General features: G+C 41.6%; 1 protein-coding gene and 1 long non-coding RNA gene across 2 annotated transcripts; one reads left to right on the top strand and one right to left on the bottom strand.

Annotated features, from left to right (window-relative positions):
* The first annotated feature begins 4,165 nt into the window (after positions 1-4,165).
* On the top strand, positions 4,166-7,244 carry sox11a (SRY-box transcription factor 11a). Its single transcript, XM_044166893.1, has one exon. It carries the CDS (start codon positions 4,324-4,326, stop codon positions 5,410-5,412), a length of 1,089 nt encoding a protein of 362 aa, XP_044022828.1. The 5' UTR covers positions 4,166-4,323; the 3' UTR covers positions 5,413-7,244.
* A 13,656-nt stretch (positions 7,245-20,900) lies between these two features.
* Positions 20,901-42,428, bottom strand: LOC122862248. Its single transcript, XR_006374658.1, has 3 exons — positions 42,198-42,428; positions 30,335-30,387; positions 20,901-21,397 (listed from the first exon to the last, which is right to left on the bottom strand). It is a non-coding gene; the product is annotated as an uncharacterized LOC122862248 (long non-coding RNA).
* Positions 42,429-72,089: the final 29,661 nt, after the last annotated feature.

Genomic DNA, 72,089 nt, shown 5'->3' with positions numbered 1-72,089 from the left:
GTAGCCAGCTAATAAAAGTCTAATTCTCATGTCTCACAATCTAAGTGCAATAATTGCCTTAGTGACAAAGTATTCAGTTACAAATTTACTTGCATCCTACACACACACACTGATCCTCATGTCTCACATCGGCTATGCTCAAAGTTTATAGTCTCTCTCAGGTTTTAATGCATGCTGGAGTGCGTGGTTGGTTGAGGGTTTACTGGTGAGGTTGTTGAATTTCGTTATATCATCAGTGGTGGAAGTAGGGTTCAGATCCTTAAGTAGTATTATCAGCTAAATGTACTTAAAGTATGAAAAGTAAAAGTACCGATTATGCAGAATCATTTTTTTTATTGGGTTATCATTACTGATGCATAAACGTGTAAGCAGCATTTAATGTTGTAGCTGGTAAAAGTTTTGCATAATTTTAAGTTGTGCTTAGGTACAGTACTTCAGTAAACTTACTTTTTAGTTACTTTCCACCAAGAAATAGAGTAATGTTAGTTATTTAGATTTACTGTTCTAATTTCCTTGCAAAAGTTAATGTGCAAGAAATACAAAACTTGCAAACAACTTTTGTATTTTATGCTAAAAAAGTCAATACAGTGCATGAATAGACTAAACTAAGAATAGTGTTTGTAAGTAGAGGGCTGATGCAAGTGTACACAGGGTACCAGCAGCTTTGGCCTCTGATTGTATTTGTGTGTCTGTGTGACAAACATTCCAGCACAGTACTCAAGCATCAGCTGTTTACATTCACGACAAGATACTCCAGTCTCAAGTATCCGCTAAGCATCAGACCTTGAGAGACAGAGGCCACATCAAGGAGGTCAACAAACAACCTGACACCCTGGAGATACATTTGCATTGAGTCGAGAATGTTAAGCAACAACGGGGCATAAAATGGCCTCAGAGGCAACAAACACTTAAGTGGTAAAACAACAACCTCCAAACTGCTGTGAGATCCTACTCATTATCAAAGCTGTTCTTATCTTGAGAGCGAGAGGAAGACAGCATGATCGTTGAGGAATGAGGCCGAAACGACCAGCTGGGCCAGCTGACATAGCTCATTTTAGTATCATCTCACAAGTTCAGACAGCGAAATGGGTTGCAGTAACTGGCAACAAACGTACAAACTATAAATCTTCAGATTCATAAGCTGATATTAGGTTTCACCTCCAGCCACAGCCTGGATAGAAAGGACTTTAAGTCTGTATGGAAAGAGACAAGGGCTTTACCTTCCACTACTTGCAAACTGCTGGAACTTGTTATATAAATTCTATGCATTACACTAGATTACCATTAAGTGACTCCACTATTTGGGCTAATATGCGCTAGAAAAACACCATTTCACTCCGTGGCAATAAACATTGTAACCTGAGTCCACAGGATACTTAAGAATGTGTCTGTCAAGTGAAAAGTTCATTTGCGTTTTTATGTGCTACCAAAACAACCCCCCTTTCCTCACCACCCGCTTTTTAACACCCCACACCCCCCACACACCCATTGTGAAGCCATCAGATAGTGGCTTCCAGAAGTCCACACCTGTCTCAGGGCTATGCAGAAGAGATGGATCCATGCATTTTGAGCATCAGATAGCCTCTAGCCAGGGTTAGTATTGATCTAACGCTTCACTGGCCCTTTGTGAGAGCAGCAGCTGCTTTGGGGGGCTTTTAGATAAGCAATGCAAAGGGAATTGTTTCTCCTGAAACCCTCTTTCAATGTTCATACATGAAAACCATCACTTAATTCAACACTCCATCGCTCTGGAATAAAATGTCCTCTCCCTTGACACAAAAAGCAGCAAATAAGCATTAAAACATATGCCTTTGGGGTATTGGAAAGTGTGTGGTATTAGAAATTACAGAGTGATAATGCAGCTCTCTGAATTTTCACTGTTTAATCATATGTAATCTCTAGAGTGAAACTGAAATGAAAACACAACATGTTTCAGTATCCCACAACTCTCTCTCTTTCGTCTTCACTCTCATCACAGTCCTAGTCACTGAATGAGGCAGTTTGGGTGGGGTGGAGGGGAGAGGGGGTATATTGCTGCTGCATCTGTGTGAGGCAGACATGGCGATGAGACCCTCCCTAAGATGACTCATAGGCTGTATGGGCTGACACCAGCACCTCATTCACAGCCAATAATGAGCCATGCTAATGAGCAGGACAGCCACCCTGCATGCTCATCATTAAGCAGTCTTCTGATTCATGTCCAGCATGAAACCATCATATAAAGTGATAAGGCTGGCTGGAGCGGGCTGGGATGAGATATGTATAGACAAGGGACATATCCCAAAAAAACTCAAGCACTATACTGCAGGTAACACTTTCATTTTGTATGATATGACAATCAATATTATGTGTTTGATAAGGAATAAATACCATTTTGGTAAATCAGAACAGAATAATACAGTGTTATTTAACTCTCTTCTACATTGGTAAGGACAATTTCCTAGAATTCCACACAGATATGCAGTCAATATGTGCTTGCAAATTGTACATATGATACCATGCTATCAGTTAATTTGAAATAACCTCCTCTACCAACGGCTGCACTGATGAGATCAAATACCACTCAAATGAATCCATCAGAAAAAAAACAACACGCTGACAGTAAAACATGCATGTGCGTGCGCCAGCCTCCTGAGACTCCTGCTCCGACACATATATCTGATATGGCTTAATCAGCACGGGGTGGTCATGATAAAGCATTTCAGCCCTATCTCTGTCTGAGAGAGACACAGACAGGGGGTTGCCTCTCCAAGGGTGGAAAGGCAAGAGCCCCTCTATCTCTCAGCATTTCTCCCTCAAACTAACTCAGTCTCCTTAGCCTTGTCTTCTTTCCCCCTGCGTGCCTCTTTTTCCCTCTCCCTGCTATCCTCTCTCTGCCTTTCTAGCTGCTTCTCTCTGTATCAGTGGAGACACTTCTTAAGCCCCAGCTGGGGAAAATACGGTGGCTTGGTGGGGGGAGGGTTTCAAAAGGGTAAGTGATTGCCCTCTAGGGGACGAAGCAGAGAGAAAAAAGCAGGACGCCTTATCGCCCCAGCCTCCAATAGCACTGCTGGCTACCACCCAGAGCCGGGGGGTGGGGGTGGGGGGTGGCGGAGGGGGTGCAGGAGACGCCAGCTAGATGCTACACTGCCTCTTGACACAGCAAACTCAGCAGGGAGCCTTCCATCCATGCCTGGCTGTATGAGCTCAACCCAAGGCTAAACAGCCAAATGTTGCCATCTGAATGAGTGTTATTGCTTTGCTTGCATGCGTTAAACTGTACTACATGAGCATTAATCCAAATGGATGAGAAATCATAGCATGTGTTGTATTTTGTGATTCTGGGCTTTATTTATGAAAATTGTTTTTTTTTATGTGGAAATTGTTTTGCAATTAAATAAACAGTGTGTGTATGCATTAAGTGTTTCCTTGGAGCAAAAATCTTATCTATAAGGGTCTATGGGATGCTGCAGATGTGTTTTGGGTGCTCACACACTACAAACAAGATCTATAAAGCAGAACGTACTACTGACCTATTTCCTTCATTCAAATGCAGACATGGAAACAAACAGGAAAGAAACAACGCCAGTACCAAAACAAAAATGTGATAACACTCAGAGATATTTGTGAAATAAATACTAAAGTTAATGAAAGCATGGAGTCTTCCTCTAAAGCCATTACAAGCTGCTAAAATGCATCCCTCTACAGCAGGCAGGCAGCCAGGCAGTCGCACCGACGCATCCAGGCGCCTGCAACAGTGTCCAAGCGCCACCTTCAGTATCCAACCTAAGAGAGGGGAGCAAACAATCACATAGCCTAGGCCTACATCTTTTCCTTCATACACATCTGTAAAGAGTAGCTGTCTCTCTGCCTGGAGAATAACTTCCTCTCTTACGTGTTTTAAAATAAGGGAGTAGACCATAGTCTTATGTGCGCTTTGGTGCGTGATGTTCATCTCAGGAGCGCATAGTGCTAACTGTGTGTTTAATATGCCTGTCTCGCCCGGCGTGTTGCCCCAGACACTGTGTACCACAAATCCCCACCTCCACTCCAATGAGAGCTCGGGAGGGAGGAATAAAAGGGTTAAGGGGAGTCTCGGAGTCTGCTGGGCGGAGTGGAAGGGACCTGATTGGATGGCTGTCTCTGACGCAGGGGACATGAAAAAGCTGATAACCAGTTAAGAAGGCAGTTTGTAACTCTGGATAAAGAGTGCAAAGCTTGAGACATACATTACGCAGTAGACGCGGACGAAACGGCGCAAACACAGAGAGTTGAGCCGTCTTGGCAGAGTGGGGGCTGATAGACACTGCAGCGTCCGGACGCAAAGTGACTTGAAACAGGACAATGGTGCAGCACACTGACAACAGCGAGACGGACGGGAGCATGTCCAGGGAGGCTACCGATTCGGAGGAGAGTGAATTTATGGCATGCAGCCCCGTACCGATAAACCCGGACTGGTGCAAGACAGCCACCGGCCACATTAAGAGACCCATGAATGCATTTATGGTCTGGTCCAAAATCGAGAGGAGAAAGATTATGGAGCAGTCGCCTGACATGCACAACGCAGAGATTTCCAAGCGCCTGGGGAAGAGGTGGAAGATGCTCAAGGACAGCGAAAAGATCCCGTTTATCAGAGAAGCCGAAAGGCTGCGGCTAAAACACATGGCTGACTACCCCGACTACAAGTACAGACCCAAGAAAAAACCAAAGCTCGACAGTTCAAAATCATCAGCACCGTCTCCGGAGAAGTGCGGTAAAATTACTAAGACTCCCAGCAAGAAGTGTTCAAAGATAAAGACTAAGAGCGGCTCCAAGTCCTCTCACGGCTACGGTGAGGACTGTGTGTTTCCCAGCTTAAAAGTTACAAAGACTGTGAAAAGTGAGCTCACCGATGAGGACGATGATGACGAGTACGAGGAGGACTACCGGATGGGGATTAAGACGGGGGACGAGGAGCGCCTGAGGCCGTACAATGTAGCCAAAGTTCCCGCGAGCCCAACTTTGAGCTCCTCGCCCGAGTCCGAGGGGACGAGCATGTACGAAGAAGTGCGGAACAACAACAGACTGTTTTACAATATCAAAAACATTGCCAAGCAGAGCACATTGCACGCTGCTTCCGTCTCACCAGCATCCTCCAGGTCGGTCTCCACGTCCTCCTCCTCCAGCAGCAGCTCCTCTTCCGGCGAGGACGCGGACGATTTGCTGTTTGACTTTAGTTTAAATTTCGCCCCCAGCGCCCCAGGCTCGGAGCTGGGCAACCCCAATTCAGGAAACCTCTCCCTGTCTCTTGTGGATAAGGACCTGGACTCGTTCAGCGAGGGCAGCCTGGGCTCTCACTTTGAATTCCCAGACTATTGCACGCCAGAACTCAGTGAGATGATTGCCGGGGACTGGCTGGAGGCGAACTTTTCCGACCTGGTCTTCACATACTGAACTGAAAAAAAGTTCCTCTAGTAATAACAGAAAATAGGGAGAAAGTAAATTATATATGTGTCCTGGTCAAGTTGTCCCTAGCCCTGCCTCCTGTGGGTTTTCTGAAGGGTCCTGGAGGGAGGTGGAGGACCAGGAGGTGAGGTGAGGTTAGAGGAATGAGATGCTTATGAAGCTGGTAGCAAAAAAAAGCAAAGTCTGCAGACGTTGTTTTCTGGCAGCATGACAGGGTTTTATGGATTTTTTCCCGCGTAGGTCTGCATTTACTGTTCAGCTTAAATGGACCACAAAGGGAAAAATACGTGAACTTCTATGCATCTTATCCTCTTAAAAACAAAAAAACTGCAGGGAGCTGAAAACGGACTGTGGACTGACTCAAAGCAAATCTGTGAACTGACAATTGTTCAGGATGTTACTTTACAACGGTTTATGTAATTTCTAAATGCCGCAAATGTTTGTTTGTTTTTTGTAACTGATTCAGTTTACCTCCTGGTTTGGAAAATTAAGCAGCCTAAACCTCTGCAGAATACAGGTGTGGAGGAAACATTTTGATACATAACAGACCTCATCTTTTTAAAAGAAAAGTAAGATATTTTCAGGCATATTTTTGTACAGTTAAAAGGGAATGTTCTTACTGTGCTTTCAGTGAGTTTCAGGCACTTCTTCCCTTTATAATTTGTTTTTAGCATGCAAGGGAGTCCTGGTTTTAAGGATTAAGTTAAATTAAAACTTGCATCAAAAATGCCTTGTGATTTCAAACTAGGTTTTGTACAGTTGTAGAACAGATTTGTTGAGTATTTGTAGACGATACAATGGCATCATGGGGAACACATACCTCAGAGCTGGAACTAGTTTCAAGATTGTATATGTACTGTAATATAGTAAAGTTAGGAGTTTATGTATATCATACTCGTGATATGTGGATGGGTCCCAATCGCAGGTGTGAAACTGGATTTTGGTATTTTTTATGGCACATACTGTTTTTCCCCCCTCTCATTTTTTTGTGCAATATATACTCTTAAGATACAGACCATCAACAATTGTAGCAAGTGATGGGAAAACAGACTTGTGCACTGTCAACATCATTTCATGTTATGATGCTGAAGCCTGTCCAGGCAGAAAAATAAACAAATCAGCTGGAACTGATACAAAACAATATAATATGGCCTCATGGTGTGATGCATACTATAAACAGATTAATATCACAATTTGAATGTTATTTGACTCATAAGGATAATGGGCATATCTGACACCAAACAGCCTGAATCTGACTGAAAATTAGGGATAAAGAGTTCTGCAAAAGGGCATAGTCTGATACAGTGGTGGTCTGGCATTAGTTTAACAAGCAAGCAAAAAAAGAACATTCCATAGTCCTGTTTCATGAAATGAAACTTTATTTTAAAACTGAAGACTGCCTTCTTTTTTTAAAACATTAACCATAAACCTGTATTTTTTATTTCTTGCACTTAAAAAAAGCAGATATTGTTTATTTTTATGTGGGTCTTACATATGAAGTCTGTTTGATAAAAAGGGTTTGGAATATGACCTAATTATATGCCAAGGCATTTTGTTGGAAGTTCTAGGCAGTAGTTACTTCACATTCCAAGTGTGAATCTGTCTTTGACTCATCTTTTAATAAATAAGTACCTACCACCATCGACTGTCCTTTCAGTTTGTGAATATATGTACACAAATGTGTTATTTGTTGCGTTTGAAAAGGATGTGATGACAGAATGATGCCTATTTTGTATGTAGGCGGATACTCTGAAATGGATGGGCTCAAACTAACATGTGAATTCACATTTAATAAAAAGGAAAAAAGGAAAACTTTTAAACTGCGGTGTTGAGGTGCTTTACTGTCCCTGTTTTAAAAATGTGCTGTTTTTGCTGAACTTTCTTTCACAACGCCTCCCTCAAAATGGACACTGCGGCTTTAAGAAATTGAATTGCCCGCTTGCCTGCGCTGAGCGATGTGATTGGTGGGCTTGGTGGTCCCCTTGGAGACGGAGCTGGAAACAGGAGCTGCTCCTCAGTGTGTGGGAGCTCTCAGTCTGTCTGGCTTCCATTCAGAAAAGTAGCACTGTGCCCAGCACAGAATGGCTTGAGAGCTGTGGGAACAGAGGACTGAAAAATTGTCTACATGTGACATATGTTCACTCAGGGATAAACAATGGTACTTATTCCCAACAGATACTGTTTAATCTCTGAAAAATGTGGAGGGTCTTTTTCAGAAACATAATTCATATGTGAGAGTAAACTCTAAAGGTTTGTCTAAATGGCCAGAGTCCACAAATCCATCATAATGTCACTAGTTAAATGTGTATGGGGAACAGGGGTAGAAGGTCAGTGTGAATAGTAAAGATAACTTACAATAATTATTCCAGTGGTTGTCAGTTGCAGTCCTTGAATACCATAGCTCTTCTCTCTTACCACTTAGTGCCTGATTTCCACCTGGGATTTCAGATAAAAAAATAGTAAATAGCTGGTAGGACACAAAACAAGCAGGGATGTGGTGCTGGATGACAAGGACTGGAAACCCCTGAAGTCATCTAAAGAAAAACACAAACAGAAGTGGGTAAAATATACTGTGGAAATAAGAATGGATGGAATACCTTGCATACACTAATATAATCCTGATATTACTCGATTGTGCACCACCAGAGCTGAAATTGCTATGACTCGAGCTACGAGGATGTTTGTCATGGTCAGAACTGTAGCTACTGTATGTAAGCATTCTGATAGTGGTTTATTAGGAAAGATGAACAATAGTACATCACGTCTCAGCCAAGTTTGATGTCATATAAAATACAATTAGTGTAACACACCATTAATTTAAAGTGATAACATCTTCACAGTGTTGTGTGAGTGCCTCCTGTATGCCTCCAGAGGACCACAGATGCAGCCTTTTGTCTCCGAGGCCTGGTTAGAGAGACCCACCTTTAACAGATCATATATAAAGAACCAGAAGCCATGGCCACTAAGAGATTTGTGTTCATTACAGCAATAGAATCTAATGATGAATATTTGCCATGCATGGCTGCACAGGTACTAGCCCCCCCCCATTAAGTCAGTTTGCAAATCTGTAATAAAACATTTATCTAGCTATTACTTTACCTGACCTATTGGTCAAAGTTGCTAATGGGTTCCAGGGCTATTCCCAATAGAAGCTAAACATTGATTTTATGTTCCTCTGAAATATCTGCTCAGGGCTAATGCCACCGGTACATGTTGAAATGAAATTAGTGACCCGTTGAAATTTCCTTCTATTTCCTCCTTAAATAAATAAATGGAAATCTAGAATGCTCAGGAGACGCTGAGTGAGATAGCGTCCTCCCAGGAATCCAGCGAGGGGGAAGGGGGGTATTGTGGCGACAAAAGAAAGTAATTTCCAATCACTTGAGTGGTTAAATCATTCATATAACCCAGGATGTCACAGTCAAATGCTGTACGTGACACCTATACAAAGACCCCTGCCACAGAACTGAAGGCTGGAGGTTGATCTCCCAATTTGTAAGTTGCTTAAAGTGGACATCTGAAATATGCCAATGCCATCTCAGTGTTCAAAGATAAAATTCCTCTGTGACCGGTCTCTATCTTCGTCTACTGATGTTAAATCCAGTAATAATAAGGCCATTTATAATTTCCACTCATCTTTTTCTTCTCCTTACTGACTCTCACCCAGTGAGCTCAGTTGCATTACATCACTGCTTAGCTTATGCCGCTGCGCAGTAAGATTCCATGTTGTGTCATCATTGATCCACATGTGCTCCTCTTCTCCCAGTGGGAGGCTGTCTAATATTGCTATGGGAATACTGATATATGCTCTCCTTGCTGGAGGTTTCATAACAACAATAACAACACTGCTTGCCTAAATTTAAACCTGTTTACTGCCTGTTAATTGAGGAGTGGGCAGGATTTATGGTATCTGCTCCAGATCTGCTGTCTGAGATCGGGATGGCGTTGACACCCCTTCTGCTCGAGCAAGCCCCTCTCCTGCTCTGTTACACAAGCATGTCATGCTGTTAGACACTTACAGATCCTGCAAGCAGTTTTGAGTAATGAAATGACACCCATGTGCAACAGTGAGTCCTGTGCTATGATCCAAACAGGCAAAAAGCTATTTGGACCATAAATGTCATTTATTATCTTATGAATCCAGATGACAAAAAGACATGTTTATTTCTGGGAAGCCTGTCTACTATGAAATCTTAGATACAATGACCTTATAAGTATTCGTTCCTAATGTTGTGTAGTTCCCTTTCTTATAGTCAGGGAGAATTTGTCTGTAAAATTGCCTGCCTGAGCAACAGTCCAGTCCCTGTGTCCTCTACTCCAGTCTTGGCCTGGGGCGACTCCTCCTGCTGTTGATGGCTATCCATTTGCTCTGCCTTCCCTGTGTATGGGAGGGAGGCAGAGAGGGAGCATTGGCCCCATCTGCTGCGCTGATATTTACTATCCCTTCACATTTGTGTGTGTGTGTGTGTGTGGGGATGGCAAAGGCCCAATTCCCTCATGGTGTTTTAGCACTCTGGCAGATACACACATGTGCACACACATTGGAAGGGAGTGTATGAGAGAGAGTGAGGTAAGAGGCAAATGGATAGAGCTGAAAAAGAGCTGTTCATATGAACCAGAGTATGAATGCAGAGTCTCTACAGAGTACGAGTGTGAACTCAGATTTAACTTGATGTGGCTTGGATACAAAACAGGCAGTGTAAGTGATAATAAGTGTGTAGCTGGAAGCAAGTAACCCGCACGGTCTGCTGCTACCTAATTTTCCATTCACATCTTCATTGCAGTTTTTCATTATTTAACAAAGGCAATGAGACATTGAAAATAAGTTTAGGGGAGCTGCTGCCCTGAAAGCAGACACAGCAGGTTGTCGGGAGCAGGTTGTCGGGAGCAGTTTAAACTGGCGCTGCTATTGTCTTGTCGACACAGAAACAAACAGCTCAATCACTCCTCCTGGAATATGTCCTGACACGTGGTTAGATCTCATTGGGAGAGGGTCCCTTTTTTTGTGGGGAGCTGCTAGAGGTCGCGCATCAGTCATGTGAATTAGCTGTTGAGAGGGCAGGAACTCAGTTGCACACCTGCTTCTCTTTTCAAACCCAACTCTGAGTGTTATATTAATTGAATGGAGTGTCCTGACATTTTGCAGATTTGGGTGTTCAATATGTGCTATGTGGACATTCTGTTTGCACCACTCAATGTGCGAGAGAAAATACACTGAGCCTTTTCAGTTTCAAAAATGCCACAATAATGGGCTCAGTGTAATTGGACCCAACTTGTAATGACATCAAGCTCTATTTAGAGAGCAATCCCACAAGTTGGTTGGCCTGATTGCGGTCAGTTTAGGATTAACATAACCTTGTTTGGAATTAATTGTGACTCTATGCTAGATAGTTACAGCAGCTGTGGGAGCCCCTTGTACTTTCCAATAAGAATATGGACATAAACCCACCATATTAGTCCAACTGAGTCACAATGGGCCATAATGTATGCAGCATGTTAGTGGTGAATTGAAATCACATTTTAATCCAGATTAGAGTATGTGAGTGTGTGTTTTTATTAAGTTACATACATTTGTTTTTGTTTTTATAGCTTTAGATAATTCGGTAGTCCATATGTGTTTACATGTGGTTGTTGACCAGATAACGTTTTTGCCCTCTAATCAAATATAGTGGATTTTAGTGTATTATTAGAGCTCAGTGCTCTCTTATGGCATGTGTGTGTGTCTGCTGAGGAAAGACTGCTTGGCTTTTTGCCCAGATGCATGGATTTAAAACCACAGCGTTACTACCCTCCCCCATTTTTTGAGTCAGGGGTTGAGTGTGTTGGTGTGTGCATGTGGCTGTTTGTCTGTGAGCTCATATAATATTTAGTTTTTGGGCTAGCAGGATGCAGAAACTTAGCTGGTACTGAGCATAGTGCTAACCATTGAGCATGCTGGTTCTGATCACGGCACATATAACATGGTATTGTAGTTGTAATAAAACTCAGTTAAGGAAAGGTACCCTTCTCCTCTGGAAGTCTTCAATTTAATGATACCAGCAACAGACATTCATGACCCCCTACCTACCCCCCCAGGATGAAGTCAGGCAGTAATCTAGATTCAAAACTGCAGCTCAAAGGGAACCCATGCAATTTCCCCCTAAAGCTAGAGCAGAGCCAGCAGTTGGTCATTCATATGCATCTGAAATCTAATACTCTGCTGCTGTGCCCCTCAGTGGCCCCACCTTTCCTGATTAACCAGTGAACCTCGACTCCTCTAACACACACTGACCATTATACACCCCTGTGCTTCCCCCCTCACTCTCTTTCTTGCCCTCCCCCTCTCTCCTTTTATTTGCATGTTACCCAGGTTACACTGTCAGGGTTCCCCCTCACAGTTAGACTCGACACAGGGTCTCATTTGATAGTCTTTGCTGCTTCAGTAAATAATTAGCACACTGAATCCTCTGGGGCCCTATACAGGAAGCATGGCTTGCTTACCAGGGGGGCTAAGGTTCTAATGATTGCTATCATCCTGCAAGGGTTTTGATAGCAGGCCCCCTGCCTGCCCCTCAACACAGCCTATGTGAAAAACACAACACATACCCTTCTAGAATTAATTACGAATGTGAATGTGGATGGAGCTAAACAGACTTCAGAATCAGAATCAGAAATACTTTATTGATCCCAGAGGAGAAACTCTTTTGTTACAGCAGCTCACTATCACGTCAGTGCACACAGGAACTTGATTTAAATTCTGAGACTTTTAAAGCATTAGTCTGTAATGAAATGCTCTGTATGACTCTATACGTTTGTGCTTGTGAGGAAACTGATGAGAGGAATATTCTTGTAAAAGATGTTGTTAGGTGCTTTGTAGAACTACATGCGATAATGTTCTGTAATCAGTCAAATTAATATGTTGATATACAGTTCTAGTCATTGAGACAATGAAAAAATCTTGTACATTCACTCGAGAACAAGTACACATTTTATTTGCACATTTATTTGATAGTTTTAGTTACTAGATACTTTACAAATTAAGATTTTTGCAAACAAAACATATGAAGAGCTTATAAAATATGTTGCTTTGATATATTAAACTGCTGTACCTAACAATATATACAAGTAGAGTTCAAATGATTAATCGATTAATTGATTAGTTGATTGACAGGTAATTAATGGCAACTATTTTGATAATTGTTTAAGTCAAATGCCAAACATTATTCCATTTCAGCTTCTCAAATGCTGAGAATTGCTTTTCCTTGTAATTCTTTTAATAATTGTAATTTATTTTGAGATTTGGATTTGGTTGGACAAAACAAACATTGTCAAAGTGTCACTATTTTCTTAAATTTTACAAACCAAACAATCAGTCAAACCGATTACTCAAGAAAACAATCATGAGATTAACCCATAAGGAAAATAATTAGTTGCAGTCCTATAGAAACTTGTTAAAAATCAGCTCCACCTGATAATGAATGATAATCTGATATAATAGTGTAACAGTCACAGAGGAAATTTTATTTTTCTGAATTGAGTGATTTTACTTTAAGTACAATTTCCTGATTATACTTACATATTTTTACTTAAGTAACACTTTCAATGCAGGACCTTTACTTCTAATGAAGTATTTTTACAGTGTGGCATTAGTACTTTTACTTAAGTAAAGGATCTGAATACTTCCTCCACCACTGAATCACACCAACATATTGTGTAATGTTTTATATGCTCAACAGTTGTGTTTATTCCAAATCATAGGACCATTTTAGCTTCATTCTTCTTGTCCTTTTGGTAAAGCAATTCATATTTTACCAAACCAGAAACATCAAACAATTGCCAGATGGATGCTTGACCTCACTGATTAGCAAATGAGACACTCAGACAAAGTAATGCTCTTTCAGGAGTGCATCTATAAAATGACAACTCCTGCCAAAAAGTCCATTAACTGCATGTAGATTTTAATGGCTCTGTCCAACTATAGATGCAGAGACAACTTCAAATGTTATTCTTAGAGATGGAGAGACTAAATGAAAATGTGCCAGGACCTGAGTGGGACTTAAACCAAATACACATGTATGCTGATATACAATTCATATGCATCATGCTGAATCTATATTCATTACGGAGAAATGTTATATTCATGAAAAATACAGCACACCAAAAGCTACACCTTAAAGACTGTCAGGGCACAAGCAAGTAAATCTGTATTTCTGGGAGTTAACTACACGGTTGGCAGTTGCCATCTCCTCATAACGGGATCCGTACTTTGATTTTATTGGCTCCCCAGTGTTCCCATCATGACACAGACTTTGAGGCATAGACCAGAGGAACATGTGGCGCGGTCAAGCCAACAAGCAAGACAGTGTAGAGACACATTTTACATGCTACTGGCACATATGCAGCGCACACAGCTTCTGTGGGAGGTTCTGGGGGGTTGTAGATTGTTTGTAGCCGGTGGGGACTGGAGCTATAGTGTCTGAGGAGATGTGACATGTAGCCCCACTCCTCACAATGGATACACGCAAACAATGCTGACACACACACACACACACACACACACACACACACTCTCGCCTTCTCTCTCTGCTTCTCTCCTGGCTGGTCAGAGTTATTCATTTCGTTGAGCACCTCAGCCGCCAGCAGAGAAATGCTGTCACTGGGTCATTACAAATACCCACAGGCGGTTGAGAATGTCCTCACAGATACAGGAGACAAATGTGGGCCTGCATGCCGCTGCCTGAGTGCTGCTGTTTGATGGTGTTCTGAATGACCTACATTTCCCTCCTTAAGATATTTCATATTGGACCTGATGAAATCATGGATCACTAATCCAAGACCCTACAGAATAGTTATTATGTCTCATAGATTAGATCACTGAAATACACAGAGATACCATAGCCAACATATTCAAAACGTATTTCTAGTTTATTCTAAGACACTGTGTAGTGTTTCTTTTTAAATTCTATTATTTGTTAGATTATAGATTGTGGTGTTTGTGCAGTGATTTGAATGGTGTTGTGATTATAAATAGTTTAGATGTGTGTTTTAGTTTTATTGTCTGCCGCCTGCACAATTAAATTTGAATTTGAATTTTTAATTAATGAATTTAATTCTGATTTTAGGACACCAAACATAATGTCCTCAATTTCATCTTAAATTTTACTCTAAAGAAATTACATTTGCACATGATCAATAATTACTTTTTTGTCATTGTTATGTTTTGTTCATTATGTCTACTTGGATCAGCAATCCTGTTAAAGGTACGAAATTTAAGGATTTGCCTGTAAGAAGTGCACAACAGTTTTAAATTCTCCTGTGGCGTTGCTGTTTCTATATTTTAGATCTGTTTCTGACTATAAATAAATAATAGTAAATATCTAAATAAATCACTACTGTTGAGGAAGTATTGTGCAAGGCAGTGTCCAGCAAGTGAAGGTCCTGGTTACACTGGCCAAATCCCATATGTGTAATGTGTGATATCTATTTCATACACACCTCATGTATGGCATATATTGACTACAGGTTCAATCAACATTTAGTCATTCGCACCAGACTCTTGGTCAAAATACTAGGCCATTGCTGTTCACACAAGACCCAGGCTTGCAACTGTACTTCCATACATGTTGTGTCTGTATGTGGCTCACCTCTGTGGCAGGATGGTCATACACTATTTTTACAGAGTGGTGAGATGAGGGACACAACTGCGATCAAAGGAGGACTGCTCATTGATTTTCAAAACCACACATTATGCTGCAAATATATATCAAAGGGAACAGCTTGCATGGCCTCTGTGATATGCTCAGCATGATTTAAACATGCTAAGGCCATGTTTAAGCCTCAAGCTAACACATTTTAACTCTGAATAACGAGGTGTTACTGCCTTCATGCCTGCACATGGGTGCCACTGAGGTACAAAAAAAATCAAAATGTGTACAGAGGGAAGAAGAGAGAGTAATACAAGAAATTGTGCCATTGTGAGACGATGAATTATTAAACTCCCCTTTACAGATTTCTTAATTAGAATGGGTAATCCAGTAATTAACATGAGGACCAGCTGGCTGGTACAGTATATCACTGAAACATATAATCCCACTTCCAGTATTACTTTGAGCTGTAAGTTCCCCCTCATAATAACTCACTAATAATCCCATTAGGTCTTACTACAGAAACTATACTATACTTATCTTTTAAGTGCCAGCCTCAACCGTGTAATTGCTGTGCATTTAAAGCAATTTGGTCAGTGGCGACAGAAACCTGCTTGCTGCTGAAAAGTTAATGACACTGAAAGCCTATACTATACCCTGACCACTTAGCCCTACCGTTTGACAGAATTTGTCATTACATAGTTCCTTACTCAAAAACTGACAGATTTTACATTTCCCATGTTTGCTCTTAACTCTACTAATGCAACCATGCATTAGCCATTTATGTCAGTTGCGACAGTCATGGATTATCATGCTGCAAAAGACAATCATAGATTGAGACTTGTTGTCCATGAAGGTAATACCACTGAGGAGTTGACAGTGAGTGGCAACAAAGATGTGTTCAAATTGTGTTTAAAGAGAGATACATGGCATCAAAGTGAATGAATGGTCACAATAACAGATATAGTTGTTCCTGTCCAATTTCAATCAGGCCACCGACTTGTTCCTGTCATGTCAGAGTCCCATAGCACAATGGAATTACGTGACTGATATCTCATACACTAGATTTCTCACTTCAGTGCACCGTAGAATCCAACCTGTCCAACCCTACCACCAACACACACACACACACACTTCCTTCCCCCACTCGTGCAACTTCCATCTCCAGCCCCCAACTCATCCATCCAAACTAAACCACCTTTATGGCAATAATTCTGTAAAGTCTGCTGCTTTGATTTTCTTTGGCATTCCTGTCCTTATTCATCCAGTGGGGCTGTGAGCTGGAATAATTAGGAGAACGCCATAAGGCCTCTGCCTCCTGACATGTGATCAACAAACAATGATTTATGAGGCCATCTTGTATCAGGGGATGACCATTGATTTTACACACACACACACACACACACACACACACACACACACACACACACACACACACACACACACACACACAACTTCTGACACAGATGACCATACGCATAAATCAGATTCAATGTACATTTTCAGGTGGCGTTGTTTTATGCTGACCTATCCTGTTTACCTGTCATTCACTTTAATAAATACCAAACTCATAAGCCCACAACTTGATATGGATTTGACAAGTGATCTGACTGGGAATATTGTGCACCATTTAAAATCCTTTGAATGCTTGAATGAACCTTCTGCAAATCAATTTTGTCGCTCTTTTACTTCATAGATGCTGATTCCACTTATTTTCTAGCTGTTGTTTTAAGTATTGATTGTCATAGAGGCCTGGAAGATACAAGACGACGATGCAATATCTGTGTCTTACTGTTTGGAATGAGTCTTGTACATCGCCTTGGCCTGTCTGTTGTTTTGGTGTGCCTAGGTAAGTTTTCTTGACAGACAACATGCATACTGTGTTTTATTACCCCACCAGCTGCAGGGTCATTATACATTGCTCTTCCTATGAAATCGTAGGATCATATTTCTATGTGTACTGGGAAGCGGCATCTTCAGATACTGATTAATGAGTAATGAAATGGCTTTTAGTTATTACAGGATGAAAATATTAATATGAGAGATGCTGAGTGAGAAGAAGGGCGCCTTTATTATGTTACCAGTCTGTTCCATCATCTCATAGATCTGTCACAGGTTCACTGCGTCAAAGAGATTAAGAAGCCATATTAGTCATCAAATGCTAAATGATCCTGTTCCTATTAGAATGGGCGCAGGCTGTCATCATCATATGAGACTCCTTTTAGCACTCAATAAATTTAAGTCTATATTCAGTTTGTGCTTCTGATATGTTACCCATGGCAAATTTTCCCAAATAGTTTACTTAACAAATGCATTTAATTGATATTAATTCAGTCATTTAGTTTTACCAGGCATAGCAGTGGGAAATGATTATTGTTTTCTACAAGTATAAGACACATGTTAAGTGCCTTAGAGACATTAGACAATGTGGGGATGAACTCTGCATTATTGTCTTGCCTTACCACAGATTGATCATCACTGCAGTCAGGTCGATATGTGTCTAAACACAATGTTAATAAGGTGACTGGACTGACTGTCTATACTATAATACCACAGAGCATGATGATGCAGAAGTGTGCTTATATGTGACGAGAGAGATAGCCCGAACGCTATCACTCATCCTTCCTCCTCCTTCTCTGGTGTGGGATGATATGAATGGGTACCATTATGTTCCTTGCAATTATACTGTTGTTAGTGATTGTTGTTGGTCAGGGGCAGCAGACGAAAAGGAGTGGATCCATATTGATTAACTGCCATTGTAAGGCAATGGCCAAGTCTCACACAGTGGCAGAACCTGTGCTCTGTACACAGTGAGTGACTCCTCCTCTGCTTTAACTTGCATTGTGGCAGGGGAATAATTGAGCATGCAGCATGAATCCAGTATTAGAGATTCATATGTCTCACCCCACCTCTTCCTCTCAGCGCTCACCTCAGCTGGCGGATGATTGAAAGGCCTCTGGTGTCTCCCTGCTCCATGTGGATAAGCAGTTGTCATAGGAAACATCAATACTTGAATGGATAGACAGTTTTATCCATTGATTAAACACTGAGTGAATGCACGAGTACTCACCCTCGCAAAGACCGACGTCCATGCCAGGAACTAACTCTCCCATTTTTGTGATTTAGGATACATTTGTGTGATGATCTCTAAGTGCAGTGTCATTCCTTTACCTCACCATATTTACAAGAGCATAATCGATAACTTCATTTGAGCTTCACTACATGTGGATGGAAAATCATGGCAGTGGGGAATGTAGTGTTTTATATTGTTGCATAAGGTCAAGCCCTTTTTTCTGCTCAGAGAATTGGTTCGAAAATAGCCCCATCAACATTGATGAAGCAATGACAAATGGGAATTATGGTTTGACAGGTCAAAAATTGCCACTTGGAAAATTCTAATCAATCATAATTTCCTTCATTTTACAATGTGAAGTCAACAGTATTGTTGGTCATGAGTTAGCCTTTTTAATGCAGTCATTAACATAGCAATACTGTTCTTTTTCATTTAATATATTTATTTTTATCTGATTATGCTCCAGTGCTCCAATTAAAAAATGTAAAGATCATTTTATATAATTGTATATGTTTTCTATCTTTTTTATATGTTTACAATCTTGTGATTGTTTTGCCTGTAATCATGCCACTTTTAAAATCCTAATTTCCTAATCCAATAAAAAAAAGGATAGCATCTGACTGACACTTTGGTCTCCTGGAGCGCCTGGTCAAATAGGACTCTTATTATGGTAGGGATCTCATTCAGATGGTCATTAAACAATCAAATGAGAATAATCTGCCTGGATCTCAATAACGAGGAAGCCAATTCTCCTGGTGCGCCGATGGCCTTTCAGGGAAGCACTGAGCCTCACCAGGTGTGTTGCTCTTACACTGATTGCTCATTTGTGCCTGGGAGATCTCACTATGTGTGAATGCCCTTTATGATGGCAGACGAAAATGCCAGTGGGAAGAGTATTGTGCATGAATATGGAGCAGAAAGCGAAAACCAAGCACAATTGTTTCCTGGATTTCATTCATGGCTTTCATCATTGAGAGGCATCCAGTAAACACTCATTACTTGACATGCTGCTGTCAGTAACTGAACCTATATTTGACTGAAACAGGCCATATTTGAAGTCATAACTCATCATGTGTTCAGTTCGTATACATTGTTTTATTTTCATCTATGCCCTGTTTCTCATGCTCTTCATTACATTTTTTTTCATTGATATGCTATACATAGACCAGCTACTGTAAGCCAAAAGTGACTCAAATGCCCTTTAACAGTCTGAAGCACGTTGTTTTCAAGGGCGTGCATTTGCTCGGTCCTAGGCCAAAACAGCAGTGGCCGTTGCCCTCAGCATTAACCCCTGCTGGCTCCTAGAGGTCAAAACCCCTCTTTTGATTTACAACAGCCAGTGGACACAGCGGCCATTAAAAAGATGTAAATTTGGGCTATTTGTAGAGAGAGAGGTACATGAACCCAGTAACAGACCACCCACTCTCTCTCCCTCAAACAACACTCTCCATGGCTATGGCTCACAAATCAGGGGGGAGCTTTCATTTGGGGAAGGTCACAGACCTTTTTATCACCTCCTTAAGACACCCTTTGGAGCCATCTCTCATGTTATACAACTGGATACTGCACATCCCTTCCGTGTACTGCTAGTGGACATGGCTAGTGTGATGGATGGATTAAATGTCACCTATGCCCTGGGTGTTGTGTCAGTTTCTGTATGGGCGTTGTTGTGTATGCATTTGTGGTGTTTGTTTCCATCAGATGTTAATGTTGTGTCAGTCAGTCTTGCCGGTGCCTCTGCATCTCTTGTCCTGACGTGCTCTGCTGCATCCTGCGTCATTTGGCACCCTCTCAAGTCCCCTCCTCCTTTGCTACACACACACACACACACACACACACACGCACACACAAACACATCCACAATTAGCCAAGATAAGCTGGGATTCTGTGACTTCCTGCAGATTCCTCTTTAGATAAGGGAGAACAATTTAAAAGCCCTGCACAGACAGAGACATGAGTATAAAAGAGCCTCTCTGGAAGCCAAAGGAATAGAACTACACATACAAAAGCCAGAGCTGCCAAGCTCTTGTCTGTCGATGTGATGATTGGCCTCAGCAACATCCTGTCATACTATATTACTTTTGGTTTTTGCACACCTCAATAGCGATCTTTGCTGAAACTCATTTATCACATAGCAGAGGATGGACACCATCAGATCACAGGGGATGTTTCTGAAAGTGTGACAACATACTGTTTTGGAAAGGAGCAGACAGTGCTTATTTGAGTCTCTGCAATAGAAATGATCACTGTAGGAGAAGCCTATTGGAGGGTTTGCATTAAATCCTGACAAAACTCAGTGTATGTGATTATGAATGATTTGAAATTTGATCACATTGTTTGCCTCATCTAAACCTTTTTCTTTGACAATATCATTCCTTTTTGACAACTCACCTTAGCTATGCATATTTTTGAGAAAATAATCACACTGGGAGTTGTTCAGACCAGCCATATGATGGTAGTACTTTCTTTGAAGTTATCTCTCAATCAGGACAGTAAATCTGGCTATGAAAATGAATTTATATGGAAATTTGGCACAGGAAGCCTGACAAATTTGGATGCTTGTTGTGAGCTAGGTTTGATTTAAAGGTACAAGATCATTTATTTATCATTTTACAATACAAGTTTGTATAATGAAATCAAAGTTTGTAGTCCCTTCATGCTATACTTATAGAACATAATATAATTACATTCATATTAAAATAGGTTAACATAAAAAATTTAAATAAAACAATATATACAGTTATTTGCTTACACATAAATACAAAGCCTATGCGTATACACCCAGGAAATAATTCTGCAGCGCATTTTTTTAATTTGCATCTGGTGGAATGTAAACAGCAGATAGCCATGATAATATGCTATTTATCTTCACATAAAAAGTTCGACATTTGTGAGACACTGTCCATTCACTTTGCCTGCGTTTGTGCACCGAGCATCGATGTAAACACAGAGTCTTCCTCCTTTCATCTTGCTGGAGTCTTGCGCTCTGTCAGCTCGGAATACGGTCCGCCCGTCGAGTGCTTGATCCGGGATGTTGATGGAGCAGGTCTCTGTAAAGATGTATAACAGTATAGTATAGTATATAACAGAGTCCCATTTCGTCCAGGCCAGACATAAGCCAGGAGCAGCCTTACGTCCAAGCTGTGCCAGCATGGCTCTTGTCCCGGCTGTCGTTCCTCTCCTCCTGGGCGATCACAGCAGCCGCCGTGGTGCCTGCCTGGTCCGGTTGATCTGGCTCCAGGTCCGCTGCTCTTTAATCCAAACCCGGCTTCCTTCTCTGATGACAACAATGATGTATTACTGTTATAGGTAATACTTGTTTCAGCAATAAAGAAATGAAAAAAAAAAACATGAAAAACAAGAATGTAACTAGCGGAGTTTGAAGAAGCTACAGGCAGCAGCATCTGCATGCGCAGCCGTTTGAACAATTTTGCCTTAGCTCTTTAAATCAAATCTAATCAGACATCATTCAATGATGTTTTAGCAATAAAGCTGAAAAAATAACAGATTAAAACAAAAATGTAGCGAAGTTTGAAGAAGTTACCAGACGCTGCATCTACATGCGCAACCGTTGCCATAGCATACCTGTGTAAAGCAGCTATAATCAATATGATTATATTAACAATGGATCACATGGAGATCAACAAAGGAGAGTGAAAATTGGACTTACATTTATCAGCTGGACACAAACAAAACTCCAAATGAATGCTAATGGGGCTCAGCATCTGCTGGATGTGTAAATAGGCAACTGTTTGCTAATAAGCTGGCCATCTCGACTTTATAAGGAGATAAAATGTCTTATATTTTGTTTTGTGAAAATGCCATCCTGCATTTCAAAGCATCTGGGCAAGAATACAGAGATTGAATCTAAAAAGTTATGATTTTACATGGGGGTTAAGGACTACATTCCTCTTGTTTTGGAAACTTCTGCATATTGGAGTATTTTGTGTGTGGGTGTGCGTAGAGGACTAAGAAGTCCACACCTGAGATAATGGCTGGATGAGATAAAGCAATCAACTCATCTTAAAAAAAACAGAATTCAGTTAAGTACCTCTCTCTCAAAAGAACTTAAAGTAGCTCTGTTCCAGCGAAGGGGAGTCTGTCCCTCTAGTGTGCATATTACTGCATCTCATCTTGCTTATTGCTGCCTAGAGTGCTATGACAACAGAAGTGAGAACAGATTTAATCTCTCCAGCCTTGCTAATAATACTATGTTACGCACATGCACAAAGGGCTAATCATCTCTAGTACTAAGCGTTTTCTTACACATACACATTTTCCCTGAAGTTCTCAGAACTGTCAGGAGTAAAGAGATAAAGAATGGGCAGAAGGAAAAAAAAGTCAGCCGTGGTGTGAGAAGTGTCTGCCACCACAGCGTCATTAACACCCAGTGGTGCTGCAGTAAGGGAGGGAGAGCAGACCGGGGCCTCCAAGCACTAGGAGCGAAATTGCAAACCCAAGGTTCCTGATACAACCTGTTATTATTTTTGACACAAGCCATTTACAATCGCTATGAAGGTGGCAATGGAAAATGTAATATTGATTGTATGCCCTCAAGGCTTTGCTCCCCTGACTTCTAAACGTCACACGTCTCACATATGTTGGATGTGATGATATGTTTCTCTTTTTTCATTTTGTTATGTTTTCCCCACTTCCACAAATCCTATTTTAGGGGCTTTGTTGATAGTTTATTTGATGAGGTAATTACATGGGTAGATTGAGAGGGTAAGGTGATGTTTTGGGAGTCGAGAAAATAATAGAAAGCTGCGTAACTATGGCAGTGCAATATGATATCGCTCTGATGTGACAGGTGTTAATATACCCAATGGCAATCTGTATTTCATCTCTTTTTCATGAGGGTGCTTACTGAATTACTTCCAAATGACGTTTATGAAACATTAAGCGACTGTTGCACCATGGGATAGCAGTGGCTCAATCCAGAATTATTAAGATACACTCTAACATACAGTACAACAAAGACACACAGGGAGATTTTTCTTTTTTAACACAGACGTGTGATATCCTTGGACTCATTTAGCTGTGTTTGTACAGACATGTAGGCTCTGAGCTTCAAATGTAGGCATTAGAAAGGGAAGCTATTAAGCTTCTGAAACGCAGTGACAAACTAAACAAACTGCAGAACAACTGGGAAGATAGTTGGCCTTTGGAGTACCCTGTCTCTGTCTGTGACAGAAACCTGTCAAAACCAAAACAAACATGTTTAACAAGGACTGGAGACAATTGTGCAAGCCTGAGTGAGACGCAGCGGAAGTCTCAATATCTGGGGAGATTGCAGGGGTTATCTGCCAATGTGTTAATTACTCTAGGGCTTCTCTCTCTGGTAAGTGTGACAACTTTCCGCTTGTTTCTAAAATGAATGCATGACCTGCACAGCACCCCTCCATGTAGCAAACCACTGATTGCTGTGTTAAAAGCTATCTTTGTTAAAAGTGCTGTCTGAGAGCTCTTTTTCTCTGGTGGTAGGCGCTTTGGAACACATCGTTATGGACTTACATGATAATTTAGATGACCCTAAAAAGAAAATATAGCAAGGGCAAAACCTTTGTGTTGTCAAGTATTCTTCATATTTGATTTTGTACTTCACTGTTTAAAATCCTGCTTTTTTAAAAGCATTAAAAATTCCCAGTTAAACCTTTGATAGTGGAATTTTTAAACTATATTATCCCAATTAATACATCTCACAGAGGGAGACTAATCAAACTGTTGCTATCAGTTTTGGCATTAGAACATACAATATTGAGTCAGTTTTTGTTACCACTTTATTTGTCTCGTTTGCAGCACCTCTCATTCTCCCATGTACAGTTAGACCGACATGGTTTTATCTCTGTCATCACATTAGGTTGAGTGGAGGAAAATCACTCTTAATGACACAGAGATTACTGGCTTTGTGTTTTGGTTTACCAGTAAATGCCGGCCATGCCAATGGGATTTCCCCACATAAGCCTTCACTATCAGTTTACAATAACTGTTGCATTCTGCTGTTATCCACAAGGATATCAAAGCACAATACAACAAGTCTGTGCTGCTTCACTCGTGACATTGTCAAGCAATAGTCCTGAAAAAGACTGTATCCTGTAAAGGTGCACTGAGTGTTTTAACTGTCACAGAACAATGTATGAGGAAAAGCTAACATTGTTCACTGTTGACTAATTAGTCAACAATTACTTTCTGGCTTTAAAACCTAACTTCCTGTTGTACTCTAGAAGAACGCCTCCCCACCTCCACTATCCACTAAACCCTTCCAGTTGTGTGGCGGTAGTGTTGATATATCCTAAATCCAATAGCTTTTTTATTGGCGATGTTGTTTATCAATTAAGTAGCACAGTTGCATACCTATAGACTACACATTTTCCAGAACATTTCTCAAAATCAAGAACAAAGGACATGAATCCAGTGATAAAACTGTGAAAACCATTGACTGAATGTTAGCAAGCAGTGTCTTCCAGGTCACCGAACTAACCAGATGGTTTCAATCTAACCTGTTGCCGAATAGATCCCATCACGTGCAAGTGCATCTGCATCTGACCAGTGCTAGCTGGAGAAACATTAAAGCATAAATGAGTAACTATAAAATACGAGAAAAAAAATGCATTTGTTTTTGAACTTTAGCAACACATATTCAAATTCAAACTTTTATTGGTGAAAAAAAACTACCAATGGAGCCAAGTGGTGAAATTTCAAAGGTACCAAGTTAGAAAACTAGCTTGCATGCTTAAAATGTGTAGTGTTTGAATGAATGCAGAGCTGCACCACTGAGTGCAGAGAACTGTGAGAAGTGTATCCACGGCGACTCTGGTGTCTACCACGCAAGTAGCATCTAGTCAGCAGTAATTGGCACTCAGATACTCCCTTAGGCCACTCCCACGTACACACCGACTTTCCAGTTAGGCAGCCTATACAGGGGAATACAAATTGTTATCGCAAAACTGGTCACCAGTAAAAAAAAATAACGACAAGATTTTTCTTTTAAAAAGTCAACAGTAATGTAACTTTGCCAAAAATGACACCAGACATGATTAATGTTTCATTGGTCAATAGTCAGCGGTAATGTAAAGCATACATAAACTGTGTTTGACACGCTACATTATTATTTGATGGATATGATAATAATGAGAAAAAAAAACTATCACAAGAATGTTATAGTATAACTTCAGTACTCTCCAACACTGATTATTTGTGATAATTAGAGGTCACTGTAAAGTATGCCTTCGATCTGTAACTCTTTGGATGCTAAAAGAGATCGATTAAATTCATAGATTATTTAATGCCCCTTTAAAATGATTGAACTCTTACAAGGGCACACAAATGATTCATGCCACTCACTAAAATGAGGATGACTCTGCCTGTTGGGAATGAACGGCTTTTAAATATTGGAAGAACTGTTTGAAGAATTGCTTAATATTTAGACTTCCACTGCTTTCATGTGGCTGGGTTGATGTGAGGCTCAGCCCCTATTCTTTCTAGTATCCCTGTCCTCATCAGTGTCTCCACTGTCACAGATGATGTCTGTTTCACGGACACAGAGAATCACATTTGTGCCGAGGCTTCCCATGGCGAGTGGGCCAAGAAGTTTTGATGAAAACTCAAGAAAGGCTGTGAAAGAAGAGAAGATCAAATCAACGGCTGTATCGGCCCTAGTAAGTGCTGATCCCCCCTGAGAGAGCTTGTGGGATCACAATACTTCCCATAAAACAGCGGGAGCCCGGCCAGCCATCTGAAAGGGACCTGCCTCTCACTGAAGTGAGGGAGTACTGAACTGGAGAAGGGAAAGAGTGGAGGGAAAAGAAAGGTTTCTCGTATACACAGGTTGAATGAGGGTCTTAGTGGTCAAACCTATAGAATTTGAGCAGGAACGGTGGAGTGGGAGTTGGTATGTGGGGATTGAAGAAGAAGGGGGGCTTGTTGGTCATTATATGAAGCCTAAGTACAACACCAGCCCTTCATTCTCCCACTCCTGAAGGTTCACGTCCCTGCTGTGTTTACCACAGACCCCCTATGGATTCTCTTAAATCAGACAGAAATAAGAGGCAGGACTGTATACTCCCACTGCCTCACATTTACCTGAGGCTTACCCTATTGACCTCAACTCTGCATGTCTCTCAAAGAAACAAATTATATTCCTGATTAAGTTTGAATGTCTTTATAATAAAATGTTATATAAACATGTTGTTGACTAATTTTGGGAAAAAAAGAAAGCTGTTTATATGCTTCTTTTTACTGTGTATTACAAGGTTTAGTAAATTGCCCTACCAGAGGTGGGATATTTACCATGCCGTTTCACAGCACATTTTTACAGCCTCTTTTTAAGCAGTGTGTATTTGGGTTTTTAAAGAATGTAGTTATGGGCAAGAGGTAATTCCCTGCTCATTCCCTGCAGTGAGATAAAAACATCAGGTAAAAACATTGTCGCACAATGCAGTATTCTGAAACTTGCACTTAAAACCCAGAACTAAATGGAGAAAATGACTGAGCAAATGAATCATTTCAAGCTGTATAGCCGTTACCTGGTTGAAGGGACATATGAGTATGAATGCATGGAATAAATATGTCGCTGCTTTATGAAGTGTGAAATTGACCGATGCAAAGTCTCTCCCTGTGTTGCTCTGTCTGTTGCTCATTGTGGAGGTGACTCCACATTTATGGGCATTTACACCCCCGAATCTCGACAGTTTGGAAACCCAAATTTATGGGACCACTGGCACTTAAGTTTTTACTAGTAAAAATATTTCAGTAGTTGGTTCATTCTGATAAATTGTTATTTAGCCAGCTCCTTGGGGTTAAAGCAAAACCAAAATGCTGTTTTCCATCCAGATGATGGAATGGGATAATGATGAACACATTAACGAAGTGTCTGGGTTATTTACAGAGCTCATGCCTGTGTCCAGGGGTTGCAATTAAAATGGTGCATACACACAACCCTGAGTCTTAATGACCAAACAATCCCAGACACTTATTTCTATTTTATATGCTACAATACTAATTAATGAGCACAAGTTTTGCATTTGTTGTTTCCTGTATGAATAATGTCATAAAAGCATGTCTGTCAAAATACCCATTCAGTTGTGTATGTGCGTGTGTGTGAGTGTGTGTGTGTTGTATGCTTTCTTATTGCCCTGCTGTAATCTACAGACATTATCATGCTTGGTGCATCAGAATCCTGCGCATTTATTTGCCATTTTTCATAAATTAGGGCACACATTGCGATTGTTGTTAATTCCCTCATTTGGATCATGTTCATATTCATGTTATACTTGCTTTTTCCCCCTCCAAAAATCAAGTTTGTCATTCTCTTTACCATTTGTCCAGTTTCTATACCCTATTAAGAGCATGGTTGCCAAAGGCCAGTCACTTCATGGGTGACCTTTGATCCCAGAGTCCACTCTGGCTCATGGCCTTAGTGTGCAGCTGTGGTGAGAGTTGGCATTCCTCCCTTGTGGGTCAGGACACCATTAGTCTTCACTGTAAAGAATGCAACACCATTTGTAATGACTGAACAACTGACAATAACAATCTGCATGAGAAAAAGTAACCAATGACCTCTTTCTGTTTTTTTAAGGGGCAAAGCTTCAGTGGTCTGGAAAAATGAAAAATTTTCTTCATTCCCCACCAGTTAAATCTTCCCTTATTAATCTTAAAAGTTGCGTTATGCATTTTATGTCTCAAATTATGAAACAGATAAATTGTAGCAGAACAATTAAATGTCAAACAATGTGCATCTTTATGTGTGTAAATGCATCATTTATGGTAAATTTACATGATAAATGATTCTCAGTCTCAGAAAGACTTCCGATCTTTGTTGTTGTACTATGTAATGGGACTTTAATGGCTCTGATAGCCAAAACACATGTCCCAACTAAGCTGCTGCATGTAGGTTCAAGCTTGGTCAGTGTGACCAACACACATATGGCACCCTTCCTCCACATCGTCTGAGTCTTACTCCCTGGAGTAGAGCTGCAGTCCAAACCTTTTTTATCTAAGCTCTCATCTTTCTCGTTCTTTGCTCAAGTCCTTTTCTTTTTTTCTCTGTTTACTTCTAACTTCCTCAGTCTTTGCCTTGTATTGGGTGCAAAGAACCAGACTGATATACTGCTGTTTTCACCAAGCTCTTATGAGTGGTGGTGAAAAGACGAGAGACATCTCTAAGCCTTTTGGGACCCCTCAGCCACAAGTGTCTGCAGGGCTGTCTATGTTGGAGTCTGTTTTGTTAAAGTCTGGGAAAGAGAAAGACCTCATAGTTCCTCAAACCCTTTGAAATGCTGTTTTTGTGATCGATCCACAGACCAATTCAGTAAACCCAGAGGAGCAAACCCCTGCTCATATGCTCCAGGGAAGATCATTGTTTTTGAAGCTGATGGTATTTGCGTTTTATGCAGGCAAACTGAAATGTTTTGATTTGTCCTGGGCATCCATTGCTCCACAGGCTTTGAGATGAAGACGTTTGCTTACTCTGAACTCCTTGCCAATTTGTCTCACTGAGGGACAGGCAGTCTTACTGTTTTCCCTCTTGTCTTCCTCACCAATCCTCTATCTAAACTTGCCCCACATGCCCTCCACCCCTGTTAGCTCCTCTTCTCCTCTTTCCCCTTTCATCTTCATATAAACTTTCTATTATCTTCACTTTTTCTTTCCTTCTTTTCCCTCCTTTCAAACTTTTTCTGCATACACTTCTACCCTCCAAGTAAAGTGTAGCTTTCACAAATTTATCAGACCTGACGTTGAGAAAAAAACTTGGACCTCCTTTGCTATCAATGTCTAATGCTTGTTCCTGTCTTACCAGTGCAGATGGCTGTCAGACGCTGCAATCCCAAACACTGTGTTCAGCTGGGGTATGTCTTTGATCTCTTTTGACTAATAGTAATGGCTTGTTTTTGTCTGGGGGGATCTTGGCTAGTTATGTCAAACAGGGATTTCATCAGGGCACGCAATGTGTCTTTTTTTGTATTGTTTTACATACAGAAACTGGCTTAGTTGAGTGGTGAGAGGAAGAACTTTGTAGAGACAGTGACAGGATGCATGACCACTTTTTGTAGCTTATCAGTGATCAATGTTTGAGCTGCTAATCCCTTGTGCACTTACAATACTCAGTGACTGACTTGATGCATACACACAAGCCCGAGAACATTTCATTGTAGTTAGTCAGAGAGGGAGAGAGAGAGTGGGTAGATCTAGTGCACTTAACCATATACACTCTACTAGAGCAAAAAAAAAAAAAAAGTTAAATATTATACTTTTTCGAAAGTTGATCACACATTTTACTGTTGGCACTGCTTTTGGAGTGCTGTAGTTGCACACTACACTGACTTTGCCGTTGGCTCTTCCAAGCTATGAAAGCAAATGCACCTGTGATAAATACTGCCTGCTATTATCACTCATTGAATCAATTAATTAAATCTTCCTAAAACATTTATGGCTCTTGTTACCACACCGATCCCAGAACAGGGAGATGGATTACAGGTGCTTCCTGTAGGCAGAAGAAAATAAAAAAACAAGACTAATTAAAGAGGAGTGTGAGGTGTTTTCTTCCAGTACTCCACCCCTCATCCCTCCATTCTTCGTTCTTATCCTCCTCTTGGAGGCTCCCATACCAGTTTGTTCGCACACTTGACAGACACTTTTCCAGTTTAAAAGAGGCCACAGAGGGACTTTCCCATGTACAACCTCTCAGCAGCCAATGTGAGATGATAGTGTGGGGCGCGGTGAAAAAACCTAATTCATGCTAAGTTATTTCTCCATGAAGGGAGCGGAGAAACAGCTGACGGGGACATGTTTAGACAGTTGCGCTTCGGCAGGGCATTCCTCACCCTCTACCAACGTGCACACATATCCACACAAATTTGCACATATGCTGTCATCCTTTTGGATACCAACACACACATTTAAACAAATATACAGACACAAAATATTGGGCAGGGCTCTTGACTCATCCATTACCCCCCACAAACGTACACACACACATACTGAGTGACATTCCATTTCCTCTGCCAACATGCCAAAGCTCTCAGCTTTGCACACACACACACACACACACACACACACACACATACACACACACACACACCAAGACTACCATACAAACACATGTGAGCTTGATTAGAAAGCTGTGGTTGGTTGACAAATGGCACTGTGTTCATATTTTGCCTCTGGCATGGCGGTGGTAATGATTCCATAATTGTCCTGAGCGCTCAACACTCACTTCCAATCAGCATCCAGAACAGCTCTGCAGCTGGCTACCCACGCCTCTGGAACCTGTGAAGACACACACACACACATAAAAAGATTCAGTTGCAACTGTGGTTAAAGAGAGTCATGAGAAGAATGCTGTTCTTTGCAGTGTGTTCATAGCTCTGATCTTTTGCTCAGGCATTTGCTATGTGATGGTATCTGTTATTACACCTAGAAAAATGTTGCTGAGGGTGAAGGGGGTCTGATATATTGAACAAGGCAGTTGTGTGCCATCGCACTCATGCCTGTAGACTAGATGAGAATAGCTGGGAAAGATAGGGATTGATGAAGTTTGCTGTGTTTATGTTGGTAACTTGTGATTCCCACTTTGGCACACTTGAACATATAATCAAGTGACATTGGCTATGTTATCCTTGGAATAGACTTGGACTCAGGTTGCTTTGAGCCTGAATGTGGGCAGTATACGCTTTCTATCCCTGTTGCATGTGTTGAACGTCCGTAACTCACGTTACATGTACAATCTGTTCCACATGTATGGCAAGGAGCTTATCTGGGTCACAGTGAGGAGACTGGTGCAGAACTCCCCGCACTTAAAGGGTCAAACAAGCAATCCATTTGCCATGACTGCCTGTGCAGAATCTCCCCCATAGGGCTATTACTTTGGATAGTGGGGTTAGAGATTCTCCTAGAAAGATTCATCCCTGTACCCCATGCAGACTTTAATTAGTGATGAATTAAGCCTCTGGTCTCGGCTTGCTGGAACATGGTCCCTCTTGAAGGTTAGCTCTGCTCGAATACTTTAGGACTGACCTCTCTGAAAGGCTGCCAAGAATGTCAGAAATCCTAGTTGCGTGGGAGCGCCTTGCCTAGTTCCTCCTGGGTTGGTTGGTTGCCTCCTCCACTCTGTGTTTCTGCTATTAGCAGTGCCCTCTGCAGGATGCCTGGACCGCATGTGATGATGTAAGCACATTTCTCCTGTGCTGTGCAACTGCCTGTGGCTATGAAGCGATGCAGGGTAGACGGTCTTTTAACTCTCTCTCTCTCGCTCTTTCTCTCTCTCTCATCTTTTCCCTCTTGCTGCACATACAGAACCGCTGATTGCTTGGATCTTTATAAGGTTAAGAGTTATAAAAGCTACATCAGGCGTTGTCACTGTGAAAGCTGATACATCTATAAAACACTGCTCACTTACGGTGAAGATGTTGTGTCACAGAAAGACATTCCAACCAGCCTGTATGTGTTATTTTTAACGCTTTAAGCAGTAGGAAGCTGGCCTACAGTGAGCCAAAAAAATTGACAGCACATGTCACAGTGATACCGAATGTACAGATTCGCTGCGCTTCGCTTCGCTAATTGGACACGTTCGATGTGCCCCCCTTCCCAATAGCCAACCTCTTCTTTGCTATTTGTTCTTAAGTCTGGTAGCAGCCTTTGACAAATCAACACAGTGTGTTCCCCTCTAAAGCCAGTCTCTTCTGGAGGAGAGGGGAGTCAAAAGTGGAATTATTTTAAAATTCAAAACGTTCCTGACACCAACAAAAGCTTCACCCGTTCAACTTACTTAGAGGCAATCATGGGTTGATGTCCAAATTTAAGTTATTGATTTGAGTTGCAATATCGATCTATGTGACTTTAACTGAAAGTGGAGGAACACAAACACTGTCTCAGTCTCAAGTGAAAGGATTGGTAGTTGTCACATAGACAAGGGGGTGTTTGATTTCCCAGACACAGATTAAGCTTAGTTGAAGAGTAATATGTTATATTCAATGGAGGCTCTCCATCACAGGGAATATAGGCCAGGATTTAGTTTAATCTGTGCTTAACCTGTGGAAATGTTATGGTCAGTATGCTTTGTAGATGTTCACATTGTATTTGTGTATGACTTCAAAACTGAAGTTTATTGACAGCTTTTTTGTTAGATTGGATAGATCATTTACTAGATGACTGCAGGGATTGTTAAATAGATTATTCTATTGGTAAACATTTAGTTGTGTACTGTGGGCTTGCAATGGAGGGGATAGTGGATATTTTTTCACCTGTTAATAAGTGAGAGGATGTAGGTGTGTATTTGCGTGTGTGTGTGTGATAGCTTTGAGTGTCTCAGATATCTTTTCTCTCTTTAGCCTGCACTTTCTCCTGTTTTTTTTTTATTTTGCTCTTTTTTTCCTCTCTCACTTCCATTACCTTCCTCTTTCCCATTTCTCACCTCTTCCTCATATCTTTCCAATTTATTTTGTCAGCTCTCTCTCCTTTCCCATTTCTACTACTCTTCCCACTTTTTCTTCACTCCTCCTTTTCCCTCCCTCTCCCTTTCTTTTCTTCCACCGACCCCCTCGCCTCTCACCCTCCTTTGGAACAGGGAATTCTGGGTTGGGCGACAGCAGCAGCTGCAGAAGGAGCAGCTGCTCTATGTGTGTGTGTGTGTGTGTGTGTGTGTACGTGTGTGTGGGTGTACATGCCACAGCTTGTCCCCTCCACCAGGCTGCTTGGGCAGGGTTCGTCCCAGCAGGGTACCACAACCCTGCCAACACCCCACCAACCAACCAGGCGCATGTGTGCTGATACACACAAATCACAAACACACGTGCACAAACACCACTTACAGACATAAGAACCATATGCACAGCCATACACAAGACAATTTCACACACACATTCATATTCAAATACACTCCTATTCAATGAGAAAACCAATGAATCACTCTGTTATGAGCCTCAGTGAAATGTATGGAAATATACGCTCACAACTTCTATGAGTCACCCATCCCCTTATGGGGTTTGTGACAGACAGAATGCAATATAGAAATATTCTGTGTACGATGTAAAGGGATGAAGAATGAGGCAGGTGTTTTTTTATGAAAAAACAAAACACAGCAGTTTTTAACCGCTCGCTCTGGAGTCCTTTCACACTACAGGCTCCAAGGTTTAATGCTCAGGGCAATGTTAAGCTGAACTCTCTCTATGTCTGAAGGTGAAGGGGGATCATCAAATTTCATAGTCAATGGATAGTCCTCAGAGGCTTTCATCTTGTACAGAGGCGATTTCCATTTGCCCCCTCCCTACACGAGTGCACAAACCACCACCCCCCTCCCCTCCCACACATCATATTATAGGCATTTTTAAAGCATTCTCAAGTTGCTGTTGTCTTTGTATGGCTGCTCTAATGAGAGATAGTGCTTAAGGCGATGATATTTCACAGGTAAACAAACAAAGCTATAGGTTAATGTTTGCTTTAGATGGCTGCTATGCTGTCTATATTAGAGGCCTGGTTGGATATGACTTCAGGAGGGGTGAAGGAAGGTATGAAAACCAGAGAAAAATAAAGCAAGCAAGAAAGAAAGAAATTAATGACAGCAAGACAGACACAGACAGAAAGCAAGAAGGGTTGCGAGAAGAGAGAGATTGGTGCTATCATCCAGTTAGCGGGTGGTGCTTAGGGAATACTGTCCTGTCATCGGAGTCAGCCATGCAGAAGGGGAAGCAAGCTCTTCTATTGTACCTTGGTGTCTGTCTGCGTCTGTGCAGCACCATCTTATTGCTTTGTCACTGCTTACTTCGTCTGACCACACTTCCCCACACTCCCGGCACCCTCAGCCTATTTTTTTCTTTTTTAACTCTCTCACTCTTTTCATTTATCCCTCATATATCTCTTCTCTTTTCCGATTTCCTACCCTATGTGAAGAACATCCATCTCCCATTCCTCCACTTCATTTATTTTTTTCCTTCCTCTCCTAGAAACCCGACCCTCACATACCCCAGTTAATTTTCCCGACTTTCCATCTTTCTCTCTCCTTCTCGCCATGCTCCAATGCTCATGTGGGAACTCCGGTATTATGCCTGTGGTTTTGTATCCTTGGCCTGGGGGTCAGTTCTTAGGACCAGAGGGGTGCTGCTCCTCTTGCCTCTGCAAACTGGGGGTATTGGGCAGTGTGCTGGACTGGAAGGATGAACAGCTGGAGGGTTGGAGGCCAGTGGGGGCCAGCAGAGGGCACAGAGGTCACAGCCATTCAAAACCTTGGCTCCCAACTCAAAGGTACGGGGTGAAAGAGGATCACGCTTCTGGAGCAGAAAAAGAGCTCTTGTTTCCCCCGTGGCTCACAAAGGACACAGCCATGCAGCCAGCCAAGCAGGGTCTCCCAAACAACAACCCTATCATTCTCTTGTCATGTGATTATATTTTCTGTGTCTCTATGCACGGCAACAGGAATTATTACATTTGTAGTGCAGCATAGCAATAATATATGGTGTTTATTTTTAATAAACCAAGCTGTGTCTGTGCACATCTCCGAAACCGTTGCCAGTGATATATAATACTTGGCTGTGGAGTGCTCATCTTTCACATTTATGATGCTCATATAGGTAGGGGAAGAAGTCAATAACTTTCAGGGTCTAGTGCAGAGCCACTAAGCGATTCCCTGGTCTTGTGGTATTGAAAAAGCAACTTTTTTTGATTAGTAAACAGTGGAACATGCCCTTCAGGGTACTTCCCAGGACTGGGAGGGACGTAAAGGTTAATCTTCAGTTTATTGCCACCAGCAGTCAGACTGATAGTATCTTTTAAAATTCCTTGTCAGGCGCTATTGATCCATGACGTCAGAAGCCCCCAGACATGACATTTCTTGTTTCCCATGCTGCCTGGACCATTACATGACTATCTATGTTCACTATTCAAGAGGACCCTCAGCCTCATCCAGTGGCACCTGGCTAAATACTCCACAACATGGCTAATAAACTAGCTTCTTTGGGTTTTGAATAGTGGTGTAATGTTGGTGTCAGCTTAAATCTTCTGTTTACATTTAATTTTACTCTGCCTAATTCACCTTTCTAGAAAACAATAGCAGCCAAGTCCGTGATTGGAGTGATAAGACATCCTTCCCCATTGCAATGAGCCATTGCTCTGAATTATTGGGCCTATTAATCTGAGTATGTATTTTATTTGAGGAAGACAATAGGGTCAGTGATCAGTCTGGCGAATGCTCTTCTTCTCCTGCTCTCCACTCTGTGTCTTCTTTAGATGCTGGCCCGTGATGGGAAATCTATATGGTGCGAGAGGCCAATTTAAGTGGCTCCAACAGTGTTTGTTTGAAGAGTGAGCAGCCAGGATAAACACAGTGAATAACGCCTCCACTCTCTAAATGATTTCAGCGTGAGGAGAAGTGAGAGGATGGTATTTTTCATCAGCTTTTTTCCAGAGACCTGTGTGATGTAGGGGAGAGAGAAGCCCAAGGAAGTGTCCCTCTGTTGCTTGCTGCTTGAGGCTTTTGCTGTTTACTAAAGTTATCCATGTATTTGTACCTGAGTGTCGGTGAGTGTCAAAGCCTGCGTGTACAACCTTGTGCACTACCCAATCGCTGCTTTTTTTTAGGGTCTGTCCAACAAGCAAAAACAATCCCAGACCCTTTGTTTTTGTTTACTGTGTGCAATTTGAACAAAATTCCCCTTTTAGGCCTTTTCTAGTCAACCTACAGTACTTCTGAGCCTGCAACTCATTCCTATTTAAGATATGGTGTATCAGGCTTAGTGGGCTGCAATTAATTCACTGCCTCCAGGGCCTCTCTGGCTTTGTATGAAGGGTCAGACTGGGTCAGGCCAGATTTTTTTCTGTGAGTAAGCAGCACTAGGTTTGTGTTGGATCAGATGAGACTGGGCTAATTCTCTCCAGCAGCTGGTCCTTTTCACTCACTGTTTACCCTCCAATGCAAAGTCTTCTGCTTTGCTCTGCCTGCCGATAAAGAAATCTCTTTACACTTCAACTGACCAAATTTAACAATCCTCTTAATTAAAAGCAGAACTGATGCTTTCTTTTTTCAGGGTGTATTGATTCAGTTGGGGGCATTTGGTCTGAAGTAAGCAAACGCTCTAGATTGGATTGGGTTGAATCTAAATTGAGTTGTGTCATGTATCTTCTAGCCAAGCCACTTCTTTTGGTTTCTAAGCCCCATCATTATATCTGGTGTCCCTTTCGCCTCCCCCCTCATTGGCAGATTTAGCTGAAGCTGAGCAGCTTCTCTGGTCATTTGGTTACTTGCTTGGTGGGTCAGCCAGTTCTCTGTGCTTTCTGTGGCCACCACTTCTGCATCTGGGAGTTGTTTGCTGAATGCTGTGTCATCAGAGCTTTGCTGTCTTGCCCCAGAGCAAGCTAAGTCTAAACACAGCACTTTGTGGCTGAAAGGCCATCTGTCACGGGGAGGGAATCCAGCTTCTCCTCCAAAAAGCATAAACAGGGGCGGGCTGTTAAGCCATGGCGCAGCTCACTGTCATGGAAATGCCCCATCTGAGTGAGGCTCAAGCCCTAATCCTGCACCCTCCCATCTTCGCAGCTGCTTTTTAGTTCTCCGTGGCTGCCTGTGCATACTCACTGCCTGTTTAGTCGAGAGAGAGGGGCCTTATGAATAACATTCAACTAGAGATGGCTGGTCGGCTTGTTAGCTGGTGGTTTACAATCATGTGTATTCACGCTAAGCTTGTCATCACACATACCCTACCTGACTTAATGGGTTTACCCACAGATAGATAAGTGATGTATCTAAATGTATATACGAAAATGTATGTGATGATATCCCCAGTCAGGATCACCTTTTCAATTATTACATGTACAGGTGCAAATTTAGAAGACATGGCTACATCCTTTTACAATCCAAGGGCTTGACGTCAACCTGTTTGTGGTAAACGTACTCATTTCAATTAAATGTATTCTATACTTTGTGTATAAATATAATATAAGTGTATTTTATCATAACAGATAAAAATCATCATGTATTTTGTCAAAATGCTGTTTGAGACTTTTTTATTTAATTCAATTTTTTAAATAAAATCTAGACAATCTATAGCCCTAGGATAGCAGGTCTGACTGTTTATGATAAGTCACCTTCTTTTCTCTCAACCCAATCCTCCCTTTATCAACCACAGGACAAGTGTCGCCTGAGCCCCAAAACAGCTACTGAGGAGGGGCAGCTGAGAGAGGGACTGGGAGAGAAGATCCTGACATTTCATATGTGATTGCAGAGATTTACGTGAGGTAATTATTGCGGCTGTGTCCGCCAACCCAGAGAAGATCAATTCTTTCAATCAATTCCACTTTTAAGAGCATTGGCCAGATTACCAGGGCTGAGGGCCGATGTGGACGAGGGGGCCCATAATACTCTTAATAGGTCACTAAAATGTATGTTAGAACCTCTGGTTGTAGCCAATGGAGGATTCCTCTGAGAACAGCCATTTTGCCCTCCCATTCTCGCCTACTTTCCTTTCTCTCTCTCATTGCTCCCCCTTCTTCTCTCGCTGCCCCTTAGTTCCAAAATAAATGATTTGCTAAGATTCCCCATTATTGAAAAATTTAGAGGGCAATACTTGTCTTTAGTAACTTTATTGGCATGTTTGCAAACAATCAATAAATTATTTTACAATTCATTTTAAATCAATAACAGCACAGATCCAATTTTCTATTCTTTTGGTCAAGGCCAGATAATGGACTTGTGTATGATATGAAACAAAAATGCAATGCCTGTGTCCAGTTATCCTTAAGTAATTTGTATTAACCCTTTTATTGAATAACAGAATTACCCTGAATAGTTCTCTGGAGGGATATCTGTTTTCCATTAGTTCTGACTGTCTGGGGGTTTAAAAGTCAAAGTGCAGGGGTTACTGAGGAAAACTTATTTTAATTATTTTTCAAAATGTCCACTGAATATCCATCTGAGAATGGAACAAAAACATTTTAGAAAATCACCTTAATTGTTCAGAGCTTTGTGCATTGACATGAAGGGGGAGGAGTGTGTATGTGTGTGTATGAGGTGGGGATTTTGCCACATAGTCCGGTCTCTGTGGCTTGCATCAGATAAGGGTGAGGAGTAGTGACAGGATAGATGGGAGAGCTAGCCTAAACCCAGCCAGTGTTTATTTAGACATAGCAGCAGGCTGGAAAGTCAACAGTGGGAAGGACAGCAAATGCACACCAGCACCAGAGCAACCTGAGACCAGAGACCTAAGCTGGTATCGAGCATCTCAGAAAGGGATTTCTGGCCTGAGATCAGCTTTGTGTGTCACTTCACTGGGACTGAACCTGCAGGGAATTGGAACTGATTACTAATCTCAGATATGCAGCGCTACTCTGAAAGACTTGGTAAACACAGACCCTGACCATGGTAGCCTGTCCAGTATTTCTAGCACTCACTGGGGAGGAAGGTCACTGGAGCCCTGTCAACAGTGGAAGCTACAATTCACCTCAAGCCTTGTGCATGTAACAAAAGAAGGAAAGAAAATACAGCTAAGGGGGTGAACACATGAACCACCCCCTCTACCCCCCACCCCCCATCCATAAGTGTTCTGGCATTTGAGTTCAACTACATTTATAATTGATACTATTATAAATCTGTGAGGGGTAACCGCCAGTGCCTTTAATAACGTTTTTTTATTGTTATTTTCTGTTAAATCCAGTATTAGTGTCTGAACTCATTAACCACCCCTGCTTTGGATGTAGAAAACAATGAAACATAATTATGTGTGGGAATTTTCTGTAAAACGCTAAATGAGCATTTCATTCATCTCTCAACAGCATTTAGCCTTTACCGTACCACCATACAATTAACTGGATCAGGATTTAGTGCCTGGCCTGAATGCTGCCAAGAGCACTTCCTTTAGCAGCGGTTATACTTTCAGACATGTTAATCACAGATCCTGATGACTCTGCCATACATTTGGTATAGGACTTCTGTCTGGATACTGCTCTGCATGGCTGTAAATAACTTCTGAGGCTTTCTGGTGATTTTCTGGAAAGTTCCAGTGATCATGGAGCTGGCTGCCAGCGGTGCCAAGTTGGAACCACCTTTAGAAAGGCCCCTCTCCTCTTTTCCCTTGCCACATGAAGGTGGGTATTTTTGAACATGTTTTTTTCTCATGGTTGATTATATATGAGTCAGGATGCTGATGATTTTTCTGTGCATTAGATTCCTTTTTTTATTCCTTTTTATTTTTACCCCCTCTCTGCCCCTCCACAGTCACCGGTGCATACCTCTGAGACATCTGCAGAAAGGTTGGCATTAGCATGTGAAAGGGTTCATGCAGACAATGCTATGCATTATGTATTCACAGCATTTGTATGAAATGCAGCCGCTGTCATTCTTGCTAGCCTGTAATCTACTGGCAATATTTCAGGCAGAGCAGGGAGAACAATCTAAAGAAGACACATAGGCTACTACTACACCTACTATACCATACGTGGCGTACATGAAAAACTCATCTTGTCCTCCATCCCAAGAAACATCAAATGCAAAGAAGTGTCGGATCTGTCAGAAGTGGCTGAGCCAACTGTCTGGTACAAAGACACTCTACCAAGTGGCCTGTGTTAATGAGGAGGAGGTTGTTTTTCTTCTTACCCAGAGGCAACACAGGCAAGCAGTAAACAGAGCATTTGATCCCTGAGACTTGTTGTGTAGTTGTCACTTTACAAAATCTGCCACACATTTTTCAGCACCATCCCCTATATGAGCGTGCGTAAATCCTGGATTCTTAGGAGATCTACGATGAATGACAAGACACAAAAGGCTCTCTTTGTGCGACAAACAGTGGATATTATTGGAAAAGTTTCAAACACTTAAAAGATTTTTCATCTTCTCATGACATTACTGAATAAAGACCTTATACTGCTCCTCCATTTAGCAAATATCTGACATATCTCCAGGCGCAAACTTGGACAGCACAGTTTAAAGTTATATATAGGTGCATATATCATTCTATTAGGATATTTATTGCTGTTGGATTGCCTAAACATTGGCACCAGCTTGTTATCTGAAGTGACTCTTCATAAAGCATATGATTAATGAGCTGTTTATATACTGTCACTGGGCTCGCTTGTACAGTTTACACTTCCCACTTGGTTATGGCATATCATATAAAATAATTGGCAATAACAAACAAAATATCCTTTGTGGTCATAGCTGAACATTCTGAATCGTCCAGAGAATCACATGGTTGACTCAATACAGTTTTGCAGATGGTTACACAGTCTTAAAGTCCCTGAGCTTGTCCGTGTGCTCTGGCTTACTGTCATCAACCCATCACGCGTCACTGTAAACTTAGCTTTCAGTGGCGGTAATGGCCATGGGCTGCCACAGCTGCTGCTGCTTGAGCTGAGCAATAGCGGTGTTTACCCAGACACAGACAGAGACAGGGTGGGCCGAAGTGAAGCACACAACCCCAAATTGCCATCTAGTTTTGTGCCTTATCCCATTCTGTGATGCTCACAGAGTTTATCTGTTGCACCAGCTATGGACTCCAAATAGATCTGTCAGCCCTTGCTCCACTTCTTTCATTGTGTCTCTCTTTCTGTGCCTTTTCAGTTTGAAGCATTTTCTTCTTTGAAGCAATGATGGATGGTTTTGTGCCCTTGGATTTTAGTGTCACAGCTAAATGTGTGTTTGCATGGCTATTAGTGAGGCCCACTGAGGGATGAATTGCACATTCTCCTGACCCCTACACAGTCAGTGACAGAGCACTCTCTTTCTATCTATTTCTCTCTCTCTCTCTCTCTCTCTCTCTCTCTCTCTCTATCTATCTATCTATCTATCTATCTATCTCTCTCTCTCTCTCTCTCTCTCTCTCTATATATATATATATATATATATATATATATATATCACCCTGTTATGTGGTTTAAATTGTTCTAAGCTAACCATCATGTTATTGACAGCTTTCCATTTTTGCATGCGATTTGTGTTTACACAGGACTGAAAACACCACAGAATGCATCATCAAGGCAAAACTATAATTACAAGCTGTGTGTTGATTGTAATTTAAAGTGATAAACTTTGTGAAGTGCCAAACAGAAAAAGCGACAGTTTTATCGTGGATGCTTAGTGGGCTGAACATCCATGGGAGACACATGGCGTGCAGGTCTAATGTCTCCTAGGACCCCCTTCCCAGCCCTCATTACCAGAGAGCTCCTTAATGACAACGTCAATATTGATCACAGCTCAGCAAAGCACTGGAGGACCATGTGGTTAGTGGGCCAAGCAGGGGGAGGACATCAAATGATTTTCTTTTTTTTAAACTTCCCTCATCCCTCATTCATTCCATTTTGCATATTGGAGAAAAGCACAGACTCAGCAGTATTCAGTTCTTATCTTCCTGTGCTTCCATCTCTTTCAAATTCTTTCCAATCGCTTCCCTCCTGTCGTGTTGCGCACTAGTTTTGCCATCTTTACTGACTGAGATGGTTCAGCATGGGTGTGAACGAGCCCTGTTTTGTCAGCCTGGTGCCTATGTAATCTTTAGTCAGCGGATAATTGCACAGTAGTGTGGAGTAAACATGGGCTAGAGAAACGAAGAGAGAGAATAGTTCAGTATATAATCTGTTAGGAGGAAAGTGTCCCATATAGAAGCAAGCCAAACTGATAAAATTACTTTGCATGTAGCTCTGCAGTAAACAGGTTTTCCTGTTGACATGCACATAAGTCCACAAATGTGCTACCACTCGCACCAAAGATAATGCACCTGCGTGTTGATCAACAAGTATTGATTATCTCTCTTGCTAATTGCGCCCAAGTTAATTACTGGCAATTAAAATCATGAATGATACACTGCACAGATGCAGCCAACATTGCGATGGGGACACTCACATATGTAAATATGCATGCATTCCAATAACACCTACACTACTCAAGCCGATAAAAACACTCTCACATATACAGAAATAATTAAATTTCAAGCCCCCGACATTGTAACATCAAACTGTGTGAACTTGCAGTGCCAGTCAGATAATTTGATTCACATCAATTTGAGCACACCCCGCTACAGCTGAGGTTAAGAGACAATGACAAAGAGGGAAAGAACAAAGGAAAGGGGTGACTTTACTTAATTCCTGGGAAAACATGGTTTTACCTGAAGCTATCTGGTGCCTGGCTCTTCTCCTCCAAAGCCTCACTGCTGGGCAGATAAGCTCTGCTGCCTTCCCAAGCCCAGGTCGCATTCCTTTTGATCAAGCCTGAAGTTCAGCCGAACGTGGCTTTCACCTTTTAGCCCCACTGTCCTTAAGCTGGTTGGTGGTTGCCCCTGCTCCCATACTGCAACAACAAGAGGAAATGAAGGAAGTTTTGTCGACTGGCACCTTATCTGGTCAGGGTCAGTGCAGTGATCCCCGCAAATTAGCCCCGGACCTAACTGAGTGTGCGTGTCTGCTTCCCTGCTGCTCAACAGCCTCAGAGTTGACAAAACGGTCAGGATTTTGTGGTCAAACATCAAAGCCATCAGATGAAGAGTGAAGATGTTTATTCACTTACAACATATGCTTGCAGTGGGTTAGACAATTAAAATGTTTGGAGCAGGAATGCAGTAAACCATTAAAGTTCATGAACTCAAGGATCTGTGGATTCTGCGATTTGAAATCGTTTTTTTCCTTAAACAAGACTTATGATTCACTGCCTAAGCACTGTATATTATGTATAACTACTGTGCATAGGAAATGGTTTAATGTCTGAGGTTTCCAGGATTGCATAATTTGTCACTTTGCCATGCAGTTAACAATAAAGTCAAAACTCCATGTTCAGACGGGATTCAGTGGCTCAGAAATGGTTCAAAAATGTACTTATTTCTTACACGGCATCAGACCAAGGAAATACAATATAGGCTGTGGCAATATGAATGTCTGTCACAGAATTCCTTTTAATGTATCTATAGGTTCAAAAAGCTTCTAAGTGCAGGGCCCATGAATCTGCATTCCACAGCTTGTAAATGACACTGGTGCTGCTTGGGAAATTGGATTCATTACTCCTACCACTGATAGAACGATTACCCCATGACTGATACTCGTCCCGACTCCTTCATTCCTTTTCTCTTTGATGCCCAACATTTCTCTTTGTTCTCTCTGTTACTCTCTTTTACTCTACTTCCTTAATGTGATTTTGTCCCAAAACACAAGTGATAAACACATAGATTTTACAAAAAGTAATGTTTGCTTTTACAGATCCCCACTTTCAATGCCTTTTTCTGTTTTCCTTTTTCACTGTTTTTCTCCCTCCACAGATTGGATGATACATTCAGAGTGAGAAAGAATTTTATTTTGCCGCTGTTGATCAACGACTGTGCTGAGATGAAGTGGAAGACTAAGTGCTATGAAAATAACTGCGCTATTCCCCTCTTTACAGGGCTGTTCTTGGCTAATTAAAGATTCATGAAAAGAAATGTGGCAACTTTGACAGATCAGCTGCAGACGGTCTGAGTAATGCTGTAATGCCTTTTAAAGCTCCTCTTGCTGTGGATTTTCTTGCAAGCATGGCCTGTAAAGAAGGGCAGCTCCAACCCCAACAAATAGAACTGAGTTAAAGATGATTGATGTGTCTTGGAAAAATCCATCCCATAATTTCACCTTTTCACCTTGGAGACGCTTCCTCCTAAGACCCATATTAAAGCTTAATTCAGCCAACGAGGAGCAGGCAGTGTTTTAAAGAGAAGAACACATGTCTGTGAGGCCTGTTCCTCCTTATCTAGCAGCTTCAGCCTCAGCCAAAGATAGATGTCTGCCATGCCAGCATGTTTATTTTCCTTGCCGATTAGCTTCGATTAAAAGCAGACCATGTTGTCTCTCTCCTCCTATTTGTGCATTTGTGTGTCTGCCTCTGTGTGTGTGCATGTGTGTGTGTGTGTGTGTGTGTGTGTGTGTATTAGGAGTCCGCCGATCCTCCCTGTGCGGGTGTGTGGGTGTTCGTGTGAGAGTCTCCGTTATTTCATCTCCACTAGGCTGCACATGATAATTAAGCCATGGGGGGCTGGGAGAGGGAAGGTGGGTTACAGCTTACAGCTTTGAGTAATTCTGCCCACACACACACACACACACATACACACACACACACACACACACCCACCCCCACCTTAACCCTCCCCTTCCACCCCACATCCCCCCTCCACCTCAGCTCCAATCCCACCTTAGGCTGTGGGAATTTTCTTTAGTCACACTCGGCTTACCAGGTAAACAAGCCTGAATGGGGAGACGCGAGCAGAGTCCATGGGAGCAAATAAAACAGGGGAGGATGTAAATGGATTTATCACTGAGCTCCCTCACCCGCCTGCAACACCCTCACCCCCCACATCCTCCACCCGCCCTCTTTTCTCCTGAGCGAGGTGGCACTGTGCTAACTTGGCAGTCTCTTTAACGAGTCAATTGCAGACCTCTGGAACTCAGGTGCTTGGAGAGCTCTGAATCGCCGAAGTGGGGACTTTTTCTTTAAATATATTTTCCATTCACTCTTGTCCGCAAAGGATTTTTTCCCCTCTCTCTCTCTCTCTCTCTCATTGCCTCTCTCTGTGTTTCTCCATCGCTCTCAGTCTCTGCCACAGAAACAGCAGTGGTAATTCTCAGAGGCAGCTGTGTCAACTCTGTCTTCAGTTCGACTGTGAATGATAACAGTGCACTACCTGTAAGCCCTTCAGCTCAAGCAGACACACATTCCCCGCTCCTCTCCTCCCTAAATTATCTGCTGCTAATCCAGATCAGAAAGTTAAAAAGCAGGTCAAGCGTGAAAGCCTTATGCTGAGCAATGAGAGAGGGACCCATGTGAACTCAGTGTGTACGTGTGTGTGAGTGCACACAGAGTGCTCGTGGGACAGAATCCTACCAAAGCCATCCAAGGCCTCGTTTTCAAAGGAGTCTTTCAATCTGAGGGCAGGAAGAGCAGACTTAAACCAAGACCACCATAAACAGACTCTTCTGTTTTATAACAAGCCCGGCCTGCCAAAAACAGCTCCCGAGGTTTCCATGCAATGTGAAGGGGAAATATGGATTCAATAGGAATACAGTATAAGGGTCAGGAAGAGGGAGAAAAAAGGGAAGGAACAGAGAACCAAATTTACGTCCCCCTGTTGACAGCATTCAGGTGTGTGCAAAAGCAGAAAATCTATTCCAATCGATTTGGAAGAACAAGGCTGAGGTAGAGAGATTGGGTTGTACACTGCTCCTGCTCCTCAAGGGAGCCTTGATCACGGTTATAGCCTCGTGTGTTAATTAAGGTGCTTTGACATTTCAGCATTAGCCCGGTCTCTCATCTTGGCACTCTGGCAAATCTTTTCCAGGCTCCTGAGAGCTTGTGTTGGGAGGGATGAAAGAGTGTTATGGTACAGTTGTTAGGAAGGGGATAGGGTGGATGTGCAGGCCTTGATGGTGCACTACCCACTGGGAGTGTTCCATCCAACTGTCTCTGGATGATCCTGTGTGTATGTGTGCACCTCTACAGTGCGTTGCGACAGAGACTGCTGCTAATCGATTGATCTTCCGAGGCAGCCTTATCCGTCCTAATCCCAGGTTATCATTAACACCCACAGTGTCATTTGTTATGTATTGATCTATTGACCCATTGATTGGATGGTATACAAATGATAACAAACACATTGAAAAGTAGAGAATGAAAGTCAAGGAGAGCAACGGGAATTAATGAGGTTTTACTTTTCTTTTCTTAAGTAGTTTCTTTTGCTAGGTGGAAAGGGATATAAACAATACTCCACTGTATCCTAAGTGGAACAGAGAAATCAAAGATTCTGGTTTAGTTCAGAAAATATTGACTGTACAAAAAACTGCTGTCACACATTTGTCTTCATCACCTGCATATATATAATATTAGAGGTGGGTATTAAAGTGTCTGCCAATAGTTTGAGTGATAGTGCTCTCTCCCTTTCTAGCCTCCCTCTCTGTGTGCACCCCTCCTACCTCCATGAGTCCATTCCTTTGCTATGCTAAAGCTGCAGCAACATGCTGTGCAGAGTGCTAGATGCATTAAGGCTCAGTACAGGGAGAGTGGAAAACAGACACCATTTCAGACATTGCCGCAAGCTTTGGATTTGCCAGCTATGCCTGTTTCCTTTCTCTAAACAACCACTGACATGCAGGATGAAGGAAAATACACTTCCCTCGCAGATGTTAAGTGCTGTGCACATTTAACTGAATGTTACGTCCAATATGCACATTCTTAAGTATTGTGCATTATAAAGCTTTAAATAGTTTCAGCACATTTTTCGAAAGCATACAATGTGTTAATGTCTTGGATTTGACTCAAGAAAACCTTCTAGGAAAAATATACTTTTTTAAAAGTGGAACTCCGACTTGCCCATGAGGGATTTATCAAGAGCCATACCTTCAGTAATTGGTTCTATTCAGAACTCACAGCAAGCCGGTACATGTGGAACTCAATAAGAAGGGTTCAGCAAAAAATTCTCATGTTCTTAACAGACTAAAATAGTCCATCATGGTTCTCAAAGGCATATTATAAGGTTTTACCTAGCAACTAGCCAGCAGGTTCTGCACCAGTGTTGGGGTATAATGCACTACAGTAATCTGATTATTTTTTTCAGTATTGAGTAGCGTAAAGGATTGCAATTCAAAATTCAATAATTACATTGCACTCTGTTTCTTCAACATTTTATGGGCTTGGCATGTTGGCTGTCTTAACAGAACAGAGCAGCTGTCATTGGTTGATTGTTTCTCCAACCGAGGGAAATAACCGTCAATAATCACAACCAGACGAATATAAATCGTTTAACAAATTGAAAGTGTGGGTAGTGAGTCAGAGGTCTGGAAACAGACTAAATGCAGTATTCAGCTTCATTATGACAGAATAGAATCCTGCCCTCAAAAACACAAAACATAGTTATGTAGAAAGTGTTTTTTTGTCTGGAATGGTTTTAACCACCTAAGAATACAATTTGTTTTGTTGACAAAAAGTATTCTTAAGGCGGAAAGGATTCTTCATATATTTGTTATATTCATACATATTTGTCCAACAAACAGACCTTGAGGGACTTTTTCAACAAAATGTTCTTCAAATACAAAAGGTTCTCAGTATAATCTTAACCATCTGAAAATAACTCTTTTAAAACCTTGTTTCCTAAGAGTGTATTTAACTGCAGCAGAATTGCACAATCAAAGTTTAATCAAGGCAGTGAGGTAAATAGAAAGCTGCAAGTGACGTTCAACCACCAAAGGTTTAAACAGCTTAAAGTGGTATTAAGATGTTAAAATCTTCATGTGTTTCTGAGTGCGTTCCCTTCCGTTCAAGGGCGCATTTGCAGAACTTTGATCGTCTGACTCTGAAAGCACTTTGGCCTGATTGCTTGCACCTTGCTGCATGCGAGCAATGGCGACACTGGATGGGAGGTCAGGGTGCTGTGATGGACAGTCTCCATCCAGACTAACAGCCCCTCAGTAGGTTACTAGGTGCTCACATTCATCACTGATGAAGTCTCAGCATAAGGCCCTTTCACACTTCCGCACTGCACAGTACCATGTCGTGCCAGAATGGATAGACTAGCCTTTCCATCACACTACAAAATCTCTAAAAGCAAGCCATGCATGCTCCACAGAATGTCTGAAGCTATATGGCTTAAAAGTGATCTTAGGAGTAAGCGGGGTGTAATAATTTATGGGGTAAGAAAACAGTCAAGACCCTAATCAAGGCTCACACAGTAGGAGTCCTGATTTAGGATCACCAACCACCGGCTCAGCACTCTTTTTCTTGACTCTTAGAATTCAGAGCTTGCAAAACGTTTAGTCCAAGATATATAGTCTACAGATCCACACTGAGCACAATATGGAGCCATGTAAATGTGTGAGTCACCTAGTAGTAAATTTATTTTGTTCTGTCCTATACTTGAAAACCTTACTGACCAACTAGCTGCGGCTGGCCATTGTAATTGTCAGGTCTTTCTTCTGGACCTTAGTATAACATATACCCTGTAATAAATAGGTTAAATTTATTCCCTTCAGAGTCTTTTGAAATGAAAGAACATCAGAAGATTATTCACCCTAGCACACTGACAGACCGGCTGTGGGATATCAGCTGTAGAAAAGACTTGAAACACAGTAAAGTATTTATTCCTGAGAGCCAACGGAGAGTGTGGAGAGGAGTATATGGAACATTGGGCAGTGCACCACAGTTTAAGACAAACCCCCTGTGCAGAGTGGTTTGCAAGCTCACTGAGAGTTGCTCTCTGTTCCCTGTCTACGACTGCACCGCTTCCCTGTCTCTTCAGTTGAACGTATTTCATTCAGCTCGAATCGGTCAGTCCGAGGCAAACCTATCAATGGCATGATGGGAAAACATGGACGTTCTGCGCACTGTAAATCTCACATCTGCTCTTGCCACCAGTGTAGAGGCCTGGATGTCAGCCCATGTCCCCACATGGCCGAGACTCTCTCATGACTTCCCACAACCGGGAAAGAGCAGAAACACCATTCCACAGCCCCAAGGTTTTACTGTAGCACAAGCTTTATGAGTTTACACAGGTGGAGGTCCTGGACTCCAGTCCCGTTTGTGTGCACATGGGTATTAAATATTTACAGCAGTTTAGATACCCTGCCTTTGGAAAATACAGTTCAGAAAGACATTTAGAAAAAGAAGACGAACATAGTAATAACTGTCATTAGTCAGTTATTTGCTTCCAGTTTGGAGGCGGTGGGTTAAATGAGAGCTCTGGTATATGATCTGTTAAATTAGTGGAGAATGTTGAATGTCTATCTGTACCATAACGTAGACTGAATACTCCACGTAGCCTTCTGCAGTGAAATTAAAGGCACATCAAAATTGCTTTGACACACATTCTTATGGTAATGACAGTTTCCCCCCGTTCTTTTCATTTAGATGACCATCTTAATGACTGTCAGCCCTGTAAGTGCAGCAGCAGCATCCAATAAGGCTTCATTTAGAGCCCAGCACCATTCAGAGTGAATGAGGGGGAACAAGGGGCCCTAGATGAGGAGTGGAGTGCTGGTCTGATTCTTCATCAGCTCCGCGTGGCTGTTGGGCTGGTAATTACACACATTATCAGTCATTACCACAGTCTGCCTCAGCGCCTGAGACAGGCAGGGAGGTATAGGCATTGGTGCAAGGGGAGACAGTTGATCTTGGGTAGGGGGGATATGAATTGGGGTTAGGGACATGGGGACATATGGATAGACTGCACTCAAGGTTGTACACAGACGATGATGTTGCAGACAACCAGACACTCATACACATACTTGCAATACAATGTACTGTCGATGTACAAAATTATTGGCCCCATTGAGTAGGTCTGTTTTTATATCAGTTGTGGTTTCTCTCTCTCTCTCTCTCTCTCTCTCTCTTTGTATATTTCCCTTGTTTTTAATCTCTATTTTGCCCTATCTTTTTTGTTTTTCCTTCCCTATCTCACACCTTTATCTCTCTCTCTATCTGAGCTTACTCTCTCTGTCATTTGTCAGGGTTCCCCTATGACAATGTGTTTCCTCCCCCTCTTTGCCTCCCTTTCCTCTTCTATTCCTCAGCCTCATCAGACTTGATAGTCCCCCCCCCTTCTCGCCATCTCTCCTGCTCGCTGTTTGTGTATATCTTCTGGGCTCGCCCAAGATGCAAATGACACAAGAAAGTGATAAAAGTTGCATGTTGGCACCACCGTAATTAAATATTAAAGACTCTCATTTTTTCCCCTCTTTTTTTCCAAGAGAAGGGATGCCTGTGGATATTGCTTTCACATTACAGCAGCGAGAGAGCGAGAGAGGGAGGGACAGAGAGAGAGAGAGAGAGATATTTATGAGGGACTTGATTTAGACTCCCAAGCTTTCAGAATGCCTTTTTACTCATAGATTATATCATAAGAGATGATTAAAAAAACTGTTTATGGGGAAGCCTTGTTAATTGTAAAGAGTTGATAAACTTGTTGACAGGGGAAGCGTCATTATTCCTCTGTAGAAACTTTCTGGAGCAGAATCATTAACTCTACAAACCTCATTAGGTGAGCAAGTGAATAGTGACACATGCCATACTTTGTACAAGGACTTATGTTATGTCTCTTTTAAATATGCTTTCTTTAATTAATGTTTAAAAGTCTTGTAATCTGACAAATTTTTTTGGATTGTTGTCGAGTTGTTACATCATCGTTACATACGTTATTCTAATGCAAAGTATGACCCACTTTCTTCAGTTGTATTGTTCCTGGGCTTAGTCCCACCAACCCTGAGGATAAAAAAAAAATCATTGTGTGCGTGAGTGTGTTCATCTCCTTGTGTCCCTCTCCTTTGCTCTTTTGCACACACTCTGTGTATTTATGTGTCAGTGTGTGTTTGCATCATCTGTGGGTTTGGTAAGTGTGTGTCATGACTACATCCCTACATGGGGTATAGGTCTTTCTGCTGTGCTCATCCAGGCACAGATAAAAAAAATAGATGAGGAGGAGGAGGAGGAGGAGGAGGAGGATGAGGAGGAGGAGGAGGAAGAGGAGGAGGTGGAGGAAGAAGGGGCTTGTTGCTTTTAATTGAATTGTAAATGCGAGTGGAGGGGGAACGGGGCTGCTCCTAGCTGGGACAGACAACAGATGGAAGGCAGGGCCTGCCCTGCAGGGCGAGAGGGGTGAGAGGGGAGATGGGTGGGTGGAGGGCAGATAGATGGATGGGGGAAGGGGAGAGGAAAGGGCTTGGTGCATGAAAATGACCAGGGTCTGTGGCCTCTGTGGAGTCTCTGATTTCTCTCTATGCCTCTCTTTCTCTTCCTCAATCTATCTTTTTATCTATATAGCTTGCTTTATCTTTTTGCCTCTTAGAAAACAGGTTTGGCTTGCAAAATGTAAGACCTGATATGTAGCTACTAATCAATAGCAGTAGCAACACAGCAGTCAGTTGAATTAAATGAGCTCTCCCTGCTATCCTACCCTGTTTGGCAAACACATAGACATAGACTGTTGAATCAAATAAAAATAGTAAATAGTAAATAAATAAAACATAAAAAGTAAAATAAATAAACTAAAAATAAATTTTAAAAGTATATAACACTTCACTTATAACACTATGTGATGTCCTGGTGTGCTTATATAGTTGTTGATGATATAATCAGATATAAGAAGCATTAACAAAGAGTGTTTCTCTATGTTATATCTAAATAAGAAATCTCACTAGTCATGAACACATATGGGCTTACTGTGTTATAAAAATGGAGATTTGCTCAGTGGGAAGAAGAAACAGGGATCAATTGAAAATCCATCTCTGTCTCTCTCTCTCTCTCTCTCTCTCTCTCTCTCTCTCTCTCTCTCTCTCTCTCTCTCTCCCTAGCCCTCCCTCTCTTCAAAGAGAGGAAAATTACCCCAGTCTGCCCTCCTCAGGTGAACAGGGTTTAGGGATTCTGTCACTGCACCAAGCAGACTAGGTCAGCTACTAAGACACACAAATAAAACACCACTAGGTCAATACAGGCTTTACCCCTTGACTAGATTAAGGGTATTTGGGTTGTTTGTGCATTTGTGATGATAATAACTCCACATGGGGTTGCTTCTCATTTTATTGAACTGATCAACACCCCTGCTAGATTTGCCAAGTCTTATCCCTGCATTGATTTACTTTTTTTATGAGTTCCAGGAAAGGTTGAAAACTGGAGTGTAACTTCTGTTATAGAAAGGTAACATCACAATCACACACTCAGCTGGAAATCATGATTTGCAATGCATCTGCCACAGGATTCATTTGCTGAAGAAAACATTCTGAATGACAAGAAGGGTGCACCCACAATTATAATATTGGGATGAACAAGTACCTTCCATTCAAATATACACTCCCTGCTATTCCCTTGCATATTTTATTTTTTATACATCATTTCGAGATATAATTATGTTTTTTCTCTTCTTCCATTTCTTGCAGACAATGCCTATGATGGATACTCCTCATAACTGTCTCTGCAGGCATGATGTCACCGAGCTGCCTTAGTTAATCTCTTTCCTCCCAGACAGCATATTCACAGCCTTGGGGCTAGACCCAGCTCCTACATCTATCTGAAGCCAGCACATGCACTGTTGCTCTCCAATAACTCCGCTCAGTTGCCCATCATTCCTCCTCCTCCTCCTCCGCCAACCTCTCCCCCCCACACCATTCAGAGCACCTCCGTCCACCGCTGCATTTTTATTCTGTTATTAATCTGCGGACGCGTCTGCCAAATAATTAACGTGGTTGGGTTATTTATTCACTGGGTGATATTACCCTACCTGTGTTTGGGAGGCAGAGGGGAGGACAATGCCATTGAAATGTCCTCTTACAGCTAAAGGAGACCAAGGAGGGTGTGTGTGTGTGTGTGTGTGTGTGTGTGTGTCTTGGGGGGTTGGTAGGGAAGGTTTGGGGCCTTACCTCAACCATGGGCAGGCGGGGTACAGGCGATTCATGTGGGGTATTACAAATGCACCAGTAACCTTTTCAGTTAATGAAAAAAGAGGACGTGCTAATAAAAGAGAATAAGCTAGAGAGGGACTCTTATGAGGGGACACGTGGGCCTGGGTGTAATTCCCAGTGCATTTCCATTGGCAATCACATACTGTACACAAATGCTGTATGCACAGGCATACACAGAAAAACACACCCACACACATCAATTGCTCATATGCCCACCATACAGACATGCAGGTATGCTAACACACACATAGTCATACTCATAAATAGAAACACACCCTCATTGCTCACATACAGCCCAGCCAAACCTCGCTCCTTGCTGGGTGTGATTATATCCAGGAGAGAGGTAATGTGTTGCGCCTGAGGTGGGAGGTGGTAGATGGAGGAGACATGAGTGCTTTGGCCTTGAATTTCACCCAGGACTGTCTCCCTATCTCCCCACGCCCATTTTTCACTCTTAGGGGAGAGTTCGCTGTGGGCTGCTGGAAGTGTGGGGCCATGGCACAGTGAGCTGAGTGTTTAGGGACCATCAAAATACTCTCCTGACTCTCCCACCCCGTAATGAATATCCAAGATGAAGGTAGTCTCTCTCTCTCTTACATGTCAGCAGCAAGCCATTTGTGTCAGAGAGCTGGGCCTGATGAGTGCAAGTTTGTAGATGGTGAAAATGTGTCTGCTGGTGAAAGCTGGAATGGGCATGAGCATAGTCTAATGAATACCACCTTTACCCTTGAAACTGAGATTGTAACCCAATAAAACATATCAGAATTTCTTTTTAGTGTTTTTCCCCCAAGTAAAAATTTCCCACTAAAATGTTGCTCAAGTTTAAAGCGAATTTCTGAAATTTTTTGAATAAAAGCTCAATCAATCACCATTATGCAAATATATTCAAGAGGATTTGACATGAACATATTACATAATTATTTGAGCACCGATAACTCTTTAATTTAATTAAATGAAGTTTCCTCTGATCCATATGTACCTTGCGGTGTTTTTATTAGCCGCCACGGTGATAAAAAAGAGGATGACATACAACATTATCCCCACTTGGACTCTAACTGGAGTTTTTTCTTTTTATTCTTCATTCGTTGGCTTTCTAGTGGAATAAAGGCATGTATGTGTATAGGAAAATCTGTTCTCATCAGCCTTTCACATCTTAAATATGCAAACTTTTCCACGTCACCTAAGCGTGAACATTTTTTGCAATATTTTTGGCCTTTTTTTAAAGAACAGTCTTGTTGGTGTTTCCTCTCAGGATTTCCAAAAGCGAATTTTAAAATGTGTGTAAAACAGGTGGATAGAAACATACCTGCAGTCCAGTAATGAATTCCATGCTGTCATTACACTCTCAACCTATCCCTATCCTATCTCTAACAACAAATGTGAGCCTCACTCGTAAAGGCAAAAAGTATGCAATTGCTTCAGAGTTTCCTGGTACTGAATGAGGCCTTCATGTGCTATCATATGACAACATATGAAAAACACTCTGTGTGATGTGTGTTTGTTATACTCAGCCAAGTCCAGACAGGAGAAGGAAAAATAGCCAGCAACGATTGGGCAGCTGTTGGAGCCTGTCGACCTTGGGTGTCAGCCTAAGTGTAATTATTTTTCATGCATGCCATGCATACACCGCTTGTGTGCTATTTATCAGGCCGCCCGTGTGAGGTGACGGCGGGAAGTGTATGCACATTCACAAACACACACACACACACACACACACACACACAAACATACATGCACACACAGACGCATACTTACTTGCATGGATCAACGGTGACCTGATTCCTTTGGGTTGTTGTGGGTAGTAGATAAATTAAGAAAATCATCGCCCTCAGTGAAAACCTGCAGGGACATAAATTTCAGTCCAGATCTGATTTGGGTTTGGATGAGGTTGGCATTGATTAATTGGAATTTCCAGCACAGGGAATAACTCCCATAATTAACATCAGCAGTTGGTTTGCTGTGTGCCAATTTGATCATCTCTTGCATCTCCATTCTCCTCCTTCATCGGCTGGCTGTTTGGCGACATTGTCAGTCTGTGCAATTGTCACCCTTGCTGTCTGTCTGTCTGTGTCTGGCTGTGTGAGCCTCAGACGTCTACTGTGTTCACGCCTGTCAAACACTATGATACAGCGTGGTATCTTATCAAATGTCTCTAAATGCCAGTCGAAGAGACAGGAGTAATATTAAAAAGAGTGTAATTAAAATGGAAAGGAGTGGGTCATGTTGGGTAAGACCTTCAGATAAAAAAGACCTCTGAGCAAGCCAAGCAGTTTTCAACCCCCCCCGTCACCCTGAACAGAGGATTGACATTCAGTCGAGGACACCCCTGGCTGGCGGTTATAAGAAGTGGAATTAATGTGCGAGTTGAAGAGAGAGTGGAACGGGGGGCATAGGGTAGGTGGGGTGGGGTTGGTCGGTGGTAGTGAATGACTGACACAGTTTTTGATGGAGTGCAGACATGGCTGACTCACCCTCTCTCTTTCTTCCGCCTCCTTCTCTCCTCTCATTCTATTTCTCTCCGTCTTTCTCTCTATCTCTATCTTCTGCTCACTTGCCGGGGTCATCACCCCTCCCTCCTATCCCCCCACCCTCCTTTCCTCCCATCCTCTCTGGCCTTATTGTTTTACATCTCTTCATTCAGGCTTTTATAGCTGCTTCGTCCTCGTGCAGACCCATCTCACCACCGGATAATGGGTTCCTTCCTCAGTTATCGCGGCTATTTATTATCAGCGGCGATCCACATCACATTTCTCTGACTTTGGGAAGATAGTTTTCACATTGGACCGCTTTACTGACTCGCCATATAACAAATCCACCGAGAAGCTCACACAAAAACATGCACACTCACACACAAAGTGACACAGTCTGAAAGTAAGCCTCACATCACTATTTTACACTGCAGATTTACTAGGCGCTAAAATGCTACGTAGCGTTTTAATGCTTCATAGTGGAATACTTTGACAGTTTTCCCAGATAGTTCTTTACAAAAAATAGAATGAGTCAGTTAGTCTTGATGACATCACATGAATTCCTGCAGATAGAGGGAGTTTGAGGTGAACGGGCTGTTATCAGGTCATGCTGTTTGAAGTCAGCAGGAGAGATACTTCTATCCATTAAGGATTTACTGTGAAACAGTTTTCACTGCAAATGAAAATGGTTAAATCTACCAGCTTTAGATGTTCTATTCGTCACTGTGGCAGGCCCCACATTTTGCCCTGGTTTTAAAAAGCTCATTCATGAAAAATGTTATCAGATCATCACCTCTTTCTACGGTGGCCCTGAGAGCTCAACGCACTGCAACTTAAAAAAACACATGCAAACAGACCAAACACAAGCAAGCAGATGTCACTTTAGAGTGAGCAAAAAACGTTTCATAGCTTGTCAGTTTATTCATGTCAGTTTTTACAAAACATTTCAGCACTTCTTTCCACTTTCACAACAATTGCAGCAGCAAAACCTATTTTCCTGTTATCTTCATTGATCAATGGTTATCACCCTCTTTGATTATTATAATTCAGTCTGTGCAGTCTATAACTGCACTTTAAATACATTTCAAATAAATCACTGTAGTTCTAAAAGTAAGATTCTTTAACAAAGGACAAAATCAGCTTGAACAACATTTCCACAGGGAATTTTTTCTTCTTCTTCTTTTTGGACAAAATATACTTTAGCAAGTTGATGTAATCAGCGAATGTAGTGGGGGATGGCTGATTTGCTGGATTTGAGGTAGCTGAGAAGAGACGAGCCGTGAGTGGAAACCCAGGTAGGGCTCCACTCATTATGGATCGATCCCCCCGTCTCCTGTGTCAGGTCCTCTGCAGGCCTGATTGAAGTGTTTTCACCCAGGATTCATGAAACTGTAAAAAACCCCCAAAAAAAAAAACCCCATCTCTCTGCCTCCTATTGATTTCAAAATGTCAAAACCTAAACCTTAAGAGGAGCAGAACACACTCCAAAAGGCTTCAAGACGGGCTTAATGGCTGCTGAAGAAAAGCTGTTAGGAAAGTTTTTACCCAGTTTATTTTTTCTGTAATGACTTCCCCTTTGTCTCACTCATCAGAATGGATTTTCCGAGGGAAGAGGTAGGTGAAGCATATCACGCTGCCATAACGAGGCAGAAACTGTCAGTTAGGAAACCATCCCGTCTGGTTCGTTAAGGATTAGGCTGGTTGGGGAATGTTGTGAATTAATCCAGAGCGTCAGACATCACACCGAAGCCTCGCGCTGGATTAGTATTAGCTTTTGTTTGATTCATTGTGAATTAACCGACATAATCCACCTGGTGTCAGACACAATAAAAACACACCAACTGACACAGAAACAGGATTATGTTTACAGAGGAGAACAGGCCTGACTGCCATCAGTCAGTTAACCTGGAATGCTGTTCAATCAAATTATATAAATGTCTTTATCCTTATGATAAATGGCATTTTGCCATCTAATGAATTTTGAAACCTCTTTTCCCAGCTGTATAGTGCTGCTTAAACACTGATTACACTGGAGTGTGTTATCAATGGCCTTGTTGGAGAGGTTTATTTTCTATATTATACACAAACATTCATGTATACATATTGACTAGACTGTTTTCTATTACCTGACTTATGTCTTTCTCTTATTGTGTTAATTTTACAGAAAGATGAGGAGGCAAAGTTGGGCGTGGCTCAGGCAAGTCCTGTTCTGCCCTGCGGTAACAGATTGGTTACTGGGTCTTCCCCTGGCTGAGGCTGACAACCTGCAGCGGAGGAGGCGGACGTGCTGGGAACACCTGCTGGGTTCCCTGCCTCTGTTTCTCTCTTTGCTTCCATCTCTCCACCCCTCCCTCGCCACCTCTCTCCTGAATCTGTCACTGCCTTTTCTTTCATCTGCATCTATTTTCCCCTCCCTTCTCCCTCCACCTCTTCTCCTTTATTTGGCTTCACTCCTCCGTCTCTCCATACCTGCTTCCTTGCATCCCTGCTCTGCCCAATCACAGGCGTGACAGCAGCAGAGCTCAGCAAACACTCCCTCAGGTGCTGGTCTACCTTACATACAGTAATGTGTCATCTCTGTATTACACAGGATGTGGTAAGAGTGACATTGTTGGGCTGGCATGTATCGCCAGAAGACATTATGTTTACACTCTTTGTTTTAACTGGAAATAGACATCTCCACCATGCCTGAAATCCCAACAACTCCTCACAATACTGTAGGTTGTTGTTTGTCATTGCCTTCCAAAAAGGCCCAAGTGATTATTATGAAAATGGGTGTTTTTTGATCCACCCCCTCTCTGTTTAAGGTTTAATGGTGGTCAGGTTTTGACAACAAAAAAGAATGTGTGGAATAAAAAAAAGACATTTAAAAAAGTCAGAAACTTTGACACCATGCACCCCATCCTCCTTACTAAGAGGTTTGGCACTGCTTTAACAATGTCATGCTACTTCTGCTTTTGCTTCTAGAAGTGGACAGTCATTATTTGCACAACCACCAGAGGTCGCTCATCAGGAAAACTAACCAAAACTACCAAAACAGGCAATTTCAGCATTTGAACAGAAGTCCAATGCAAGTATCTGAAATCCTGGTGGGTTTTGGTACTCGAATGCTTTTAGCAGTCAAACAGGACACTATAGAGAACAGCTGAGTGAGGTAACTTCTATTTGTGGGGTCAAAGCCTGCAGATACAGTCACAGTCAAGACTCTGAGCACTCAGACTGAGCCCTCTCAAAGCCCTATCACTCAAAATGGAAGCTTGTAGTCTTGGCAGGATGACAAATACTTATTGCTGCTTTCACCATCATCATGTTTAGACAACCTCAATACATTTTGCATGATCCAATGTTGTGTGTGCGTGCAAAATGGTCATACATGATGTAGACGGGAAGTAGATGCATCAGTCACAAAGGACATGTAAAGGATGACTGGCTGTCTTCCCATGTGTTCCGAATGGAGAAACTGTCATGGATTTCTCAATTGATTACACGTCCTCACATCTAGCTTGTAATTGCATAAAAGTCAAGGCAAGCTGGGTTTCTGACCAGAACATTCAATCACTCTTCATCTATTATGAAGCATATACTCAAAACTCAATATGGAAAGAGACACTTTATCAAGTCTGAGGTTTCATCATGATGACCATGATGAAAAATTGAGCACATTAATAACATACCACTCCACTTTGCTTTTGTTCATTTTCAACTTAATACAAGTCCAATTCTTACTGTCCAGACATTTTACCTTTTCCACATTTTGGTGTCTAGACCTCTCGAAGATGGCCTCATGTGCTCAGCTCTGTGCTCAGATTCATTATGTCAAAATAAGGACATATCTTTCAATGCTGCTCCAGACTACTTGATGTCTGTGGCTTTCATACTGATAGAAGATGAAAGGAAAATAAAATGTCTGCAAAATAGAATCCTAATACCCTTCTCAGTCTGCTCCGTTATCACATAGATCATAGGGAGACACTCATAAAGGGCCCAGCACCAAATAAATGCATTTTTTTTCCAAACGGACCATGGCACAAATAAGTGGAGGCACTTTGAAATGCAGAGTGGGCAGTCAGTCAGTCAGTGTGTCCTCCCCTCTCACAAAGTGCACTGGGGGCTAGATAATGTCAGCCCCCACGTCGTTTTCTGACCCCTCCTCTGTGTTCTGTGGAGGCAAAATGAGGCAGGTTGCCAGAAGCTTTCAGGGCTGGTAGAACAAAATGTCTCAGCGGGTCTTGTTTTATTTCCCTCAAGTAGCATTCAACACCTCCCCATCACATTCGCACAGACAACCTCCCATTACCATACGATTCAAATCTAACATCGCCTTTCATTCATTGTAAAAGGGCACCCAGAAACATGTAATTATTTTCTTTCTCCCCTCCCTGAGATCAAAGCCCAAACAGGAGTGATTACAGAGAGTCAGGTTGTCTTTGAAGACACTCTTCGGTTCCTCTCTTTCTGTTTGGTTACTGTATAAACAGAGCTGGGAGACGCCACAGCGCTAACCTCTCCTCAGCACGCAGACACTTGCCGAGTGGCAGGTGTGCCTCTGTTTACAGGCAGCCGCTGTTAGCATTGTGCTCTTCAACCTTGACCCATCTCAGGGTCTCTGATAGTTCTCTCTCCCCACAGCTCACTTTCTCTGTCTACTGTCGTAAAAGAAACAGCAGGCTCCACCGCATCCCCATACTCCTCTCCTTGAACCCTGGCTGTAAAACATAGTTTTACGTGATCTGTTTTTGGTTTGTGGGGTTAGACATGGCAAGAATGAGAGATGCGCTGATTGCAGTGTTTATAAAGGGAGGGTAAAGTACAAGAAGAGATTGGGAGAGGAACCATGTAGAGGATATACTCTCTTGCGTGTCATAGGAACTATGCTGTAAGATTTCTTTTTAATTTGGCAGTCCAAACATCATCGTTTGCCCAGCGCTTTGCCTTTTTCCAGCTGTATATTTACAGTCAATGGATGACTGAATTACAGCGAGGAACAGAGAATCAATTCCTGTCCTCTCTCTTTGTCTCTGTTATTTTTAGGTGGACAGCAAATAGTTTTCACAACTGAAAGTGAACACCATCCAACATAGTTATGCCAAGATTTCCTAAGACCTTCCAGCTGTGAGAGCTACAGTGTAACAATAATAAGACAGGGTAACAATCTCTTTATAGCCTTGGATTTACATGTGCTTACCATAGGAGCACAAGATAATATGGTAATTCTTTGAGAACTGCACATTGTTAACTATAATGAAAATATGCCTTCTGCTTTTTTTATTGCAAGTTGTATAGACAGCATATACAGTTTTCAAATGTATCGCCTTATCTTGTGGTTTACTATGTAGATATCTAAATGTTGCCAAAGCACAGAATAAATCCGTCATTGAAAGAAACTCTAGAAGAACTGGCTGTCTCAGAATCTACCGAATCACAGTAATGGCTGATTTACTACAGTTGCGATGAGTGCCAGGTTATCCTTACCAACTAACCAAGTGCTTATAGCTCATTCCAGTATTTCATCACAAAACATTTCCATTTGTGCTATTTTCTTTTATCATATAGTAAACAAAAGTAAACAGAAGTAAAGTTATAGCCCCTGTATGTCATGGTCTTTCTAAAGCTAAACAGGGCTTTAGAGCTCAGGCATGGCCACAATGTTGCAGAGTCAAGTTGCAGATTGTTGCCAAATATTGCAGTTTCTAAAAGAAAGGTCACAATGAATTGAACACATTTTGTCTGATGCCATAAACAGAAATAAAAGCCTGATTAACTTTTGTGTTTCATTCAGTTCAATATGAATATTGGTACGGTTATTCACTGACCATTTTTTGAGAGAAAAAACAAAGTGAAAGTTGCTGGTTGATCAACCACTGAGGTTTGTGCCTCAGCAGTCTGGCAAGAAGCCAGCCTTTGCTCTCATGACTGGCAAAAAAAATGTGTTACTGTTCACAACCACACAAAATGTAATAGAGCTTACTGCATGGACTGGTATGTGTGTCAGTGGCCCAGAGCAGCATCTTTACATGTGTGCTGCACTGCTGTTGAACCTGTGTTTCTACACTTGTGTCCACTGGAAGTACAGAGATATTCCCAAATATTCCAAATATTCCCCCTCTCCACTGACACACATACACACAGACACACACACCAACATCAGCTGAGCACACAAAGGCCTGTCACAGGAGACGCAAGATGCTAACCATTAGCGAATTTACGTCAGCGCAAGCGCAAGGGTCAGCGCGGTCAGACAGACCACCCAACAGCTTGGTCATCAAGGACAAAGACACAGAGGAGGGAGAAGGAGAGAGAAACAGGGACTGAGAAAAAAAAAGAGGGAGGGAGGAAAGGAGCGTGGCTATCTCCTTTCAGACAGTCCTGCTGAAATGTGCTGAGATGACATAAGCTTTTACATTCGGTGTGTGCACTCAGTTGTGAAGCCACATGTACTGTCAGCACTGTTAAGGTTTTGTTCATTGTTGCTTATGTGAGTGTGTGATTTTAGGCATCTGACTCTATGAGGCGTACATACAAGAACATGTGTGTTCTTATGTGCATGTGCACATCAAAGAAAAGCATTCTTCAAGTGAGTGGGTTGGTTTTTCACCCTGTAGAGTGATGACAGTGTCCAGTCTGCTGCTCAAACACTGGGCACCAACACCGCAGGCATCACAGGCATACTTTCAGCTTCATATTTTTCAACAACCCAGGCTTGGGTTATTTGGGTCGTCATGACATGACAGAGTAATTGGTTTGCACAGATCACTCCCCATATTTGACAACCCGCCCCATTTACTGTCTGAGCTCTCTGGTCAAGCGACTTATAAATCTTTCACTGACTTGATTAATTGTCTCAAAAGTGCTCCTCTGCCAGGTAAATAAATAATGAGTAAAGTGATGATTTGTATTGTTGTCCAGTCAGCAGGTTGACTTGCTAAGAGGTTGTGAAAAGCCCTTCTCAGTGAGGAGAAAATAGAATGTTTAAAGAAACACATAAATTGGCCTCCAGAGGTGTTCATTTTTTATGGTGTCATGTTTACGGTGTGTTTGTTTGCATGTGTGTGTGTAGAAGAGAGACAGAGTGTATCCACATGCTCACGTCCGCATGTGAGGATCATCTGCATAAATCTCTTTCCACTTTTAATAGGAAATACGTTTTTCAGGGGCACTTCATGCATGCACTTAGGTCAGTTTGACAAAAAAGGTACAAACATATCTTCTTGTTAAAGGATGAGGGGTGGGGGGGTGAGGGGGTGTTAGTGTGTGTTCTTGGAGGGTTTATTCTTCCTCCACCTCCACTTTAATGACATCAGAGAAGAGACAGTAGTTCACTGCTGGAGAGCATACCAAACCGGAAGACTCTCCCTCTCTCTCTCATTCAGTGTCTCCTTGGGTATTACAGCTCAATATGAGGTGTTCTGTTTGGCCTGGCTGGGTTTTAATAAAACCTGACAAGGATTTATCACCTGTTCATGGCTCTATGTGCTGCCACTCTGTCAGACAGAGGTGGTGGTGGCTGGTGGTTGGCTCTGGCATGCAGCAGTCATATTCACCTCATATTAATGTGTTTGCAAGAGAACTGAACTCGCCTGGAGGAACAAGGCAATGAGGTTGGCTGATGAAGTAAATGTATTAAGGAGCAGGCCATCACTTTCTTTCAATAAAGCTATTTGTGTGTGCACATCCCTCAAAAGCCCTCCCTGATTGAGACACATTCAATTTTCATGCATATTACTACTCCTCATCTTGTGCGGTATTAAATGGGGAAAAAACATTCAAAGTTTATTAAAACAATAACCAACATCTTCAGCAAAGGAGCTTACACAACACCTGTGGATATGTAGGACAGTGTATAAATAACATCAACTCTTCACATGGACAATGGCTGTCTCACGTCAAAATGTCCTCTGGAAAGGTTTCATTATCCTCTTTCCATCTACCCCCGCCATCTCTCATCATTCTCTCTCCCTCCTCATTCTCTCTCCATCCCTCACTCCACCTCATCCTCATTTCTGTGTGTGCCTTTCACCAGGCATCCCCATTGAGGACTTCCTCAGGACCGTTGCTAGGTGATGGCCCCCTGATTAACGAAGGAGCAAGGGGGGAAGAAAGGGAGGGAGTGTGTGTGTGTGCACACGCGTGTGTGTCTCTTTCTCGGCAGTTATCACTAATTGACAGCTGCCGGCCCTCAGGGCTGTATTCTAACCCCGCGCCCCCAGTGTAATCGGAGGGCAGGGCTCTGTCGCCCTCCGTAGGAGAGTGAGGAGGCTTGGGGAAAGGAGGGGGCAGTGCTGCTTTGGCCTTATGGTGGGGCAACACACTGCAAATCCTGTTTGAATAAGCAAAAAGATGTGGGGAGGTATGGAGAGACATGAGGGAGAGGTAAGGGCGAGATGAGGAGGGAAGGATGGGGTGAGAGGCGAAAATGAGATGAGGAGTGAGAGATATGAGAAGGAAATCAGAAGGGCAACAAGGGGCAGGAATACTGAGATTGGAAAAGAAAAAAGAAAATATGGTAGAATGGAGAAGAAGACTGAGCAGAGGGTGGAGGGGTGAGGGCATGGCATGCTGTCTGAGGGAGGGGGTCCCCAGCTTTTCCTCAGTGCCAGTCTGCCGGCTCAACACCATCTGGAATTATTCTCAAACACTGGCCAACTCTCCCCACTCCAACTAGGACAATCTGATTATTCAGCCCCCACCTTTTGCAATATAACTCAAATTAAAATGAGATTATTGTGATCATACTTTGAGCTCAGAGGTTGATAATGAGTTATGGGCACATGTGATTGTGGCTGTATATGAGGTCTGTGTGATATACACTGCAAATGTTTGCCAACTTTGGTCTCAAGTTTGCTTTAGTCTGAAAAGACTTTCAAATATTTGCTCAGGGTGCTTTCAGTCAAAAATTGAAAAACTGTCAAAGCTATCAGAGGAAGTAAAATTGTGAGAAGTGGAAAAACTCAAACTACCCTAATAAAAAACCATCAGTGATTATTAAACAAAGGCTTTCATGAAATTAGTATTTAATATTTATTCAATAACATTATGATCATTCTCTTATCATTAGTGCTTTGAAAACTGACTGAAATAAGTAGCACCTTTTTCATTATAGTTATTAGAAAGTGGCAAAAGAAATCAAACAGCAGATGTCTATGTGCTGTTGTGCCGTTTCCTTCCTTTTCAAAAGCAAGCAATTAAAAAGGCCCCTTGTCAAATATTAACTATGCTTAAATGTATAGCGTGTGACATAGAAACTGCAATATATAAATATATCATAATAAATTCAACATATTAGTTAAAAGCTTTTGATGTATGTATTCCATTCTCATCACAGCTTCTCTTATGTGAAAATGCTTAATAATAGCACTGCAAACTGTTAGAATGTAATTAATATGCATAACAGTAATTTCTGCTGAATCCTCAAACATATAGTATTGGTTTGGTGAAGTAAAATATAGAAGGAAAGATTTAAAACCCATGCGTCTTGTACAGAAGAACAAAACACAATTATAACGGTGTCATCTCCACTCAGTGTAATCGGAATGAGTGATTATTTTCACAGGAAGCTGAAATTGAATTACTGTATAGGACATGTTTGTCTCATGATAAAGCGGCATTGCCTCCACTGTAATTATCTTCATATTACTGTAATTATTTGAAAGTGTGCAAAACGGATTATTCCCTTTTCCCTCTGCCTGGTTGCTCCGACTGCTGCACTGATCCTCTTTCAGCTGCGGCCGAAGCCTGTCACACGCAGCCTGCCTCTATGTCTTCATGCAGACTTTGACATTGCCAAGCAATCAATAGATCCTCAGCACAGAAATGCATCTCACCCTGATTATAATGAAGATAGCTGGTCATTTAAAATGCTAATGGACAATTTCACCAAATAAGAGACATTCAGCCCAGCGGTTCATTAAAATTTAGAGGTGGAAAAGTCTATTCCAATTAAGTTTCACCCCCCTCCAGTGCCGAACCCATTAGGATTTTAAGAAATGTCGAAATGTCCGATCTCACAATCTTAACACTCCGCAAAGTAAGTGCGCTTAAAACTTGAGTGGAGGGTCACTGAACAAAGGCACCATTGAGGAACATTAGTGGTAGTTAGCATATGACCTCATCTGCCACCACATTTAAGTCATTGTGCATAACACAGATATCCGTTTCAGGTTCCAGTCACATTGCTCTCTTCAGTTGTTGGTTCTTGCAGGTTGTACTTAATGATTTAGTCTTACAGTCTTTAAGGTCCTTTGAGGAAAAGATAAGCCTTGAATGGGGAAATGGGAATCAAACACTTTTAATCTTGAATATGCAAGATGGAAATTAATCTTTGGCCTCTTCAAATACAGTGGTGCAAAAACAATGTGTGTCAAAAAATATAGAAAGCGGGGGCACCCTGGAAGCCTAACGGTTGAGTCACGTACCACATAACTGCAACGTCCATGGTTTGAAACCTGGCCAGGGGACCTTTGTTTCCTGTCTCTCTCTACTAGCTGTCAAATAAAGGCAAACATACTCGAAAAATAATCGTTAAAAAAATATATAGGCCTATATATCTAGCAAGTGATAGGTGTGCACTTAATTGTGGTACATTTAGAAAAGTCACACCTTTCATTTTTTGAGTAAATGTAAATGTGTGAACAGTAGAGTCCACCACTATCTGCACACCTGTAACATGATTAAACTCTGTGCACACGGTTTTTCAGGAAATTTATCTAATTAGCACACAGGAAAGGTTTCCTGCAGAATTAAATTTATATGTAACTGGCTCCATAGATACTCACTCCATGTATTCAGTCATGGATGGAGATGAGGTGCTTTTAGCTTTTGGACAGAAACATATAATTAACGAGACACTACATCTATGTCAAATAAATCAGCTGTTAATGCAGCAGTGTCTTGTATCCTTTCAAGTGGTAAAGAGACATAAACACCAAGGTTTATGTCTCTTTACCAATGTACCTCAATCCACCCAATGGCACATGCATGGAAACTTACTGACAAGAGAGGTACTTTACTACAGAAAACAATCATGAGATCCTTTGACCATGTGGTACATTGAATTCAGGTTTGTTCTCAGTGGCCTAGTGGTCTGATAATTCTCTATAAACAGCATGTAAGCCTATTTATTAAGCTTTTTGCTCATGCAGTTATTTCATGTGTGCCCCCTTGCGGAAACCTGAGGCCCGCCTGCCAGTTAAGTTGTAGCGCCAACAGTGCTGTACAGCCTCAGAGTCTTGTATCACTGTGGGTTTTAACAGATTTACCATAATGTTTTTTATATATGATTTCCACCTAAATGTCTACATTGAACATTTTACCACATTTGCTGTAACTTGTATTTTTCATCCTGTAACATCTGATCTCAGACCGTATCCAGAAGTAGTGCATGAATAAATCCAACCAAAGATATCTATTTTCCTGCAGTGTTTCATATTCAATTCCCAGTAATCTTGCCAGTAACAACAGGATGAACTTTTGCTGGATCACAGGAGGGAGGCATATGGAAGGTTGTAGCTGCTTGAAAAAACAAATGGAAACCAATAGATCCACGAGCAGACAACCTTGAGTTTTGTCCAAAATCTCCTCGATGATACTGATCACTCCATTATACGTTCTGGTACATTTGTCTGCAGAGAGAAATGTTCTGTTAATTTTGGATAAAAGGTCAATCAACATGTACAGCAAAATGTTTCCATCTGCAACACAAGCAAATCAGAGGATGTGCGGGCTCGCTCTGGGGCTCAGATCAGATAGCAGGACAAAAAGTAAAGTATAAACACCAGATCTGAGTAAGTGAGTCAGATGCACAGGGAAATGTGTTCTTTTTTCTTTGTATTGAATTAAACATATCAATGCAGATAGAGATTTGCAACTTCCTGATCTGAAAGCAAAAGTGATTGTAGTATACCAGCTCAACATTCTTACTTTTGTATTTGCAACTTAAAGGGAAGTTCCAGCATGACTGGAGGTTTTGTTCCTTTCCTGCAGTTTCTTTCTTTTAAAAGAATATTTATCATACCATCTATGTGTTGCCTACCTTGGTTATGTTGTATTCATGTGGCCCAGCAAGACACTGTTCTGCTACTCATTTACAATGATAAATAATTTTTTTGTGGACTCAATATGATGTCTCAGAAGTATTTTTCTATGCCCTTTGTAGCTGAGTGACTGAGTTTGTGAGATAAAAACCCTTAGAAATATCTTTAATCATGACACACACGAAAAAAGTATCATAAATAACATTTAAGAGATGGAATATGGAAAACAAACTAATCATGCTGCCATGTCTTTTAAGCCACTACATTATTTTTCATAATTGTATGACTTCAGTGGAATAAAATTTTTGCAGGAGAATGTCAACTGAAAAATGGATTCTTCAAAATGATATAGCATAAATATAAAACACAAAATGTACAATTTATTCCTATTTAATTAAAAGCATCATTAAAGACTATTTTTTAGTACAAGGAAAGCATTGCCAAAGGCCTTCTCACAGTACCTAATGCAACACATATACACACACGCACACTCATAATCCAATCTTATTCTTTCTTTTATTTTGACACCTAGAGCAAGTTTATTGGGAGAGGCAGATATCGTGCATCGGTTTGTGTGAAGTGTTTCAGTGCTTAGTGTGTAATCTGAGAGGAGTCTATATTAGCATAGTGAATCAAACAAAACAAAGGCTCTGCCAGTGATGTAAACACAGGGAATTAAACCTCCTGCAGTTCACTACCCGGTCATCTTCGTCTAATTTGACTGTGCAAGAAATCAAGTCTCTACTCAATTACAGCATCTGCTTTCCATGCAGAACTATGAGAGCAGATATCACAAGATTTTCAAGACTGTAAGCACTGTAAGCCCTCTTCAAAAGGGATTTAAATTAGAGCCAGTGTGCCAAATGATAATATTCTCTTTTCTTTAAAAAAGTATTAGTAGATGTGCATAATAGTGAAGCAAATGCCTGATGGGATTTCATTACAGATGCATGATTTGTTCTTTCCAAACTCTTTTTTTTTTCTTGTTGCAAGAGTTGTTTTGTCCTGACCTTTCCGGTCAGAACAAGACCTCTTCCACGCTCTCACAGCCGGAGCGCCATCGGCAGGCCTGTGGCTGGCAATTATGCCTCAAACTGCTCTCCTCCTCCTACTTCTTCTTCTTCTTCTTCTTCCAACTCTCATACATGTTGGGCATGTAGCACCCTCTGCACTCACAGCAAGGTCTCCAAGCCATCAGACAAAATGAAAAAGAACATCAGCTTCATAGTTTAGCTATGGCTGCTGGAGATTCAACAGCTGTTTACTGTGGACTATTGAGCTACATTTCCTACTGTACTGCTTAATCGAACAATCCTACAATTAAATATGTCTATTAGAATAAAAGGCTACTAAACAGGTCATTATGTTAGAAATGTGTGTTTCTGTGTCTAATCTCTGTATCTATTTTATATACAGAACTCATTGGTATGTAATGGGAGATTGTGCGAAGAAATTTAAAGTCTACCCATTACCTTAGGATGTTTTTCTACCGCTTGAACAGCTTTTTTACAGGCTGATTAGCTGCTTTGAAGGTGAGTTGAAACAAGACAGAGTGTCAGAGCTTTCCTACATCTACACAAGCTAAGACTTGGCTGATTGAACTGTGAACTTCCTCTTAGCTCACCGCAGCAAATGGGCTAATTGTGTAGAACCTTACTCCATCCCTAATGAGTCTGAGATCGATCACCACCTGATAAAATCAGCATATTTCAACAGTGGAGCAGTGGATTCTCCAGTGTAGTAACATTAAATAATTTCTCATTATTCTGAGCAACATTTAGTGAAATTGTCCTATTTGGTTAATTATCTGGAACTGATTAAAATGACTCCTTAAAGCACAAACATAAGACATGATGATGAGGATTTTGGTTTGCTCTCAGTTTTTTGTTCTTCTTCAATCTCTAGTAGTCTGAAAAGCAAAAATAAGGAGAAGTGATAGATTCCCCGCTGTACTTTATTACAAAAACGAGGCTGGGAGATATCCAGCTGTATTTGGATCCTGTGACTCAAACTCTCCGAAGAGGCTTCCCTTGTCTCACTGCCGCTCAATAACACACAAGGAGGCAGTTAGTGACCCAGTGACCCCATCCACAGAGAAACAGAGCTGGGTGGGATTATATCAACGTTAGCTGGACCCAGGCCAGTGCTTAGCCATAACATTCTGGCCAGAGATAACATACTTTTTAATTACATATGGACTACAGCTATGTTAAATATCTCAAGTGAACCCTCTCCTGGGAGGTTGCCACTAAACTTGACATAATACATCAAACACAGCTTAATGTGATTACAATGTGCAGGGGTCTGCAGTAAAGTCAAGAGCAAGGGGGAAGTTGCCAACCCTTTTGTCTCAGGACAGGTTGTGTAAAGGCCCTTCTACCTTTTCTTACTAATTTTTTAAATGAAGCAAGTATCAAACTGTTGCCTGGTGTGCAGGTGCGCAGTGAGTGCATGTCCACCTGCATGTGTAAATACATAAATGTGTGTTTACCAAACCTATCTCCTAAAAATTACATTCATATATAATTAATTTGGGATAGCAAATATGTTTTGTAAGAAACGTTATACTGCCTGGATTACATTGTTATCAACATAATGAGGAAACATTCATATACAGTTTAATGCCAACGCAGAATTTTCATACAGAACTTGTAAAAGGTATTACATTTGTTTTCCCTACAATATCCACTTATGGCAACTAACACATGATTAACTAACAATTAATATGTTGTTTAGACAACTCAAAGCACTTGGTTAAGGTTAAGAGAATGATGGTCATGTTAAATATTTTAAAAGCTGACTTGAAGTATGACACAGGGCGCATTGACTATTTCACTGTTGCAACCAAAACCACAATTTTGCCCAACCAAATGTTTTTAGCACAAGACCCAAACGCCAGTCTCAGGTATCAAAGTCCTGTGCTTTGTACACATAGAATGTTTCCAGTGAACATTATACAGGTAATTATTACAGCACTATTCATTGTTTTGTTTTTTGTTTTTGTTTGTTTATTTCACCTGCCTGCTGCGGCTGGAAACGAGGTTGATGAGAGCAGTGAGACATAACCAAAACAGTAAAGTTGTGGGCTGTCAAAGCAAAACAATGAGCTGAAAGATGCTAAAACGATCTGTAGAGCTGAGGAGATCTACAGAGTTGGCTGATAATTCTCTGTTGTCACTACGAATGACAACGTTCACATTGCAGTCATTTGACCCATTGTTAATAGGAAAATGCTGATTAGTGCAGCTTAAAGTTTCCTCCAAAACATATTTGGCAAAGGCAATTAGTAGTATATAGCATATTTTGTAGGAGTCAGGGTTGGTGTTTCCACACGTATGTGCTTTCATATTTTTCATAATTCAAGGTTGCATGAGGCTCTCTCCTAATTCACTCTAAATCTGCATAATGACTATTTTGAACTGCTTAACATGCTCTCTTGTACTTGCCTAAAGAAGACAGTATGAATACTGAACAACTTATAGAAGAAGACAGAGGCAGTCCAATACCCTTGATGTTGAAGTTGATGAACGGTAGTGAAGCAGCTAATGTTACAGACTGTCTTGACATTTGAGACACATCACGGTGCTACTGCTTTCCATAGCTGTCATTAATAAGCGCATTTTAGAATAAACAGATGCTGTTTTTGTTAGCATAATGCTCGAAATAGATTAATTACACCAATCCGGAGTGTGATTTGTTTTTGTCGAGCATCTGGCCTTCCTATTGTGATAGTATATGGAAAAGTCATCTCGTACATCAGGTCTTTGCCATTTCAAGGCAACCTAAAAAGTCTGTGTCAGATGACCAATGCAGGCAGCAGTCTGCCATGGCAGCAATGCGCTCCGAGCCATAGCTCCGAGGCCAAAGGTGTAACAGCGGGTGCATCATCACAGGGAGAAAAATTAAGTTACTGTAAGTACCTATTCAGCAGGCTGTTGAAGCCGTCTGGTTAAATCTATTTAGATGTTGCAGGAGTGTCTAGTTTTAGCATTTCTCATAATTCATTATATCTCTACACAATCTTCCCAAGCTGTATTACCATAATACACTGCAAAACACGTTAGTAATTTAGCTGTTTAATCATTCAGTCTGATATTAAAATTTGGATACGTTTTATAATTAAAACTTCAAGATTCACCGCTGCTTGTTAATATGAATATTTTTAGTTTACAATCTCAGTAACATTTTATGAAATTCATAAAGATGCAATACAGTGTTGGTGAAACAAAGCTATGTCAGCCCTCTGAATCATGTTATTCCAATGCATTATGTCTTGTGTAAGATTAAAGCATAACTCTGGATTCATGTTAAAACGTTGCATTTAAAAAAGAGAAATATTGGTTCCATAAAACATACTGAAGAACAATATTACAGGAATTCATAAATGGGCTCAGATTGCAGATTCTGCTGATTACAGATGCATATAAAATGTGTCAGAATCAATCAGTTGCATTTGCATTTATCAAACTAATTTGATTGCATGTAAATTAAACGATGTGGCCTCATAAAGAGTTGTTTTTGCTGTCTCAAATAACAACCCATTTACTGCTAGCTGCAGAAATGTAGCCTGTTAAAATTAGTACCATTTAGCTGATGATGAATAATTCTGCCTGCATTTCCTACTAAAAGCCAGTTTGGTTCTATTTTCTAGTTCTTGGAAGGCCAATTTGCCAACATGCAGTGATTAGGCCTTTGGCAGACTGCTGTTTTTATTGTTTTTTTATATATTAATATTTTTAGTCATTAATTTCCCCCAAAAATGTATATCTAAATTGTAATGACACCAAAGTTGAAAGCTGTCAACTATTTGCACATCATCTGTTCTGAGACACAACCTGCACACTCTTCACCTTGTTGAAAATGCATTAGTTATCTCGAAATTTCCATTTCAGGGCTGAGGTCCCCAGTATAATTCAGCTGATTTTTGATCACATGAATAAAGAGTGTCGGACAAGCAATTGGATTTGCATACAGACTTGTCTAAAGTTTGCATTTATGCCATACCTGTGCTCTACACACTAATGAGGCAATTATTTAGACAGTGGGGCTGTGAGTCTATTGGGGGAGATGCCATGGAGTTCGCAGCTGTGGGATTAACGTGGTTAGCTGGACC

This window comes from Siniperca chuatsi, linkage group LG15, assembly GCF_020085105.1.
Source record: "Siniperca chuatsi isolate FFG_IHB_CAS linkage group LG15, ASM2008510v1, whole genome shotgun sequence".
In the NCBI taxonomy this organism is placed as follows: domain Eukaryota; kingdom Metazoa; phylum Chordata; class Actinopteri; order Centrarchiformes; family Sinipercidae; genus Siniperca; species Siniperca chuatsi.
The sequence above is the reverse complement of the archived record's forward strand: the minus strand, read 5'-3'. Positions and strand labels throughout refer to the sequence as shown.

Excerpts from the sequence above, each read along its gene's own strand:
- sox11a (XM_044166893.1), top strand. The coding sequence starts at position 4,324 with ATGGTGCAGCACACTGACAACAGCGAGACGGACGGGAGCATGTCCAGG.